Source organism: Pinus tabuliformis, chromosome 1_2 (genome assembly GCF_031772625.1).
Source record: "Pinus tabuliformis cultivar Carrire ecotype Pingquan chromosome 1_2, CPIR1, whole genome shotgun sequence".
Taxonomy (NCBI): domain Eukaryota; kingdom Viridiplantae; phylum Streptophyta; class Pinopsida; order Pinales; family Pinaceae; genus Pinus; species Pinus tabuliformis.
The window spans coordinates 823,651,815-823,723,903 of NC_142298.1; positions in this window are offsets into that span (position 1 = coordinate 823,651,815).

The window sequence follows — 72,089 nt, forward strand, 5'->3', positions numbered from 1 at the left end:
TGATGGGCACCATGATGTGTTAAGACCCTGACACCTTAAATTGTTAGCTGCATTAAAGTGGAAATAGTAATTAATTTTTCATTTTTCCTAAATATGTTATTACATGAAGTTGCTACTAGAGTAAGGAAGTCCAAGAACCTGTAGGCCATAGTCAGTCATCATGGTCCAATTAAATTAGTGGTCATCAACGAATTAACTCAATTACAGTTAAACTAGGACAATTTTATAAGCTTTGATGCACTACCCCTGGAAGGAATTCCTAAAAACACATAGCCTAAGGAAGAACACCAGACCATGGATATACAAGCCCCAAAAAGGGGATGAAAAAGTAAAGCCCTGGTTTTGACATCTATTCGTATTAAACGAACATGGTCTGAGTGAACTGCCTATGAGAGAAGCATTAGTTTATCCATAGATGAGGTGGGACCATCCCATGGATTCCCTGTTAACCAACAAGTTGCTTTTCCCCAAGATTATGAATAATAGGTGGCTCAAGTCTTAGAAAATTTGGGAACTCTCTTTGAGGAGCTGGGCAAATTTGAGAATTTACAAGAACATACTCCTATCCCTTCCACTTCTCCTCATAGTTCTCACCATACAGAGACATTACCCTCCTCTGAAAATGATAGAGAAATGCAAGAATTGGAAGGGTAGTATTTTTCTATAGCTAAAACCCAGGAGCTTGGAGTTAATTCAGGGGATACAACCCCACTTGAACAAAACCCTAATAATGATGAGGAGCCATAAGCTAATTCTGGAGATATGACCTTACTTGAACCAAACCCTGACAATGTTGATGAGTCAGAAGCCAATTCAGGAGAAACAACCTTACTCGAACGTAATCCTGAAGATTTTGAAACTGCCCCTATTTGAGAATGTTATTGCTAGCCCTTCTTCCCCAGTAAAGAAACCTACTGTAAGAGTAAAGAGGTGAGAAGATCATAGGTTGGAATTGATGGATAAGAAAATAAGAAGCTGAAAAGTAAAATTAAGAAACTTAGAAAATGGCTAAGAGACTCTAAGAAAATCCATAGGAAATAAATGGAGTCGAAATTAATTGGAGTCCAGAGTGAGAATTCTCTTAATTCCACTGGGAATCAAATGGAAAACATCAACACCTATCTATCAGGGACTCAAACTGAGGATATCTATACTAATTCCATAGAAACTAAAATAGATTTTTGTTCTTTTGTTGAATTGATATAAAAAAACCACTCAAACAGATTTATGTTCTTCTTTTGAATTGATAGAAATGGCCACTAAGACAAATATTTGTGTCTGTATGTCAATAGTAGAAGCAACTGTTAAAATAGACCTTTGTGTTCCCGTGGTAACAACAGAATTATCCATTCAAATAGAGTCAATAGTAACTGGTAGTAAGACTATTTAGACTGAGGATGTGCCTCCTTATACACCCTTGGTAGTAGAGGCTATTATTCGAGAACTGAGGACAGAAGTGGAAGAATTACAAATTGTACTACTGCGGCATCAATAGGAAGTTGTTCCTTTGAGTAAATATCAGGAGTTATTAAAATAATTTAATGACTTGACCACAACATAGGATGAAACCTATGCTAGCCTAAGAGAAGAACGAAAGAAAGTGGAGGAACTACAAGGAAAGTATCAGAAAGTTGTGGAAAAAATCAAAATTATTTGTTATGTTTATTCAGATGAACTAGCCTATATGTCACATGCTATGAATTATGCACTTTTGCTCGAACGATATTTACTGTTAAAAGTTAAGGCCATTAGAGTTGGTCAACCCTTTGAGTTTAAATCTACTCCTCATTTTATTAAATGTTGTCAAACACAGACTGAGGATGTAAAACATTTATTATGTGAATTATATTTTCACAACTTTAATTTGGAAGATGACAAGGATGCGAATCTGAGCCCCTTCCTCAGGGATGTCCAGTTCCAAGATTTCCTCTCCTTCACTAAAAAATAGCTCAAATGGGCTAAGGCTCTTGATACTTTCCAAAGGAGAGATTGTGGACTGGATCTTTGGGTAAGAGGTGAACCTACACTACCCCTGCAGCTCTGGGTACAACATATGAGATTTATGGAAAAAGAAGGGGTTGTGTTCACCTTCGGCCCCATCAACACATACACTATCAACTCAGGTTTTGAATATTTTTAAGACATTAGAGAAGCAGCTCTCCTGGATACAAAACAAAGATGGACAACCTCTCCCAACAGTGTGAGAAATCGAGAACCTTTTGGTTACAAGAACTTCACTGCAACTATAGCTAGACTCGTCCGTTATGGTAACCTTGTCCTAAGTGAGGGACCTACTTGGATTGGATGTCGCTATAGAATCCCTATCCTTTGGTATCCTCGTAATGGGTATCATCGAAATTATGAATTATCAGAACCTTAAGAAGGACAAGCCTTCATAGTACTTAAAAGTAAAAATGGTTTCCGGGTCTACAAAGAAGAAACATATCCCACCTATTCTCTAACTTAGTTGCATCTTAATTATCTTATTTCATGAGGACATGCAAAAAGGCAAGCTGGGGAGTATGTTGGGTCATCAAAAAGGTATGTTTTTCCTCATTTGCTTAATTAATCATATGGTTTTCCATGAATTTACTCTCGTCTTGAGCACATTCTCCAAGAAATACCGTGAAAGGAAATAGAAAGTAGTGTTGGAAAAATTACATGTTTTTAGTATCAAAAGCCTAAGTTTTTTCTTTTTTATGCACAAGTTGACTGGATTGGACAATTGTTGTTCCTTTCAAATAAGACGACAATTGCAATAAAGGGAGATGTTTTTTATTACAACTGTGTGAACCACGTTAAAGGAAGAGGAAAAATACGTGATTGATGTGGAAATCTTATTGTTCAGCTGAGCAATCCTGAGAATTTTCTAATCCTCGGGATAAGCTCTGATTTTGCTGGCATTTCATAGAATATATAATGCTAGTAAATCAAAATAAAAGTAACATTGTAACATTGTAATTTGTAAAATTCGAGCAAGACTGCGAATGCATATTGATCTTTAAGGAGTTGAAGTGATTATGTAATTCTTTATACAAGTAATGAAAGACTCGAAGTTTTCCATTAAATCTGTCTATTGAGTTTTGATAGCATTTTTGTTCTAGAGGATTTGGGTCCGGTTGCTGGAAGATCCACTACTCCTCGTATTATGCTATTTTTTAAGTTTTACTATCAAGATTTATGTTGTTGTTTCTTCTCTAGGTTGAATTAGAGTAAATCATATAGCTCAATTAATACCAATTTTATTTATAGAAAGTAAGTTTGTATATGATTGTTGTTCCCTCTTAGTATTTCTTTCTGCAATTACTTTTGGATTTGAATATTCTTCGTAATTAGTATGATTTGAATAGTCTCCTTTAATGCACGTGGATTTGATTATTCAAGTTGATTTCTTCTCTTGTATTAGGATGTTGGATTAATATCTTCGTTTGAAAATATTTTGCAACTGATTTATCTTTTCGATTTCGAATTATAGAATAATTATTGTTCTACATTTCCAAGAGTTAATGAGTTGTTAAGAAATTGTTTATTTCTGCAACGATTAGTTAGGATTAATTACCTGCATTTCAGTCTCTGATTTTTATCACATAGACAATGCTTACAACCTTGAAATAGATAGATGAATCCCAGGTTGACATATTAATGTAGGATTAAGGTTGATTTATAAAGTCATCTTAGTGCCCCAACACCCATGTGTTTCCTGACATGGACTAATTGCCTCTCGTGGATCCTTATCTCTGGTGATGCGAGCGTTGACTAACACCTATGGGTTTTGATCTAATGACAGTCGTGATTACCAACAAGTGGTACCAGAGCGTGATTACCAACAAGTGGTATTAGAGCATAGGTCACGAATTCGATACACACCTGGATCATGTTGGGGGGGGGATATTTTTGGACATTAGATAAACCAACACTCCCCGTGTGTTCCATGACATGGACTAACCACCTCTCATGGATCCTTATCTTTGGTGATGTGATCATTAAATAACACCTATGGGTTTTGGTCCAACAATCGTGATCCCCAACACTTTTTTCACATTAACACATCATTAGAGAACTTTAACCTTCTAGAAAATCGTTCCTTCTATATTTACCTTGAAACAAGATCATCAACAATGTATACTTCAAGATTCCCACAAATCAATTACCTTTATTAAGTCATCAACAAGTGTGAGGTAGGTAAGCATATTCAACACCTTGAAGACTATATACCTACAAGTCTTCAACAACAAGTTCAACAAAGCAAAAATGTATATATGTTCAAGAGAATGAAGTCAAATTTATAGAGTTAGCATGGTAGTATTTAGGTTAAACTAGTCAAAATTTAGATATCCAAAACTTAAACCTTGCTAGGTTCACAAACAATCAATATTACATCTTTCATACCCTAAAATTTCACAACCATCTGAGTTAGGTTTTTTGTTACAAACACTAGATTCCATCATCAATATTAAAACCTTAGATATCAACAATCATGTTAGTATTTTAATAGAATCAAAATCTGATTTTGAAGCCTTCATCTCAGCCACCAATGACTTCTTGGCCCAACACTCACTTGTGTTGTGACTGGAGCTCTTATGTAACTCACACCACTTTCCCATGTCCTTCTTTAGCTTCACGGTGTTGTTCTTTTCTTGCGCTTTGGAAGGTTGTCTTGGGCTACCCTGCCTTGGCTTTTTCCTTTGTTCTATGGTTGGGGGCACCTTTCCCTTGCTTCATATTTGTATATCCAAAGTCTCATTTATTCTGTTTAAAATTCTTCTCGATCTTAATGGTGTATCGGTACATTGTGTTGAGCGAGGAGATGTCCGGGAACTCCATCTTGTCTTGAATGTACCTGTGTAGGCAGTCGCGATACTTGAGTACCAAATGTTTCTTAGAATCCTTGATACCAAACTTTGTGCGAAGGGTATGAAAAACATTGATAAACTCCAACACATCTTGGTCCCTTCCCTGCTGCAACATGGTCCACTTTATGTATTTATCCTCATAGCTCTTGAAAGGGTAGTACTGCTCCTTGATGGAGTCCCAGAATGAATTCCAAGTGGGTGCGGTTGAAAATAGTGAGGTTTTATTTTCATCCTTCTTATCACAGTAGGTTTCCCACTAGTCCTTGACGTGGGGGGCATATTTGAGAAGAGAAAAGGTAGTATTTTCCCGACTGGAAAAATCATGAATAGAAAAGTATCCTTCTAGTAGATTTAACCATTTATCTATGACATCTCCGTCCATTTGGCCCTCAAATATGGGAATTTCAAAGTTTACGTATACCTTAAAAGGAGTGGAGCCCCTAGAATGGCCGCTAGATGTGGATGTGCTGCCGATGGGCAACCATTGAAGGATCTGGGCAAAGTTATCCATCGTCACATTCCTTTATCCCGAGGGCCTCCTCGAACAATATTTTGATAGGATCTCTTGCTCCCTTGTCTTTCTTTGCTTCCCCCATGGGCGGCCGTCAAGGTTTGCGAGGATGATATTGCAAAGGTTCAACTAGATGAAGCCCTAACTACTTATATCTCGACCTCGTTGGGGACATGCAAAGAAAAACAGAGAAAGAGCTGACTGCTTTGATACCACTGATCCAGATTTAAACAAGAATGTAAAAAATTACAGATATAACCATAAATACAGAGATGTAGTAGAAATAACAGTTCATTTCATTAATATCAAATACTAAAATATGCTTACAAACAAAAAGGAAATAAGACTAGCTTGGGCGATGGTAGCTTATCTCTGAGAAGAGATGTGGTAGCTACATGCCTCTGAACCATGTTATAATGAAACTCGAAGGCCTATTTATTATTTAGAAACAATGGAAAGCCCTAAACATCCAAAAACCTGACCTTATGAGATGAAGTGCCAAACTATGGGCCCCCTTTAGGTAAATTGGTACATCAACTTCCCAAGGTCGTAACTGTCTCTTATGAACTTCGTTTGATGTGCACAATACCTCGTTAGAAATATCTATTCGATGACTACAACTTTTGAATGGCCAACATTGGTCTATCGCACATGTTGGCTGAGGTTTTCCCAAAAAACACCGTTTAGGGCCTCAAAACGGCTCCAGAAGTTTAGGACCTGGAAAACTACCAAAAATAGTAAATTATGTTGAAAGAAACAATGGTGGTGGTTCAAGTGGAATAAGCAGATATCCACCAATATCCACCTAGATCAGTAACGATAAATCCTAATAATTCTTGAGCATAGGTCAATATTCTAAACCCAGTGTGATGTAATGTAATTTGTTGGAAAGACCTTGTGTTGGAAAGATTAGAGTTTTTGTGTTGAGGACAAGAGTGTATATTGTTGAGTGTAAATCATGTGTATGTTGATAATCCCTATAATATCTATGACCTTTTCATGTATTGACATAGTTGTAGTATTGATGTATGTGTGGTTGGTACTTCTTTGGTATCCTAACATCTATAAGCATGATTTTTATATATGGTGGCATGTATCCTTGAGTCTGAGTATATGATGGTGTTGTTGATAGTGTTTTTTTGTTAATGGCTAAGAGTTTGCATGAGACTTGAATCCGTTGTAAGTATTTGATGTTGATGTTGTGTTTTGGCCCATTCCAAAATTGCATGAAATGGTGGCCCATAGTGTTTGTGGAGGTTGGGGCCTCTGCAAAGTGATGGCTTTCTAAAATAGGTGGGGGTGAAAGCATGAATATGGGTTACACGTTTAGGTGAATTTTGGTGATGAAATTACAATTTTTCCTTTTTTATTGAATTGAAGCCCTCAAAACGCATATAAGTACTGTGAATTTTGATTCAAAGTAAAAAGACAAATTGTGGAGAATTTTGTTGTTGTCCTAATGATATTTTTGCAAAAAAAAATAGTGTCGTATAATATATCAGTTTTCCATTAAATGAAATGCTTGTCTTTGTAAATTTTCACACATCTTAAGAGGTATATGTGTGTTCACATAGGATAACTTTGTCTAAAATGTGAAATTTTTAATATATATATATATATGAGCATGATCTACATGAAGAGAGCTATCTCTTTCTTATTAAAAATTTATTTTTTATGCAAAAATATATTTTTTATTATTTTTCTAAGTTGGCAAAGTAATATTCTAATTGCATTTTGCAAACACATGTGTTCATGTAAGTTTTTTTTCAACTATTTAAATAAATTGAAAAACCAAAAGTACCTTTTTGAAGAGGACCCATAAACGGAGATAGTGGTATTTTTTGAAAAAAATTTGTTGTGTATATTTTACAATATTGATTTTTGATTCAACCTATTTAAAACAACTCAAAAAAATTTAAAGCATTATGTTTAAAAGCAATTAGATGAAAAATATCATATGAATTCGAAAATGTCAAACTCATATGGCATTGGATAGACAATTCCTTTATGAATCGAACATGATCAACTTGGCCACTTGAGGACAAAATTAGCCCTAAGCTAGTTAGGGTACAAAATGGAGTAGCAGAAAATTTTGTAGAAGGGGTGCTGAAATTGCTGATTTTAGGACTTACAAGGCTTGATCGAGCGCCTAAATTTTAAATTGAAATAGTTCGATCGAAGGTTTCATAAACCCTCGACCTATCCATTTACGTGGTTAACACGAGTTTGATCGAGGCACCAATTTTTTTTTGGAATAATCTAAAATTAAACATTTACCTTATTTTAAAATTCGAAATCTTATTAGAATTTTTGTTATAATGTCATGTAAAAACCTTATTAATTTTAATATTGATACTAAAAGAATAATAGTTTTATTATCTTAAAGTAAATGAAAAAATGATATTAATATAGAAAAAGTTAATATTAATATATTTTAATGTTAATATTAATTTATTAATTTTGGATTAATATAATATAATATAATATAAAATTTATTATATTATAATATATACTAGCACAACCACATTAATAAATTTGGTTATTGTTATAGACATTTTTGTGCCTTACAACATGAAGCATGAAATGTCGATAATCTGAGGGATCCAAAGTCCCTAAACATGTTGTTCCTACCCCTAGAGGAACAAGGTCAGCAAACCACAGCACTTCAAATCAGTTCTCCACTGAAAAACACTCAAAAACAGGTCAATTCTGGATCATGTCAATGGCTCCACTAAGCATCTGCGCTGAATGTCAACTGCTCCATGGTGTACCTGCGCTGAATGTCAACTTCAACAAAGGCTACCTGCGCTGAGCGAGTTTGGACATGTGGAGGAATCTTTCCTCAATGTGTCAGTGCCCAGGAAGCTTCCAAAATGACACTTGGATCAAAAGATTCACCTAAGTGATGAGTAAGAGGTTCTAAAACTCCAAGTGGAAGGCAGGATCTCCAAGTGGACTCAAGAACTGAAGAACAACTGGAGTTGAAGAGGACACTAGTCACACATCAAGCCGACTCATCTTCACTCCAAAACTCTATATAAGGATCTCATCCCATGGGATCTGGAGGCCGGAATTTTATGCAAAAAATTGTTGTTGGTTTACAGTTGGGATTATTGGGTGATTGCTTGAAGGAGGTGAAGAGGAGATTTCTTTCTGTCGGGAAGGTGATGCTGGATTGGGCCTCTTATGGTTGTATCACCGCCTGAACCTTACTTTCTTCTGTTAATAAAGCATTTGAGGTTCTTCTATTCGCATGTGTTTCAATGATGTATTGTCTTACTTGCGTATTTGATTTATTCTAATCCTTGAATCAATTATGAATGCATGCTTCTTGTAGTTTCGCTTTCTCGTCTTGTTTGCAGGATCTTGTGTAGCTGGGCCTGTGAGAAGACAAGGAGCTGGGAGCAAGCAGCAAGGAGAGAAGATTGGATCAACCATTCGCGAAAGACATCGGTGAGTGGATCTCTTTCTTTCCTCTTTTGCATGTCATAAAGAAGTAATCTTAGATAGCTTTGCTTTGACTGTTGCTAAGGATCTATCACCCTTAGAGTGGGATAGGGTCATTCCGTGTTGGATACTTTTCCCCCCAACAGACTGGCGACTCCGCTGGGGATCGTATCTTGTTGGTAGCTTGTGTTTCTTGCTATTCATTTCCTAAACAAAGGGAGTACCGAATCGAACTGCATTTGAGTCCTTCGAATGCAAAGTAGAGGGCAGCTACTCTAGCTCAGTTCTGGGCATGTTTATGATTTGAAGAGCTGATCCACAAGGACTCTTAATAGCTCTTTGTGATAGTGTTCATCTTCCTTTAATCATCCTCTAGTGTATACTTGATTGATAGCCTCTGATTTGGCCAAAAACAGTTGATTTTTGAGCAATCTGTGACCCGGAACCTGAGAGAAACGAAACTTTTCTCTCCAGCGCCACTGCAGTGAAGGCTCTCTGCGTTTCAACGCAGGTCCCGAAGGGCCTACCTGCGTTGAATGTCAAACTGACAGTGCAGAGCCTGCGCTGAACCAGTTTTGCATTGTGCAACTGGGGTTCCCTGCCTTCTGTTGCCCAGTTTTCAGTATTGTTTTTGCAGCCTGTTATCAACCTGTATACCCATCTGAAACTACCTTTCTTTGCCATCATTCCGCCTCGGTTGTATGAAGAAACTGTGATTGTTCTTTGTTGTATTTCTTACTTCATTTACAGTTTCCCATAACGAAAGTGAACTAGTCTTGCTATGGCCTCTTAGATCTAGACCTGTGATAAAGTGTCGTTTCGATTCTAAGAGTTAGTTTATTTGCTGTTCATAGCTGATTGAGCATTTGCTTTCGTCATATGGTTCGAATTTAAATATTTCTAGTGTTGAAACAAGTAGATCTTAAGGTGTTCTTTTGATTTTGGACAAAAGCTTGTTTGCTTTCACTTGAAATTGAATTCGAAATTATACAACAGCTTTCTTTTTGTAATACATCAACATTAAGAAAGAAGAAAAGAAATACCTGCATTGTGCATGTGCATTTTGACAGTTTGCATGTCGATTTAGGAAAAGTGCATCAGTGTGTGCTCTATGATCTGTGTGAAAAGTTGATGTCTTTCTTTTCCCTCAGTAGTTAAGATTTTCATAAGTTGAAAGAATTGAAAAAGCTTGCTTATCATTCTTAGACTGCATTTAGGAGTTGTACCATACATCACGTGGTGATCCATAAAGGCAAACTGCTAAGCAAGATCAACCTAAAATGAACTGAATTTACATAACAACGCTTTGAAACATAACGAAACACAATAGAGGTCTAAGCTAGAGACGTGTTCTGGCGTCGTTAAACGTGATATCTTAGCGTCGAGTGGTTGGGTGATTCCTCCACGGTGAAGCGATAAGTATCACTACGGACTTGAGCTCCCACGTACCGTCGCGTATATATTGGGAGACCCCTATAGGAATAAAGCCTTTATCCATAGGAAACCGTGTCGGCCGCCCTACTGATCGCGATGCAGTGAACACAGCATTCACGAAGATCGACCACTCGTACCGTAAAACGTATTCTGTGGTTTCGCGAAAGGTTTGGCACACCCTCTGCCTAGAACTCCAGAGTAGTTTCTTTTGGCCTTTTTCAAACTCTATAACTGAAAAATTCCATCCGAGCATTTGTCACTTCGGGCTCGTTAAAACATCGAAGGAGACTAGAGTCATCTTTATCTTTTTCTCGACTCTTAAAAAGTGAAAAAGCAAGTTGTGTCTAAAGCGTCGTCATATAAAATTCATTTTAAACGGAACATAATCACCTCTTATTCCTGCGTTGATCTTTAGGTTGAGAACATGGAACACACCAATCAAGGAATCCCCCATGATGGGAATCCTAGTCCCTTCTCCTCTTGGGAAGAAGTTGGTGTGCCCCACATGGCCACATTGTCGCTTCCAGGGCTGACAATTGGCCCGCCAACTTTGCTATTCTCAACCAGTGTAGTTCAGAACACCACAGTTCCTGAACAGTCGAGTCAACAGTTAGATCAGTCTAGAGCTACCCTCCAGCCTTCCACTTCTTATAAATCTTCCTCCAATCCTTCCTCTTCACAAGGCGGAGCCGGCAAAAGCCAAGCTCCCAAGGAGAAGAAGGAGAAGAAGAAGAAAGAAAAGAAGCAGAAGGAGCCTAAGGCAACTGGGGGCAAGCAAAGGACATCTGAAAAAAATCCACACACGGCACGGACCGGGCTTAAATCGCCATGTGTCATATGTAGAGGAGACCACTTCCACCGAGATTGTCCCTGTATTCCCTGGATATGAAGGGACTGGTCCCCTCGTTTGCACAGCTCGGAAGCATCAACCTCTGACAGCCAGGTTGAATGCTTACCGTCAACCAGCGAAAGTGAAGGTTCTAGACAAAGAAGGGGAGAAAAATTCCCCTGCAGACTGTGTGAAGGCGATCACGCCATCCACCATTGTCCCTTCTTAGACGAAGCAAAGAGAGTTTTGGAAGATCGACCGGTTTCACCGTCACGACTTCCTCCTGGATACAAAAAACTCGCGCCAAGTCCTTCGTTGGTTGAAAATACAGCTGATCTGCTCAAGTGGTCAGCTGAAGCGTCAGTCACTGAAAATGAACCTACTGAATCCGGACCGGACGAAAGTCCAAAGGTCGAAACGACAGTTGACCCGGTTCTCCCTTCAGAAGTTTCGTCTTCAAATGACACCGTCACTGAAGATTCGTCTTCGGCTGACACTCTCACTGAAGAGAATAAGGATGACACCGTCCAGATTCTTTTCATCAACACCGATTCTGATGAGCATCAGGGCAATGCGCCCACTCCTTATCGCAGGAAGGAGCATCATTAGGATCATATCCGGCCGTGTACTCGGTCCCACCACCAAGCAACCTGGTTGTGTCCTTCGATTAGAACCAACTAGGCAGACCCCGGTTACCAGCCAGTATACCATTCAGAATTATAGTCCAAATATACAGAATGGTAATGGCTGGGACTATCATTGATGAAGGGGCATCTGTGAGTATCCTTTCCTCTATTGCTTGGAAAGCACTGGGTTCCCCGGCGCTTTTGCCTGAGATAAGAAATCTCTCAGGTTTTGATAAAGGAACCAGTCGACCATTAGGGATCCTCCCTAATGTGCCTATTACATTGAAAGGGAAGGCTGTCAAAATGAACTTGATGGTCGTCCGAGGACCCTTGGATTATAACCTACTCCTTGGACGAGACTATATATATTGCATGAGAGCAATAGTCTCCTCACTCTTTCGAATAATGTGTTTTCCACACGAAGGAAGAATGGTCAAGCTCGTAGACCAACTTTCATTTCCGGGATCACGCATCGCAAATAGTCACATACCAACCCTGAATGGTCTTTTCAATCAAGAAAGGTCTCCACCCCCGGTTCTTCTTCCTGATGAGTGCGAGTGATTCGGAAAAATAGGGCTGGAACCCAGGGGGCATGCATCCTGGTCTGCTATGGGCAGAAAAAACCCTGGGTATAAGGTAGAATTTCTGCGGGAGAATATGACCAGTCTGTACCTCGTCCCCTCCTTCCTCTTCATAAAAGAAAGAGCCGGCAAAGAGCCAAGGCTCCGTGAAGAAGAAGGTGCTGATGGAAGTGGGGTTGTTCTGGAAAAAGATTCTTTTGTCAAAGTTATGTGTTTAAGGCAGCGCCACTCACCTTTGTCTACTTCGGTAGACACCGCCAAGGAATGTCCTGTTTAAATGCTAATGGAACAATCTTTGGATAACCTGAAAGAGGTAAGCCTCACCCGTTAAAACAAATGTTTTGACGGACGAGTAGGGGTAGCCTTGAAATTATACTTTACACCTGGGGGCATGCGAACCTTTTGGAGTGCAAGCAAGGGCGGCTATTGATTTTTTAAATTTTTAGGTCCTCCCTTTAAACCTGTAGGTCTAACCCTTTAAACTCGTAGGATTAGTCGTAACCTAACTTGCATAAAGAAAGGATGCGGAGCATAGCTTCGTGAGATAAAGCTCCATAAAAAATAGCTATCTCACAGGAGACATTTCTTATCTTATGACTGGTATAAACGAGCAGTTTTGGCAAAGTTCATGCTCGTTAAAAAATAAACGCAAAACCGAGCAGTTTTAGCACGAGTTCATGCTCATTAAAAAATAAACGCACCTGTGAGCAAGTTTCCCCCAGAGTTCAAGCTCATCCAGAAAAAATGAACCGGTAAATAACCATTTGAGACCGTAAATTCGTCAGCCATAAAAGCCTTGGTCGTGTTTGCACCGTCACCTCCACTTTTCATTTGGTCGATCATTCACATCCACTTGATTGTTTACCTATTTTGAGGAACAGCTGCGAAGAGTAATTTCACCTAGCCATCCTTGTGACATTGCCGTGATTGGAAAATTCCAACCTGTACTTGGAATCTGCTGCTATCCCTGTTCATCACTCGTTCCTCAAAATATGAGTCTTCTTTGAGCTCTTTTCATCCGACTCGTAAAATATGAAAAGTTTGCCTAGTTTTGGCCTTCCAGCTCGCTAAAAGGACCGGAAGAGCTATCCCTCCTCTAGATTTTAATCTTTTTGGACCTGAGGGATTATTGCACAAAAAGATCGAGCGCTTGTCTAGTTCGGCTCGATAAAACTATCGAACATTCATCCCTTCTGTATTGTTTTATACTTTTTCGGACTTAAGGGATTAGATGACGAAAAAGGACCTTTGGAGTTGACTTTACGTACCTTTTTAGACTCTCTAAAAATGAAAAGGACCGAGTTGTCTTTGTCGCTAGACTCGTTAAATACATTAAATAGCGACAAACTTGTCTTTAGACGAGAACGAGTTTCCCTATCGCTAGGCTCGTTAAAACATAGTGATGGGCTTGCCCGAAGGGCAGGTTATAGAACAAGCATATGTTATCCTCCTCAAGCTTGACAAAAATAAAGAGGTACTGGTCAGAAATGACTGGGGAAAAATTGGGAGAACCTCAAAGCTTAATGGTAGCAAGTCGCTCTTGAACATGACACTTTTGCCTCCGTACCACATCGGGTTGGGTTGTTTTCATTCACCGGTCCCTTCACCATGGTCTCGCCATACCATCCACATTTGGGGTAATGCTACCAATCCATCACATCAGTGTCGTTATATGTTCAAGAGATGTCGTTCAGGAAAAGTCAACCGTGTCCCATCCACTGCCATACATCATCTTTCATCCTTTCATGACCGCCACCCTGAATCATATTTCACAGATCGTTTTCACCTTCATCACAATCATTAGCTCCGTTCTGTGTCACTGATGTGGGATTCATTAAGGCCCTCCTTTGACGGATCGCTTCTTGTCGACATCAGCTCATTATCCAAGAAGTTGATCTAGGAACACCCCCCCAGTACTTTGAAGCTTGCATGCCTCAATGGCAAGTTTCTCACTTCCGGCGACAGGTATACATCAATGACCTTCGACCAGGAGATTTTGCGTGGTGTTCGACGCCAAGTCCTATATTCACACCACGTGAATTGTGCTGCAGTACCTTGAGGGTCATCATCATTATCGGTGATTCCTCTCGCGCTTGTTAACAGTTTACATTATTGACTGGTAATCAAGCGATGTCTTTCCATGTTCGACTCCAAGAAATTCTCACATGGATCGACTTGTACTTAGAGTGAAGATCGGACGAGTTTGAAGACCCCGGATCTAGTTTCATCCATCCGGGCTGCGATATATATTCAGGAAATAAAGACATTGACATGTGCAGCAGATGATCATCCTACTCAAAGGATGATAATTTCAGCAGAGGATTATCAGTCTACCATCAGACGATCGTCTGTTCTATGTACAGAAAAATGTATTTATAAAGCTGAGCATGGGAAATGCCTGCCTCAGCTAGATCATGAAAGCAGTAGGAAAAATAATGTATTGTATTGTATCTTATTGCAGGTCACCTCCCAACAGTTGAATGAACTTCGGATCCTCCTGATAAAGCATTTCACCCGATAAACGACCTCATACTTTAGGGGGCAACTGTTATAGACATTTTTGTGGCTTACAGCATGAAGCATGAAATGTCGATAATCTGAGGGATCCAAAGTCCCTAAACATGTTGTTCCTACCCCTAGAGGAACAAGGTCAGCAAACCACGGCACTTCAAATCAGTTCTCCACTGAAAAACACTCAAAAACAGGTCAATTCTGGATCATGTCAACGGCTCCACTGAGCATCTGCGCTGAATGTCAACTGCTCCATGGTGTACCTGCGTTGAATGTCAACTTCAACAAAGGCTACTTGCGCTGAGCGAGTTTGGACATGTGGAGGAATCTTTCCTCAATGTTTCAGTGCCCAGGAAGCTTCCAAAATGACACTTGGATCAAAAGGTTCACCTAAGTGATGAGTAAGAGGTTCTAAAACTCCAAGTGGAAGGCAGGATCTCCAAGTGGACTCAAGAACTGAAGAACAACTAGAGTTGAAGAGGACACTAGTCACACATCAAGCTGACTCATCTTCACTCCAAAACTCTATATAAGGATCTCATCCCATGGGATCTGGAGGCCGGAATTTTATCCAAAGAATTGCTGTTGGTTTACAGTTGGGATTATTGGGTGATTGCTTGAAGGAGGTGAAGAGGAGATTTCTTTCTGTCGGGAAGGTGATGCTGGATTGGGCCTCTTATGGTTGTATCACCGCCTGAACCTTACTTTCTTCCGTTAATAAAGCATTTGAGGTTCTTCTATTCGCATGTGTTTCAATGATGTATTGTCTTACTTGCGTATTTGATTTATTCTAATCCTTGAATCAATTATGAATGCATGCTTCTTGTAGTTTCCCTTTCTCGTCTTGTTTGCAGGATCTTGTGTAGCTGGGCCCGTGAGAAGACAAGGAGCTGGGAGCAAGCAGCAAGGAGAGAAGATTGGATCAACCATTCGCGAAAGACATCGGTGAGTGGATCTCTTTCTTTCCTCTTTTGCATGTCATAAAGAAGTAATCTTAGATAGCTTTGCTTTGACTGTTGCTAAGGATCTATCACCCTTAGAGTGGGATAGGGTCATTCCGTGTTGGATACTTTTCCCCCCAACAGTTATATATGCCATAGGCACAACAAAAGAGTCATTAACACAAAAATAGTCATCCAAGTTGGCTCAATTTATATGTTACTAATTTTATTTAACTTATTTTTTTTATAAACCTAACATAATAAAATATACAATATTTTTAAAATCTTGAAGTAATCATAACCTAAAGCTAACTTTAAAGAAATAAAACCTAAATAGTTTCAATTGGAAGACACGAAGCACTCTATGTATCTTTGATGGAAGTAGATGGAACATTAATTTTTTGGAAAATTCTAGATAATACTTCCATGGAAAATTATCAGTTTCCCTCCAGGTGAATGTACAATACACATTTGAAATCTTGCATTTTAAACATGTATTATATTAAAAAAATTAAATTTTTGTATGACATCAAAATTAATATACACACACACAAATATATATATATATATATATATATATATATATATATATATATATATATATATATATATATATATATATATATAGATACATAGATAGATAGATAGATAGATAGATAGATAAACATAATATTTTAATTTTGAAAGTATTTTAAAATTTTTGAAATATAGAGTGAGAGAGAGTGGAAGAGAAGGGTAAGAGAGAGAGGGGGACAAAAACATGGAGAGAGGGAGAGGAGGAGAGTGATGGAAGAAAGCATCCTGAAGGAAATCTAGGAACAACATACTGTAGAAATAAGTTAGTTGTAGGCGCTACGAAATATTTTCATAGCATGCCGCGAAATACTTTCGTGGCGCCTCTAGAAACTATATTTTCACTCTTCGGAATGTGTATCAATTCAATTCTCTTCCAAATGATATCTCATTGTATTAACACACCTCCCAAGCTCAAGGAATGACTTCCCTCATCTTAGCTACTAAGGTTTATGCTCAAGCTCCCAACAACCTAGTCGTGGCAACGTTTAGGCCAAAGACTTTGTCTCAACGCTCAAGTTCTTAGGTTCTCCACATTGTCTTACTTAAAAAAAAATTCTCCTCCTTCCTCACTCTGCATAGAACATCCCTTCATCAAGTTAATGGGCACACTCAAGTCAACAAAACCACGTCACTACCTGCAAAATAGAGAAATTGAAATATATGGATTGAGGTTACTTTAACAAGCACGCCTAACATCCACAACTTAGAAATTGATTATATACAAGAACTTAACTCTATGGGCCTTGGGTCACATTAATTCCAAAATGAAATCAAATGTATATACAATTCAAATATAGAGATAAAAACATAGAGAAATAACTGAGAGAAATAAGCCAAATATGCTAAACTTTATTTTATTTGTTTCATAGGCACAAGTTCAAGGCAGGAGAGTAAGCTCCTTTCCTCTCAATTCATACTCTTTTTTATGCACACAATTGGAAACTAATTCACTTCCCCTTCTCTCTAGTTGAGGGAAGTCGAAAATTCACAACAAAAATGACCCTTCATTTCCTAGACTCTATAACTTATTCAAATTTTGTATTTACATTATTCAAAATCTCATTAATGGAGACAAAATTGACTTTTCTAGGTCAATATGTGGCCAATCCACCACATTGTCAAGCCCCCTTCATTTTCACCACAAACTTGGTCTAATGCTCCTAGATGAGAGAGAGTCTCTTAAAAAGAGAGGGAAGGAATAAGTTCAAGACATATATATATATATATATAGACACACACACACACACACACACACACACACACACACACACACACACACACACACACACACACACACACACACACACACACACACACACACACAGTATGTCTATTTTGGGGGTGAGATAGAAATACAAAGAAGGACTCTAGATGGACAGAAGGGTGAGAGAGAATGAGAGAGGGAGGGAGATAGTCAACAGAGTTGTAGAAAAAAGCACAAGAGAGAGAGAGAATGGGAGATGTGGGGGGGAGACAGAGGGAGGTGGGAGAGAAAGGAAGAGAGAGAGGACTTGAGAAGGAGGTGGGGGGGAGATGGAGTTGGAGGGGGAGAGAGAGGGAGGTAAGAGTAAATACATATAGAGAGATAAGGTTGGAGAGATATAGGGAGGGAGTGGCAACGGAGATGGAGAGAGAGAGAGGAAGTGATAAAGGATATGGAGGGAGAGGGATAGGGGAGAGTAGGAGGGAAGCGAGATAGAAGGGGAGACAAAGGAAGAGAAGGGGAAGAGAGATAGAAAGGGAGACGGAGGGATAGAAGGGAAAGAGAGAGAGAGAGAGAGAGAGAGGGAGAGGGAGGGAGATATAGATAGATACGTAGAAGCAACATGTATGTTTGCAGGGTGATATAGAGAGATGAGAAAGGAGAGATAGAGGGAGATAAAGATATAGATGGAAGGAGGAGAGAGGGAAGAAGAGAAATTCCCATCATATTTGAGTTTTTAAAAATTAAATAAAACTTAAAGTTCCATAATAAGGAATTGATTGAAATACTTGGATAACTACTTGTAAATTTAGAAAATTTTATACCATTATATAAAATTATGAAAATTTTTCCATATATTGTTGTTTGAACTTTATATTAAATTTCAATACAATTGACTTATATCATGTTAGGACTAAGCTCTTGTAGCTAATCTCAAAATAAATAATTTTGAATAAAACCTAGTTGTTGTTTACATGAAATCTTTTAACATTTAAATTGAATAAAACGTATTCCAATCATCTTTGTGCTTTGTAATTGAACCTTGAGATAAGAAATTGATTGAAATACTTAAACAAGTTTTCCATCAATGGTATATGGGTGGGTCACAAAAAAGTATATATATATATGACTTTATAATTCAAATAATTTATTTTTAAAACTTAATTGTAATAGCATGCATGTTGATTGCACTAAACAACACTTTCTACAAGACAATATGAAGCATGATTGGAATAATTTCTACGATCAATATTAAATCGATAAATAATATATTTTAGTTCATTTTAAATATCAATGTGACTTGCATCATAACTTTTAAGATTGTACTTATTTTCTTAGTCTATGAAATTAGAAATGAAAATTGAACATGTATTTTAATAATAAAAGTTATAGTATATAGAAAATTGATTAAATTAGCAAAATAATTTTAACATGTCCATTTAAACTTCAAAAATTAATGTGCACCCATAAAAAAGATTAATACAAATCCATAAACTGAAATAATAAGCACCCATAAACTAAAATAATGTTTTTGATGTACATCCATAAACTATCCATGTATTAAATATACAAAGTTTGTATCACACATGTGAATATGTCATATGAAATGAGCCTGAAAATATACAAACTATGACCCTCTAAGTACCACTAGAACTCCTATGTGAGTTCTGCAGTGCAAGATAAGCGTCCATAAGCTGGTACTGCAATATAATACATTCAAATTCAAACTAATTAGATCATTGTTTAGATAGGATTGCAAGGATTCTGAGGAAGTACGATGTGCCCACAACCTTTAGACCTCTCAACACTATCCGTGGCTCCCTCAGGTCTGTGAAAGACCCTATTGACCCTAAGGACATGAAAGGCGTCTATGTCATTCCCTGTTCCTGTGGGACCCCTTATATTGGTGAAACTGGTCGCTCTATCAATCAAAGGATTAGTGAGCATTCTGCTGACTTAAGACATGGTAGGACCAAGTCCTCAGCCCTGGCGGAGCATGCGAGGAAGACTATGCACCATGTATGTATAGAAGAGGCTCAAGTCATTGCCAGAGTTGCGCAGTTTCACCATCGCAAATTTAGAGAGGCCCTGGAGATTGAGAAAAGGCCGAACAATCTTAATAGGGATGATGGCTGGAAGATTAGCAGTTGCTGGGTCCTAGCCTTGTCTTCCTAGCCTCCTCATTCCCTCCCCCTTTTCAGATCTTAGGGTTTCTGTCTTCCCTCTCCTTAAGTTTTTTTTGGGCGGTTGGTCCCCCTTTCCCTGCATCCTATTGTATTAGTACGGTTTAGTCCTATTATTATGAGGCATTTGGTACTATTGGGTATATTGTAATTAGATTAGAATTTTCCATTTTTATTAATTATGCATTTATAGTTGATTCCACTATACCTTTAGTACTGAAATTCCCTTTCCTATATTTTTATTAGTAAAAAATCCTTTTTAACCTATTAGTAATAGTATATTTACCTAATTACATGGTTATTAAACTTTTATCATATAAATATTGATTAATTAATGAATTTTAATTATTAAATTAATTATAAATTCTTGAGATAGGATATAATTTCACCTATGACCATTAGACTTAAATGAAAAATTAGAAATTATTATAAATATGGGATATACAAATGGTATTGAGTTAGTATTTTAACAATCCTCCATTATGTCATTTACCTAATATAACGAAATTCTAAGAATAATAAGAATACTATTTGTTTGTTTCTTAATTACTAAATTTAGTTTATTTATTAAATATATTATTATATATGACTTATTGGTTTCGAATGGGCCATATATTTAAATAATAAATAAAAAATGATATATTATTTGTTTTTAGATATATTTATCTAGTTTTGGACCCTTAGATTAAAATTTTTTATTATTAAATATACATACAATTACCTAATATAACTAAATAGTAATTTAATTATATTTGTTTGTATTTAAATAGTATTACAATAATAATAAATATAGATTTTTTAAATATGAATTAATTTAATGATATAACATAAATATGAGTGGTTTGACTAGGATCATCAGGTCAAAATTAGCCGTAGGCAATATAGCCGTTGGAATCTCTGCACACTCTATTTAAACAAGCTAAGCCGGATCGGTCCTTCAACTTGTCCTGACGATGAACCACACTGGTTGGTTCGAAACGCATCGACAAAAGATTGGTTATGTGATTTTGCCGAAGATTATCTAAACAATGTTATGGATCACAGAAGTCTAAATTCCTTAATAATTAGATCATTATTTGTACATACTAAAAAATATGGAAATAAACTATATTGAACCACATTTTTAGTTACATATATACATGAATATACTGACCTCAATTGAGTCCAAATGCAAGTCTGATAGGATGGGGTCTAGTCATGAATCTGGGTTTGGTGCTCCCCTCCCCATGGATTGATGATTAGAGCTGACATCGATGGACCTGCATAATTAGTGCCTCTAAACCCATCATCCCATGCATGTCTCCACATAACAATGGCATCAATGACACTTTGCATATGGGCCTATGTACACAACGGCAGGGAAAAGCTATAATTAGTCTAAAAATTAATTAGTATGTTTATGTAACTTAGAAAAATAAAATGTTGAAATATTAGGAATAAAATAGTTTACCTCAACTATTGGTCCATGTGGTTGTTCATAATCACTAACCTTGACATTAGTGAACATATTATAGTGTGCAGATGGAGGTGGAGGAGAACCAATGGAAACATGCTCTAGTTGAGGATGCCCTGGATAATTAACTCCCTCATCGTATGACCTCATAAGCTCATCCATGTAGCTGGTACATGTCTACAATTTATCATGAACTTATTAATATAGATGCAATGTAATTCGAACTAGAAATTTTAATATAAATAATTATGCATAATTTGACAATACGAGTCAAAAGTTTCGAATATATATATACATATATATACCTAGTATGTGTCACGCGGGCCATGCACCCTCCAAGTGTCAAGAATGACATCATGATACATACATGTATGTGTCAAAATCTAATCAAAAGGTCAACTCGCGAGAAATACATCGTCATATAAGTGCACTGGTGGGTCACAACGAAGTGGTGGTGTTCTCTTAATCTCTCCATGTAATGCAACATGTGCACTATCCAATGACGCCTGCATGTTGTCTACAATAGTCTCCCATGTCTCACCACTGAGTTGCGATAACTCCTCTAGCTCTCGAGGTAATACCAAGCTCCAAAATGGTAGTGGAAAGAATCTCAGAGGTGGTGGTACATGCCCAAGGTCCCTACGGGCCCCCTTACGCTCATAAGTACCTCCCCCGTTAGTACCATAAAAACAACATCTGATATCAGTGTAATCCAACCTCATATTTAACACAAAGTCAGCATATAGATGTTTAGAAAAATAGAGAGTGGCATGGTCATGGTTGGCGAACTTTCCCCAACCTCCAGTGAATATATTATACATGAAAGGGGATGCATGAACATTAATGAAATATTTTAGTGGGATCAGACCTTTATGTCTAGCAAGGAGATTTAGAGGGATGTCGAACAACTCCCCCCGAAAATCAATATCCTTGGTGGCTTCTTTCACTGCCTCCTAAGAATTTTGCCCTCTAACCTCATGACTCTTTGCTATAGGGATTAATGCATGGGTGTTTGGTGATGTAGAAAACCTCAAGGATGTTGCCAGGATCCTTAGCAGACTGTAAGATTAGTTGCAGCTGTCACAAAGATACATGCATATCTATGTTTAACAAATGAATCTCAAAGCAAGAAGAAGGACTTATTACCTCAAGTCTCAATGTGGTATTGCTGGAGAGCGCAATGTAGCTAGGTGGAAGACCCCTGAGCCAAGTCCAGAATGAAACCTGCACATAGATAAGGCAAGTGTAATATCATAGCATATAAATTTGACAAACAATTCATTAGCATATAAATCTATATAGTTTCATATATCTAAGCCACTCATAATAACGACATTGCATGAAAATATAAACCAATTATACTACCAACATTGTGGAGTGGACAACATAATTACAGTTTTATTTGATGTAGAAAATAGTGATTATAACCATCAGTTGTATTAGCCTTCCCTTACCCCTCTGACTCCTCTCTCTCTCCACCTTCTTAACCTCTTCTAATGCCTTAGTCAAAGAATACGCTCGACAGTCAAATAGGCAATCCTTTCAAATGGTTCGACCTCTTCCACAATGGCCCTAACCTTACAAATATAGCATGTGAGGATAGGGTTTCCAAGTCCTTCAGGAGTTCAATTAGGAAAAGGCAGTGATGTTTCCATGCCTTTGTGCTCTTTCCCATTTTTAGGCTCCATTAGGAATTAGTAATTCCTCCAAACAGGTCGAGTTCTAATGTTTCCCTACTTTTGTGAGCTGACATAGGAGAGAATCTCAAGATATTTCTCAGTTAACTTGTTCCCTTGACCCATAGAAACTCATTTACTGTCCCTAACGCTCTTCCTAAGGTAACATGCAAAGTTACCCTAGGCACTAACGCATGCTTAACATTTCTAGGAAGCATTATAAAGAAGGTTTCTAGTGCCTAGACAATGTTAGCTTGACAATTGGGCCTGTGAACTTGGTCAGTCCTTCAGTCATCATGTCTTCCTCCTCTGAGCTATTGAGGAGGTCATTTTTTGGTATAACACTCTTAACCCTATGTATGAACTATAATATGTGGATATGTGGGACCGACCTCTGGTATGTCTCGATCAACCTTTTCATGCTATCCAACATCAAAGACAATGCAAGACGAGTCAGTAAATTGGTAGAGATATTTTGTGTCTCTTTTGTGATCCATGTATGATAGGTCATAACATCCTCTAATGTGATCTAAGTTGTAGCATCATCCCATACAAGGATCGATGTTGCACTATGATCCTCAGCTTCATCCTGTTGAGGACCTGTAAATCATAAACATAATTTAACATATATATAATTAAAAAACTAGAGGCATAATAACATATACATTAAATCCAAACACATAAGTTGAACACAATTTAGAAATTAAAGACAATTTCAAGACATAAACACAAAAAATTTAAAGAGGATTTAAAAATGCAGGAGGTGTACCTCAAATGGGAGAAGAAGGTCCACTATATATAGCATGGTCATCACAAAATACAGAAACACTACATTTGACACTTCAACTGACATCAAAGGCAGGCTCGAAAATGGGAACATGAACTCTCGGTGGGCTACGTGATCTATCACAAAACCGACCACGTAAAATAGAACCACTCACACTACGATGGCCTATAGTTGGGGCGTGTATATGGGATGCCTCAACATATTACATATAATACATATAAACTAATCCAAGAAAAAAATGTTGACAAAAAAAACCATTTCTAAATTGAAGGAGAATAATAAAGACTGAAGTCCTAAACTTTAGAGTCCATTTTTTGATAATTTATCGACCAAAGTACATTGAGCTCTATGTAAATGCAATCGAAAGAATTCATGAAATTTACCCTCAAAATTTTTCTCTTTTCTAAATAATGCATTTTATTCATAACACACACACACACACACATATATATATATATATATATCTATGTGTGTGTTTTTGTGAGTGTGTGTGTAAATTTGAAATAAACATATTTACAAAATTAATAAAATTTGATGCCAACCAAATACTACAATAAACTTTACATTCCTAATATTTGGCTTTGACACATGACATGTACTAGGTGAAAGCACATGAAGACAATGTTTCTTGTACAACACACTACATAATGAAACAATATGATACAGATTGTTATCACCTAGATTGACCTCAGGCTGAAGGGAGGCAATTCCAGGGTAACCACAAACCAAGATTAGCCTAGTAGCTAGCCCTACTAGGCCGGGAGAGGGCTCTCTCCTTAAGGATCTCAGTCAAGGTGACTGGATTAGGTAAATGATTTTAGGATAGGTATAGTAGCTCAAAGGTTTTGATTGAATTTTTTTGGTTGTTTGCTGGATCAGATGGAGTTGGGTAGTTTAGGTCTGGGAAATTAGGTCAGAAATGCAGGGTGTTCTATGGGGCAAGGTAGGCATAGGCTTTAGCACTTTAGGCCTAATGGTGTGAGGTGTTTAAGACTGATAAGGAGTTAAGAAGGGCATGTGACAATCATGGATCCTTCTCAAACAGTAGAAAACATGAAATATTGAATGATTTCCCAAGGCAGAGCACTGACACAATGGATTCTACCTATCAAACTTGATAACATTCAACTAGAAGCATGAAATGAATGATGTCATACATAAAACATGTAAACAAATTATTACAAAAGAAGAAACTATACTAAAACTCCATACCATAGTGAGACCATAAAAAGAGCTGCAAATCTTATTAATCTCCTTGCCAAACTACTTACAATGATGTACAATCAAACTCTGAGCATCCAAGTGAGTCCAACCCACACAATGAGTGAGAAAATACATGATATAGACCTTCAAATAACTAATCCTAGCCTCAAGGGTTGAATTCCATGAGAGGAGGAGCAATTGCACACAATACTGAACTAATAGCTAAAGACTAGGGTGGTCAAATTGACTCATTCCTAATATGAAGCAAACCAATTCATTACATGCCACCTAGGCCATTCATCTTATGTATCTACCCTAGGTAACAAAAGATATACTTTAATTACATCATGATCATGAATTACATTAGTGAAAAACCAAAACCGTTGAGGTAAAAAGTGAAAAACCAATGAAACAACTAAAAATTGGGCTACCTGTCAAGTGCGCAACACTAGTGTCAAACGTGCAGCGCCTAAAGGAAATGTGCACCACCATATTCAAGGTGAGTTTTGGCTGCCTTCCTGGTGTCCAAACTGAGCCCAAGATAGCTCGTTGGAAAGCTTATCCTGTCTAGTGTCTTGAGCTACCTTCATACTTCAAAATTAGCTTGACTTGACCCTCCAAAAATGATTTCTCCCAAGACTGGTCAAACACGCAGCGCCTCATCCAAAAATGAGGCAAAAATGTGATGTTTTGGTAGTTTTTTGCCATTTTCAGCAACTATTTTTGCCTTCCAAGAATGGAAACATGGTTTTAATAATTTTATTTGGCCTTCTGAATCTAATGGTGGTGGCCATTCCTCCAAATAATGCCTCCAAAAGGTGCGCGGCGCCTAGGGTGTTGTGCGTTTGGCCAAAAATCTGATATAAAAATTGCCTGGAAAAAACAGGAAATTCCAAAAGCCAAAAATGAGTTCATGGTCTTCAAAAATGGTTGACATAGGTGGTGCTGAAGCTGACTAAGCATGGATAGAATCCTCCACCAATAGGTCAAGCTTATCCTTCTCCTTTTGATGAGGTAAGGCCTCAATTTTTTCATGAGCGCTTTTGAGCTTAGCTCTAGCAATTTTGTTTGTCATGGCATAGTATTTGGCCATTTTTCTTTGAATTTATGTGTTTCTATTGGCTTTAGCTAACAGGTCCTCAAGATGATTGTTAGCCCTCTCAAGCCAATTTTCCCTATTCTCATTCATCATTATGCGAAATTGCTCATTTAATGTGAGTTGGTTGGCAAGTTGAGATTCCTTTTCTTTTTCAAGCTTCAAAGATCGCTTTAGGCCTCTAGTCCTAGGCCTCCTCCTGGGCAAGTTTTCCTCTATGGGCTCACCATAGTCACCATAGGCTTCCTTGATTTGGACTTTAAACTTTTCAGCTTCCCTTTTAGCTTTGATGAGCTGAACTTCCATGAGTTCCTGCTTGGTCTCCATTTGCTTGTTTTCCTGTTCATAATGAGATAGGATGTATTTTTCTCTTTGTATATTCACTAGTAACCCACCTATCAATGTTTATTGCTTCTTGAAAATCATTCCGGTGTCTTCCTTCTCATCTTCCTCATCCAAGTCTACTAAATAAAAATCCTGCTCAGTTTCATAGGGGTCCTTTTCCTGTTTTTCATTTCCGTTTCAACCATTTTTTCCTTTCTTTTGTGTACTTGTTTTGTTGATGAAGAGAGAAAGGCCCCTCACACAATCTGTGGGGAAAACACTTGCCTATTTCCTCTCTGATAAGTGTGCACAAAAGTACCTAAATTAGCCCTTCCTCACTTGCTACTTTGACCCTGATCACTTTGTCCTTTGCCACCGTCCCCTTTTCTGTTAGATGAAAGAACATGTTCATGGAGTGGTGATAATGGAGGTGATGGTATGACTGACTCATTTGAGGAGGATGAATAATGCATGGGCTGAGATGAAGGGATGGAGGATGGTGGATGAGATGATGATGGAATGTCTTGAGTGGAAGCTTGAGTGAAAATAGGATTAGCTATAAATGTACTCCATGCAATGTTAAGATCTTTAAGGTGATAAAGAACTATGATCTTTATGAGGGAATGGTGAAATAAACTCTTCATTTGATCTTTGTGTTCTCTTCTCTGGGCAATGTAAGTTATCTTCTCCACACTCCTGAAAAGATAGTAGGGTATATTAAGCATTTTAATCCTAGGAAAATGCCTATGTAACTGGATGTGGTTATAATAGACCCTAGAGAACCTACCCTCACATGAAAAATATTTCATTATAATCTTCATCATGGGTGCATATCTGTCAAGGAGATATGAGAAAGGGAAGTAGCCTTTTCTTTGACTTTTGTACCTAGGTTTGAGGTATGGTTCATAAAAACATGCATCTATCTCACCCTTCTTGAACCATTTTTCCCCAACTTCTGGAATCCCTATGGCCGCTAATATGATGGTAGCAGACAATGTAAATGTTATGCCTGCAAGAGTGACTTGGTTATCTTGAATTTTAGTTATGAAAATCCTAGTCAACTCAGGGTGATACTGGACTGCTTGAACCTACTCACAAAACTCAAAACACCCTAACCTTTTGAAGCTTGTCGCTGTCATAGGAGATGCTACGAGCTCTTTGAGATCTGTGGGCTCAAACTTGAGAATTCTCCCTCCCTTATGAGGCCTTCTTTGCTCTATTTTTCTTTCTCTATCTGATCTCTCTTCTTCACTGTGTGGCCTATATTCTTCATCAACCATGGTGTCTTTATTATTGAAGCCCTAGGTAAATGGTAGGGGGAATGGAAGTGTTTGGAAGGAAAAAGAAAAAGGAAAGGTGAGTGGAAGCCTGGTGGATGTAGGGATAGAGGTCTCTAAAAAGGAATATAGGGTATTTACCATGTAACTTATGGAGCTTGCTTGCAAAAATCAGGGCTAGGAGAAAAACTAGGGTTTTGTATATGAAACTAACACCAATCTTGATTTTATTCTTCAAACATCAAGGAAATAACTTTGAGGAGAGGGAAAATGATGTTTTACTTACTTTCTTAAAGCTAAAAAGGTGTTAGGAATGTCGAAGAGAAAATATGAATGAAATTGGTCAAACGCGCAACACAAAGAGGGAGTGTGCAGCGCCAAGAGGAAACGTGCAGTGCCAAGAGAGAATGTGTAGTGCTCAGAGGAAACACACAGTGCTAGGCTATTTCTACCTATTTTGACCCTTAAATTGGAAAACATTTTGCTGCGGTTTGCTCAATGGGAGGTCAAATGGAAATAAAGGAGATATGAAGGCAAGAAGGCCTTTATACATGCTTGAATTTAATTTTTTCTCCTCAAAACTGCCTTTTCTAAAGTTTTGTCACTTTCACCTGTTCACCCTTTTTTGTCATTGTTCTTGATTTTCTGACTCTTTGCTTTTGTTTTTACAAGTGGATGAATGCTCAATCTTGACTTGAATTTTACAATTCTTGTTTGTCTTGCAGTAAGGAGAAATGATCTGATGCAGCTGGGATCACTTATTACATATAGGAATCTTAAAATTACATATAAAATACAAATGAACTAAAATACTCTGTTTTCACCTCGAAAACATGTTTTTGAGGTGAAAATTACATTAGGTTAAAAGATAATAATTTCAGTAGCTATGATTTCCAAGCCATCATGCTTGATTTATTGATCATCCTCATACCCTTGCTAACCTTTATTTACACTTTGAAATCAGTTTCTTGACCTTGGTGATGAAACCCTAGACCTAATGAAATGAACTGCAGATTAATTATGAAACATGACTGAAGACAATCTGAGGAAAGATCATCAAGTATAGTCTATGAGGGAAGAGCTGAAGAGAAAACAACCACGAGTGGATCAGTATATCAAGACCTAATGGAATGATGCAAAAAATTTCAATTTGGGACTGCTAAAATGAAAATGCAAAGAGTGAATTTTGATCCCTGATGGAAGTATGCAGATACTGACACTAACATTGGCCTTATTGGGGATGGTAGCTCCTTGGAGGTGTCAAGAACACGATAGACCAAGTGCCGCATCCATTGGGCAATACGGTCAAAACGAAAAAAAAAAAGTGGAAAATGACTCAATACAACTGAACTCTGACTCTCAACATAACTTACTCAAAACTTGACTATAAACCAACTCAGCCTTGACACTAATCATTTAAACTTTATATCCTTCACTTCGGGCCCCAAGCTCAAATGACAGTGTACTTGAAAACTTGCAAGGAAAATGAAAATGGTATATACAATGAAAGTGACATAATTTCAGGGAACCACCTCAAAAGTAGTAGTGCTTCAGGAGCCTACCATTCACTGGCCCTCCTAAACAATCCTGACCATCCATTTCTTTTAATAAAAAGGCATTTTGTCCTCTATATGATGAAATATTATATGGTCCTTTCCATAGATTTTCAAACTTACCATGCTATTCTTTGTCCTCATTTCGTGCATCCCACCGCAACACTACATCCTCTAGTTGAAACTTTTCTGCTTTGGTTTTGTGGTCATAGATCTTCTTTATATTTTCTTGCAACCAGAAAGCGTTTTGAGAAACTTCTTCCCTTGTTTGCTGAAGGTGGATCATTTGATTAATTCTTCACTGAATATCATCCCCTTCACTACCAGCTTCTTGTAGTAATCTCATGACCGAGACCGCAAGTGATGTAGGAAATACTGTATCAGTACCATAAACCAACTCAAAAGGTGACATACCTATGGATTTCTTGATGCTCACTCTGTCGGCCCAGAAGGCATTAACAAGCTTCCGATGCCAATTATTCTTATTTGCTTCCAACATTTTCTTGATTATATTCACCAAGGACTTATTTGATGACTCAGCCAATCCATTGCCCTGCGGGTAGTATGATGTGGAATGACCCAATGTAATATTGTACTTATTACAAAACTCCACCATCTTCTTGGACTCAAATGTCGCTGCATTATCTGTTATGATCCTGTGAGGGCAACCAAAACGAGACAATATATTAGATTCTAAAAATTAAATAATTATTGTATCCATGGCCTGCCTTGTCGAAATGGCCTCAATCCACTTGGTGTAGTAATCATTAGCTGTCAAGATCCATCGATGTTGTGATGATGATATGGGATGGATTTCCCCTATGAAATCAAATCCCCACTATTGGAAGGGTGCATTTACTTCAACTGGTTTCAAAGGAAGAGGAAGCAACTTCCTTTTCCGTTGAAAAACTTGGCATTCATGGCAGCTCATTACTATTTTATACAAATCTGAAAATAAAGTCGGCCAATAGTATCATGCTCTCAACACTTTGTTAGCTGTTGTTTTCCAAAATAAATGACTGGCACAATCGCCTTTATGAAAATCATGCATCACCTGTTGAGCTTCATCTTCAACCAAACAATTAAGAAGAACTCCTCCCAGATCTTTCCAATAAAGAGCACTATTTAAAATGCATAATTTAGCTGATTTTAGTTTTAGTGATCTCCTTTTCTCCTTGACATTCCAAGAGGTGGTGAAAGATGCTGAAGAACATAAACTATATCAGAATACCATGGTGATTGAAGAAACATTTTTGAAACTTGAATGAGCGAGCCATCATATTCATCCTCCGACATTGCTGCTATGAAATTTATGTCTAGAGCATGCAGATTTGATTCTGCCATCAGTTTTGCTAAGCCTTGTCCCTTGATCAGTTTTGTGGGTTTAATCTCCAGATCATATTCCAACATTGCTGCTATCCACTTAACTCTTCTCCCCTCCAGATCAGTTTGCATTAGAACATCTTTTATTGTTTCATTAGGAGCATATGCTATGGTATGTGAATGCAGAATGTACACTCTAAAATCCTTTAATGCTTTTATGAGAGCCAACACTTTTTTTTCAATGATATTATACCACAAGGAAGCATCTCGAATAGCCCTACTGAAGAAAGCAATGGGTTGCTCAATCTGATCCCTCTTTTGCATCAATACTGCAGCCATGGTGTGCTCGGATGCAAATGAAAATATAATGAAATCTTGAGTGTAATTAGGACTAATCAAGACTGAGGCTATGGTCAAAGCAAACTTTACCAAATTGAATGACTTCATGGCATCCTTGGTCCATTTCACAGTACTACCCTTTTTCAACATATTAGTCATTTCTCGTAAATCTTCCGCCAAATTGGGTATAAATCTGCGTAAGAAGTTCATCTTACCATTGAATGCCTAAATCTCCTTTTTGTTGTGTGGAAAGTCTATATGATGAATTGCCTCTACTATTGAAGGATCAATGTGGATACCATCTTTAGAAATGATATGACCAAGGAGCTTACCCTCGTCCATGGAAAAAAGAATTTTCTTCGAGTTGAGAGAAATCCCAAACTTTCTACATCTATGAAAGACAATTCTCAATTGGTGCAAGTGTTCATCATCAAAACTAGAAAATACCATCAAATCATCTAAATAGACAACTAAGAAAACATCCTTCTCATTAGCAAAAGCGATGTCCATTGCTCACTGAAAAGTGGCTCCAGCATTCTTCAATCCGAATGGCATTTTAGCATACTGAAAAGTTTTCCAAGGTGTTGTGAAAGCAGTTTTGTCTTGGTCTTTTTCATGCACAAAGATCTGATTATATCCCGAGTAACCATCGACTAGTGACATTCGCGATGCTCCAACTACTCTTTGTAGAATATGGTCCATGTTTGGAAATGGAAAGTTATCCTTTAAGGATACTTTGTTGAGGTTCCAGAAATCTATGCACAATATTATTTCTCTAGTCTTCTTTCGTACTAGGACTAAATTTGAAATCCAATCAGAAAATATGATTGGAACAATGATGCCAGCTTTGAACAATTTGTTCACCTCCTTCTCGATAGATGGCAGCAGCTTTGGATTGATCCTTCTCAACTTTTGTCTGAAAGGCTTTTGATTCGACTTGATAGGAATAGTATGCTGAATTATATCCTTATCATACACCTTCAAATCTGAATAATCCCATGCAAACACATCAGAAAATTCAAAAAGTAATCTAACATATTGGGCCTTTACCTCGGGAGACAATGTTTTTGATAGCTTTACAAGCTTGGGCTTGTCAGCTGTTCCGAGATTGACATATTCAACTCCTTTTCGGTAGGAACCAAGCTTGGTTTTCTAGCCACATCATCCTGATCGAAAAGCTCCTCTAAAGATATGAGACCTCTAGGAATAATGTTATCTTTCAGCTGCAATACCTCCATCTGATTCACCTCAATCTCTTGTTCATCGGTATCACAATCATCATCAATGAAAGCATCCTTGAATTTTCCTTCATTCTGCAAAAAGGTATTGATTTCATTATCATCCCAAAACACTTTCCAATACCTTAAATTATCCGGAACAGCAGGCCGGTGTTTGACATGAATTTCAAACTTGTTACTGGAGTTCATTGGGATCTTCAAATTGCTTGCAACAGTGGCGAGTGAATCTGCAATAATTTTTTGAGTTCGAGGTACTACTGTTAAGGTATATTCAGGAAACATTCTCAAAATATCTAGGACTGCATTTCTATAGGCTCTCATTCACGGATGCTTTGCTTGATACTCTTCCTTTACTTGTTTGATCACCAACTCTGAATCACCATAGACAGAAATCCTTTTTTCATTCAATTTCGTCAAAATTTTAAGACCTATGATCAAAGCCTTATAATTCTCTTCATTGTTAGAGCAATCAAAAGCCAACTTGTAAGAAGATACTCTAACATTGCTTGGGACTTTGGTGGGCTGAAAAGTAGGGCTACGAATCCAAATGCCTATACCAATGCCATCCTTACCCAAGGCACCATCAAAATCCATGCTCCAAAGGTTTGCTTCATCCTCTAAATGCTGAAATTATGTTTCCTTCTCTACCTTACCTTTACTAATCACTTCATTTTTCTGCTCTTCACTGACCTTTTTCTGCTACTATGTGGACTTCTCAGAAAAACTTGCTATTTTTTCTTTTTCCTTGTTCAGGACTTCCTTAAAATTCTCTGAAATTTCTGCCACATTATCTACTTCTACAATCTAAATATTTACATCATTTAATCTGCTATCAAAGTACAAAAAAAATGATTCTAAATCAGTATGTACAACATTTATTGGATGATTGAGTGGCTTCTCTTTGCTAGTGATCATGTATTCCATTTTCTTGTCCCTGTATAACTTTCTTAATGATCCGAATTGGATCCACAAAAGACTGTCGAGAACCTTGACTGTATCGAGTTGAACAAATCCTTGAAAATTCCAAAACAGCGATCAAAAACGCCTTGAACCAGTGGCAATGGCCGCTAACGTAGAATGACAAGGACCTCGGTCAAAGCACGCTGACCGAGGCCCATGGAGACTGTGCAGGAGGGCAAAGAAACCCCTGGGAGCCCCGGATCGGGAAAAGGAGGCGATTTTGAATCGCGCATCACTGGGAAAACAGGGCCAAAGTGGAAGAGCCTTAAGCACTCAGTCACGTTGGGAGCCGAAGAACCGTGGGTGGAGAAACAAAAAAAATGCTAAAGGACAAAGGCGGGACCCGCGCTCTAGAAAACCGGCAGTATTGATCGGGGCACCCTTGAACGGTAAGAGGTTTTGGAGGAGAGCGCAGCGATCCCACTCAGTGATCAACGCTTGGCAGTGGAGGTGAGAGAAAAATCATCGTTGATCGCACGCTATCGGTCGAGCAAGTCAACCGCGCTTGACGTGTGTATGACATTGGATATGGAGGAGCCCAGATCAAACGGCTGAGATTGTACCCGATGGAGGAAGCGGAATCGACAGGGGATTGAGCCAAGTTATAAAGAGATTTGGAGTCTGTTTGATCACCACGGTGGAGAAAGAATGCATACATGACGTAGTGGAAGAAACAAACCAACGAAGCATGCTGGCACCAGTTAGATGGAGACACGTGGCCACTGCCTGAGCATTTGTGCTGACGCCGAACAAGGAATTCCAAGCACAGCTGCAGAAGGTGAATCACCGCAGGCAGGAGAGGAACCAAATAGGCATAGGGATCGAATGACTAAAGCGATGAACAGAGACAGTCGAGAACAAGGGGGAGAGATAGAGAGAAGAGAAGAGTTAATTGGAAACCTGAATTGAGAGGAGTCAAGCAACTAAGGTAGACAGTGAACACAGAGAGCAGTAAAGCTAAGCAGAGGATACTGAGGGCTGAGCTAGCCATAGGCAACATTGAGCACCAGAGAGCTTGAAGATTCAAGCCTTCTCGTAGAGGAATCTGTCTGGATCGAGCATCACAGTTGACTCTTTCCACTGTAGACCAAGGGTCACAGAGCTAGTAGGAAGAACTAGAGTTTGTGTACTCCGAGTGGCTTGGGGAATCCAAGAACCACCCTGCCAAGCAAATCTACTTCAGGAGAACTCGCTTTGAGTCCCTGTATTTGTAATTCTCTGCTTAAAGACACAATAAAACAAGGCCACCACTGAGAGCTGGATCAGAGATGTAGCCCTCGAGAATAGGGTGAACTCCTTATTAAAAATTTGTGTGCCTTTGTGTTGCTTACTGTGTTTCTCTGTTGTCTTTCCACTTATTTTCTATGTATTGGCAATCTGATCGATCTGTTGTTTAAATAACACAGAACAAACACACCAGCGCATGAGTCTGTAATACCTTTTGTTTAACAAATCTTCAAACTGAGGTCACTCGTAGGGTGATTATCAGATCAAGTGGTATCAGAGCTCTAGGCCGTAAAGTTTGAAAAGCTTGTGTTGGTTTAGCTATGAATGCTCACTAGATCAAAGGTCAAATTAGGAAAAGGAGAGTTGATGGAAACTAATCCTGAAATTGGGAGAGTCTATTCTCGGAAGACAATGTGAGAGGAAGGTTCTATAGGGCCAGACCCTCAATTCATAGAAATTTTCCTAGCTATAAAGTCTATGGTAGAAGAAATGTATAGGGACTTTAGAAAGCATAGGGATGAAGATTCATCAAGCTCTAAACAAGATAAAGAAAAAGATGAGTCTCATTTCCATGACCACTCCAAAGGAAAGGGGAAAGAGGAAAGCTTTCTCATACCTCCTAATAGCCCTGTGCATAATAAGAAAGCATCTTTGATTAAGTTAGATGTTAAATTTGATTTTCCTATATATGATGGAGAGCTAAATGCTGAAAAGTTGGACAATTAGATAAGACAAATTGATTTGTATTGCAGGGTACAAAACATAGACTCAAACAAGAGTAAGATTCAACTAGCAAGCCTGTGACTAGGAGGCACTGCCTTGGTTTGGTGGGAAGGCAGAACCCAAGCTGATATGAAGAAGCATGGTAAGACCATCTCTATCTGGAGTGAATTTGTTGTTGCAATCAAAAAGCAGTTCTATCCATTGGCCTACATGCAACAAGCCATGATGAGTTGGCAAACTCTTTGGTAGTTGAAAGGGCAAAGTGTACAAGGGTATACTCAAGAGTTCAGAAAGAGAGCATTGATGTTGGGTATCTCGTTAGACTCACTAGAGACTCTTTTGAAGTACATTGGTGGTCTACAGAGCTACATGAGGAATAACATCCTCATGTTTAATCCCACTAGTATAGATGAGGTATCTGTACAAGCTACTCATCTAGAAACCAGAGGAAAGAATCGAAATCTAGAAGTTGGGGGACCATCCCAACCCACTGTAAGCAAGAGCAAGGAGAAAAGGAAGCAGAAGTGGAAAGCAAGGAAGGCTAACACTGCACAAAAAGGAAAAGCTTCATGCACTCACTGTAAAAAGGAGGGGCATGATGATGAGCATTGTTGGATTTTGCATCCAAAGCTGAGACCTAAGAAGTCTGAGGGCAAGAAGAAAAAGACTGTTGTAGCTATTCATAAAGATTTGGGGTCAGACTTGGGAGATGAAACAATCATTGCAGGCACAGGTATAAAAGGTAAGAATTATGAAGCATCTACTAGTAATTATGCTCAATCTGTTATTGATGAAGAACATGAGAGAAAAAGACATGAGCTTTTCCATATTCCAGTTGTTTCCAGAAATCAAAAGATTGATACTTTGTTTGATAGTGGCTCACAAGTAAATCTGATTTCTGAAGCAATTGTAAAGAAATTGAGATTAGCAACTACACCTCATAAGAAGCCATACCCATTAGGATGGTTGAATGATAAAGCACAACTACAAGTGACTAGACGGTGCAAACTCAAGTTTTCTTTTGGGTCAACATTTGTAGATGAGGTTGAGTTAGATGTAATTCCTCTAGATATATGTGGAATTGTTTTAGGAAGTCCCTACTTGTATGATAGAAAAGCTATTTTCTATAGAGCTGAGAACAAGTATCTACTTGTCAAAGATGGAATCAAATACTTTGTAAGGGCTCATAAGCTCAAGAATAACTATACTCTCATCAACTTAGGATAGATGAAAAGAATGATAAATTCATGCAAACAGTTCTTACTAATGGTTGTAAAGGAAAAGAAATTTGATAAAACCAATGTATTTGGGCACTTTAATACTGATTAGCAATCTTATATAGAAAATATTGTTTCAGGGTATGATGTCTTATTTTGAGAACCTAAAGGTCTGCCACCTAAAAAAGGAATAGTACATGATATTATTTTGCAGCAAGATGTTCCTTTGCCTAACATTGGGATGTACAGGTTGCCTGCTTTAGAGAATGTTGAAATCAAGAAGCAGGTGCAGGAGTTGCTCGAGAAAGGGTTCATCAGGCCTAGCACATCACCATGTGGGTTACCCATCATCTTGGTGAGAAAGAAAGATGGCTCGTGGAGAATGTGCATTGACTAATGAGCACTAAATAAGATAACAATAAAAAATTGTTATCCCCTTTCTCGCATAGATGATCTTTTAGATCAATTGAAGGAAGCTGTTTATTTAACCAAGCTGGATTCGCACAGCGGATACCATCAGGTTAGAGTTGTAGAGCAAGATGCATGGAAGACTGCTTTCAAAAAAAAGCAGGGATTGTATGAATGGCTGGTTATGCCTTTTGGCCTAACTAATGCTACTTCTACTTTCATGAGATTAATGAATGATGTACTGAGACCTTTTCTTGATGATTTTGTTATTGTGTATCTGGATGACATTATGATTTTTAGTAAAACATGGGAAGAACATTTAAAGCATGTTAAGCAGACACTAGATGTTTTGAGAAGAGAAAAACTTTATTTTAAACTCTCCAAATGTGAATTTGGCAAAGCCTCTCTAAATTATTTGGGTCACATAGTAGGGGGGGGTAAATTAAAAATAGATCCCTCTAAAGTGGCAGTCATTGTAAACTGGCCTAAACCCCAGTCTGCTATAGAAGTGAGAAGCTTCTTAGGAGCAACACAATATTGGAGGAAGTTCATTTCAAAATTTTCCTCAATTGCAGCTCCCTTACATGCTTTGACAGGATTGAACAAGGTGTTCCAGTGGGGAGGCAAACAATAGAAAGCCTTCGACACCTTGAAAGAAAAGATTAGTACAACACTTGTACTAGCACAGCCAGATATACAAATACCATTTGAGACCCAAACTGATGCCAGTGACTATGCCATGGGAACAATGTTGACACAACACGGTAAACCCATATGTTATCATTCTGAGACTTTTAATCCTGCAGCTGCTAATTATCCTACTTATGATAAATAATTGTATGCATTAGTTTAGAGTGTGAAAAAGTGGAAACATTGATTAATGGGCAAAGAAACAGTAATACACACTGATCATCAGCCACTTCAATATCTACAGTCCCAAACTAAGTTGCAACAATCAAGACATTACAGATGCATGGGTTTTCTACAATAGTTTCATTTAGTCATCAGATATAAAAAGGGCATACATAACAAGGTTGCAGATATGTTATCGAGACCCATTATAAATGCATCTACCATACTTAAGCATAATTCCATGCTGCATGAAAGCTACATAGAACAGTATGCTCAGGACATGGACTTTCAAGATGTATATGCAACTTTGATTCAAGGAAAAAGAGTAGAAGAATTGGACTATCATGTGAATGACTGACTCTTATATCATTATGGGAAACTCTGCATTCCACAAACTGAGAGAGTAAAGATAATTAGGGAAGCCCACACTTCTCTGATATCATGTCACTTTGGGGTAAGTAAAAAATTTGCACAGCTGCAAAGGTTCTGCTATTGGCCGAAAATGAATGAAACAGTTTCTAGATATGTAAAGGGGTGTGCTATGTGTGAAAAAGGCAAGCCCAGCAACATAAAAATAGGCTTATACACTCCATTACCAGTTCCTTCTCACCCTTGGGAAATCATTTCCATGGATTTTGTTGGAGAACTGCCCAAATCTAGGAAAGGTCATGATTATCTGTATGTTGTTGTGGATAGGTTCAGCAAAATGTGTATTTTGATACCTTGTAGTGAACTGATTACAACTGAACAAACTGCAAAATTATTCTTTGAACATGTATGGGTTCATTTCAGATTACCCACTTCTATTGTAACTAATTGAGACACCCGATTTGTGGGGAAGTTTTGGTCAATTCTGTGGGAACTAACGGACACCAAGTTAAAGAAAAGCACAGCTTTTCATCCACAAATAGATGGCCAGACAGAAGTAGTTAACAGGACGGTGATCTAGTTATTGAGAGGATATTGCAGCAAATACCCTAAGCTTTGGGATGAACACTTGTGTTATGTGCAGCATGCTTACAATAGAGCCAAACACTCTTATACACAGAGATCTCCTTTTGAGACCTGTTTTGGTTTCATACCAAGGTCTCCTTTGGATTTTGTCTTTGGTAAAGATACCATGGTTGATGGACACAGTGATGTTGACAAGGCAACTAGGTTCATCGAATAGATCCAGGAGATCCACCAAGCAGTACAGGAATAGCTGGAAAAGAGCCAGGCCAAGTACAAGGCTAGGCATGACAAGCATCGGATGGAGCATAGTTTTCAAGTTGGAGACCAAGTCTGGCTGTATATCAACAAGGACAGGATGCAAGGTGAAGGTAAAAAGCTAAAAACTATCAGGTATGGACCCTTCAGGATACTTGTGAAGATCAGTGAAAATGCTTTTCGCCTTGATCTACCAGCTTCCATGCACATCTACTCAGTCATAAATGCAGACTGTTTGAGGTTGTTTGAGCCTTCCATGATTGAGGACGCTGAAGAGCAGAGTCAATTACCTTCTGTTCAAAACCTGCTACCTGAATATCTTAATGAGTTGCAGGAAGATACAGTGCTGGCCAAGAAGGTAAGGACGATGCGCAGTGGACAAGAGGAATACCTCAAGATTGGGCTTAAAGGTTTGAAGCTGAGCAGTGTGAAGTGGATTTAGATTGGACAAGTGAGAGAGTAATTTCCTCACTTAGTCGATGCTTGAAGAAAACCAACTTTTGGTGGTCCAAAAGCTTTTTCAGTGAGAAGGCCGTGATCCGAATTGGATCCACAAAAGACTATCGAGAACCTTGACTATATCGAGTTGAACAAATCCTTGAAAATTCCAAAACATCAATCAAAAACGCTTTGAACCAGTGGAAATGGCCGCCAATGTAAAACGACGAGGACCTCGGCCAAAGTGCGCTAACCGAGGCCCATGGAGACTGCGCGGGAGGTCAAAGCAGTGCCTGGGAGCCTTGGATCAGGAAAAGGAGGTGATTTTTATGCGCTAATAATTCATCTTTGGGTAAACAGGGCCAAAGTGGAAGAGCCTTAAGCACTCAGTCGCATTGGGAGCCGGAGAACCGCGGGCAGAGAAACAAAAAAAACGCTAAAGGACAAAGGCGCAACCCGCACTCTAGAAAACCGGCGGTATTGATCGGGGCGTCCTTGAATGGTAAGAGGTTTTGGAGGAGAGCAGAGTGATCCCACTCAGCGATCGATGCGTGGCAGCGAAGGTGAGAGAAAAACCGTCATTGATCGCGTGCTATCGGTCGAGCAAGTCAACCACGCTCGACGTGCGCATGACGTTGGATTTGGAGGAGCCAGATCGAACAACTGAGATTGTGCCCGATGGAGGAAGTGGAATCGATAGGGGATTGCACTGAGTTCTAAAGAGATTCGGAGTCTGTTTGACACGGTGGAGAAAGAACGCATACACGACGTAGCAGAAGAAACAAACCAACGGAGCATGCTAGCACCAGTTAGATGGAGACACGTGGCCATTGCCTGAGCATTTGTGCTAACGCCGAACAAGGAATTCCAAGTGTAGCTACAGAAGGTGAATCACCACAGGCAGGAGGGGAACCGAACAGGCATAGGGATCGAATGACTAAAGCCATGAACATAGACAGTAGAGCACAAGGGGGAGAGGCATAGAGAAGAGAAGAGTTAATTGGAAACCCGAATTGAGAGGAGTCCAAGCAACTAAGGGAGACAGTGAACATAGGGATTAGTAAAGCCAAGCAGAGGAGACAAAGGGCTGAGCTAGCCACAGGCAGCATCAAGCACCAGAAAGCTTGAATATTCAAGCCTTCCTGTAGAGGAATCTATCTGGATCGAGCATCATAGTTGACTCTTTCCACTATAGACCAAGGGTCACAGAGCTGGTAAGAAGAACAAGAGTCTGTGTACTCCGAGTGGCTTGGGGAATCCAAGAACCACCCTGCCAAACAAACCTGCTTCAGGAGAACTCATTTTGAGTCCCTGTATTTGTAATTCTCTACTTAAAGACACAATAAAATAAGGCCACCACTGAGAGCTGGACTGGATATGTCGCCCTCGAGAATAGGGTGAACTCCTTATTAAAAATTCTTATGTCTCTATGTTTCTTACTGTGTTTCTCTACTGTCTTTCCACTTATTTTCTATGTATTGGAAATTTGATCGATCTGTTGTTTCAATAACACAAAACACACACACCAGCACATGAGTCTGTAATACCTTTTGTTTAATAAATCTTCAAACTAAGGTCACTCGTAGGGTGATTATCAGATCACTCAATTGACTGAAAATGAGAATTGTAGCATTTGAGAAGTCAAGTTGTAAAGTTTCCTTAAGTTTAGCACCCCATGATCTAGACAAGATCATACGAAATCGCAGTGGAATATCAGCAACAACCATATCCATCAAAACATTTTTAGTTGGGATTTGATCTAAAGACACTACCAAATCTTTTCTAAGACCAATGCAATGAACTCTACCGAAGTCGAAGGAGTACAAATCATGGTATTTCCGGGTAATATCCAGGTCCAACTTCTTCATAATGGCTTTAGGCATCAAGTTATGAGAATCTCCAGAATCAATCATGGCATTATGGAGAATGTACTCATGCAATCTGAGACTTACATAAAAGGGAGGAACTTCAGTATCTTTAGACTGACCTTCTACGGCTAGACAAAAAATGATCTCAGGATGATCATATTCTACATTTACCATATCTGATGAAGGGTCTATTTGCAAAATTATAGACAATTGATTTTTATAATTGCTATTCTTAACCAGCTCAATCAAGGGAATGGACACTTATAATTTAGCAATTTCATTTTCTAAATTAAAGGATGAAAATTTTTCTACCTCTTTGACAGTAAGGTACTTCTTCTTTACTTACTCTTTCGCTGCATTTTTCTGATTATTCTTCTTGTTTGCAATGTTATTTGTTGATGGTACTTTGCTGGAACTCGGATCAGCAGGCTCTTTCCCTTTCTTTTGAATGTTTGAGGAGTCATTCTTCAATTGCAGCTCTTTTATTTTGTGAATGGGATTGATTGGCACATCTCTGCCCCTCAAAGAATAGTGCTTCTGTTGTGCTATCAAAGTGTTCATATAACCTCGTTGATAATCATCAGACTCATCCTCCAAAACTGCATCATTTGCTAGTATGTAATCTTCATCCCTTTGGGTGTCTGGAACCTCTACATATTCTTCATCTTCTATCAGAAAAATGGGCATACCATTGGTAGTGAAGAAATGGTTTTCTTCAACTATTGGATCATCATCATCTTCCTCTTCAATTCCCTAAACATAATTCTGCTGCAAAGGAGGTCTGATATGTGGTTGTTGTGTTGGTTGGTCTAGTGCCTTTTATTCCCTCAGCTTGATCAGGAATTGGGGTTGTTGTTGTCCTCTAAAGTTTGGATTCTTGATTGGTGGTTCAGGTCTATCTGCAATGGTCAAGCAGTCAACCATCCTCTCCACTATTCAGATCAAAGTATCCATCTTGACATCTGAAGTGGATGCTTCCTCTTTTATAGTCACTCTCTTTTCAGATCTCATTCTTTCTCTTTTGGCCAGTAGATTTGCTTCTACACTTACCGCGTTCTTCTGCATATCTTCAAGTGTGGTGGGATCTCATTCTCGTAACTGATATGCCATATCAATATCGAAACCGTCTAGAAACGTGAGTAAGGCTAACCCCTCTGGTGGTTTAGTGTTGGCCAGAATAGTATTATAGACTACATTAAACCTCACACGATAATCTTTCACACTTTGACCAACATTCCTTTTGATATTTTCATATTCAGATAAAATTTAGAGTGGATTCTTCTTTACCTCCCACTGAACTAGGAATTGCCTATGCAGGATTAGGAAAGTGGTGATAGAGGCTATGGGTAAAGCTCTTAACCACTTTCAAACTTCACCACCAAAGCATTGGACAAAAAATTTCAATAGTCACATCTTCTAGCTCTCCCTCATGATGGTCAGAAAAGTAATTCATTCTATCAACATGTCACTGAGATGTGATGATGTTTTGATTGGCATCAAAAATGGGTATCTTACTTTGGTAATCATCAGGCATAGTACCGATATTCTGAGGTAAAACAAGGGGTGCATACTGGGCAGCCATGACTTGAGGTGGGGGAGGCGGATTTAAAGCAAGATTTGTGGTACTTGATATATTAAATGGAGCAGCAACAACAGGTGGATTAACAATCCGCAAAGATGAAAGTAGTGGGTAGGGGATTGTTTGAGTTGTAGTAGATGTAAAAGAGGTACTTCTAAAATCAAAATATGGCATGTGTTTCACCCAAGTGTCTATGTTTGAGGTAAGATTTTGTAATTGATCAAGAGCATGTACAAGCTGTGATCCCGATTTACTTTGGGTAACCAAATCTTCGGCAAGGTTATCAAGAGATATTGAAGAGTCAAAAACTATTTGATCAAGCCAACTCAAAGACTTACTGTGAAACAAACTTTGCTCAAAATTGATATCAAATTCAATATCCTAGAGAGTATCTAACCTTTCCGGGAATGAGTGGACACGAGGAATGGAAACTTCACTTGATTGTTCAGTCAATTGTTCTTCAGTAGCACTGAATTTCTCTATAGCCTTCCTATGTTTCATCCCAATTTTATGAGGATCATAGACAATGACTAGTGGATTCGGATCTGTATTGGATTTGGTGTACCTTCTCGAAGCCAGTATGCTCAAATTTGAAGTTTTTTTATATTGCTTTACGACTTTCCAATTTTAGCCTAGAAATTCTAAAACTCATCATCCAAAGTTCAAGAATTTAAATGAAAGATACTACCTGGGTGATTTGTCTCTCATCCCTAGTATGGTTTCCACTATGATATCACCTAGATTGACCTTAGGCTGAAGGGACGCAATTCTAGGGTAACCACAAACCAAGCTTAGCCTAGTAGCTAGCCCTACTAGGTCGGGAGAGGGCTCTCTCCTTGAGGATCTTAGTCAAGATGACTGGATCAGGTAAAGGAATTTAGGGTAGGTATAGTAGCTCGAAGGTTTTGATTGGATTTTGTTGGTGTTTTGTTGGATCAGATGGAGCTGGGCAGTTTAGGTCTGGGAAATTAGGTCAAAAATGTAGGGTGTTCTATGGGGCAAGGTAGGCATAGGCTTTAGCACTTTAGGTTTAATGGTATGAGGTGTTTAAGACTTATGAGGAGCTAAGAAGGGCATGTGACAATCATGGATCCTTCTCAAACAGTATAAAACATGAAATATTGAATGATTTCTCAAGGCAGAGCACTGATACAATGGATTCTACCTATCAAACTTGATAACATTCAACTAGAAGAATGAAACGAATGATGGCATACATAAAACATTTAAACAAATGATTACAAAAGAAGAAACTGTACTAAAACTCCATACCATAGGGATCCCCTAAAAATAACTGTAAATCTTATTAATCTCCTTTCCAAACTACTTACAATGATGTACAATCAAACTCTGAGCATCCAAGTGAGTCAAACCCACACAATGAGTGAGAAAATACATGATATAGACCTCCAAAAAACTAATCCTAGCCTCAGGGGTTAAATTCCATGAGAGGAGGAGCAGTTGCACACAATACTGAATTGATAGCTAAAGACTAAGGTGGTCAAATTGACTTATTCCTAATATGAAGTAAACTGATTCATTACATGCCACTTAGGCCATTCATCTGATGTATCTACCCTAGGTAACAAAGGAGATACTTTAATTGCATCCTGATCATGAATTACATCAGTGAAAAACCAAAATCCCTAAGGTGAAAAGTGAACAACTAAAGAAACAATGAAAAATTGGGCTTCTTGTCAAGTGCACAGCGCCAATGTCAAACGAGCAGTGCCTGAAGGAAACACGCAATTCCATCTTTAAGGTGAGTTTTGGCTACCTTCCCGGTGTCCAAACTAAGCCCAGGATAGCTCATTGGAAATATAATCCTATGTAGTTTCTGGATCTACCTTGATTTGACCTTCCAAAAGTTATTTCTCCCAAGACTGGTCAAACACGCAGCGCCTGGTCCAAAAATGAGGCAGGAATGTGATTTTTTGTTAGTTTTTTGCCATTTTTACCAACCAGTTTCTCCTTCCAAGGCTGGAAACATGGTTTTCCTAAATTTCTTGGGCCTTCTAAATCTAATGGTGGTTGTCATTCTTCCAAATAGTGCCTCCAAAACTGATATAAATATTGCCTAGAAAAAACAGGAAATGTCAAAAGAAAAAACTAAGTTCGGGGTCTTCAAAAATGGTTGACATAGGTGGTGCTAAAGCTGACTAAGCATGGAGGGAAGAATCCACTAACAGGTCAAGCTTATCCTTCTCCTTTTGATGAGTTAAGGCCTCAGTTTTTCATCAGCGCTTTTGAGCTTGGCTCTAGAAATTTTGTTTTTCATGGCATAGTATTTGGCCATTTTTCTTTCAATTTCTATGTTTCTATTGGCTTTAGCTAACAGGTCCTCAAGATGATTGTTAGTGCTCTCAAGCCAATATTCTTTTTCTCATTCATCATTATGCCAACTTGTTCATTTAAGGTGAGTTGCTTGGCAAGTTGAGCTTCCTTTTCTCTTTCAAGCTTTAAAGCTCGCTTTAGGCCTCTAGTCCTAGGCCTCCTCCTGGGGATGTTTCCCTCTATGGGCTCACCATAGTTAGCATAGGCTTCCTCGAGTTGGAATTTAAACCTTTCAGCTTCCCTTTTAGCTTTGATGACTTGAACTTCAATCAGCTCTTGCTTGGTCTCCATTTTCTTGTTTTCTTGTTCATAATAAGATATGATGTATTTTACTCTTTGTATATTCCCCTGTAACTCACCTATCAATGTTTCTTGCTCCTTGAAAGTCATTTTCGTGTTTTCCTTCTCATCTTCCTCATCTAAGTCCACTAAATCAAAATCCTACTTAGTTTCATCGGGGTCTTTTTCCTGTTTTTGCATTTCTGTTTCAACCATTTTTTCCTTTCCTTTGTGTACCTATGTTGCTAATGAAGAGAGCAAGGCCCCTCCCACAATCTGTGGGGCAAACACTTTCTTGTTTCCTCTTTGAAAAGTGTGCACCAAAGTACCAAAATTAGCCTTTCCTGGCTTGCTACTTTGACCCTGATCACTTTGTCCTTTGCCACTGTCCCCTTTTCTGTCAGATGAAAGAACAGGTTCATGGAGTGGTGATAATGGAGGTGATGGTATGATTGACTCGTCTGAGGAGGATGAATAATGCATGGGCTGAGATGAAGGGATGGAGGATGGTGGATGAGATGATGATGGAATTTCTTGAGTGGAAGCTTGAGTGAAAATAGGATTAGCTATAAATGTACTCCATGCAATGTTAAGATCTTTAAGGTGATAAAGAACTATGATCTTTATGAGGGAATGGTGAAATAAACTCTTCATTTGATCTTTGTGTTCTCTTCTTTGGGCAATGTAAGCCATCTTCTCCACACTCCTGAAAAGATAGTAGGGTATATTGAGCATTTTAACCCTAGTGAAATGCATAAGTAACTGGATGTGGTAAGAATAGACCCTAGAGAACCTACCCTCACATGAAAAATATTTCATTATAATCTTCATCATGGGTGCATATCTATCAAGGAGATATGAGAAAGGGAAGTAGCCTTTTATTTGACTTTTGTACCTAGGTTTGAGGTATGGTTCATAAAAACATGCGTCTATCTCACCCTGCTTGAACCATTTTTCCTCAACTTCTAGAATCCAAGTGGCAGTTGATATGATGGCAGCAGACAATGTAAAGGTTATGCCTACGAGAGTGACTTGGTTATCTTGAATTTTAGTTATGAAAAGCCTAGTCAACTCAGGGTGATACTGGACTGCTTGAAACTACTCACAAAACTCAAAACACCCTAACCTTTTGAAGGTTGTCACTATCATAGGAGATGCTAGGAGCTTTTTGATATTTGTGGGCTCAAACTTGAGAATTCTCCCTCCTTTATGAGGCCTTCTTTGCTCTATGTTTCTTTCTCCCTCTGATCTCTCTTCTTCACTATGTGGCCTATATTCTTCATCAGCCATGGTGTCTTTGTTATTGAAACCCTAGGTAAATGGTAGGGGGAATGGAAGTGTTTGGAAGGAAAAAGAAAATGGAAAGGTGAGTGGAAGCCTGGTGGATGTAGGTGTAGAGGTCTCTAAAAATGAATATAGAGTATTGATCAGGTAACTTATGGAGCTTGTTTGCAAAAATCAGGGCTAGGAGAAAAACTAGGGTTTTGTATATGAAACTAACACCAATCTTGATTTTATTCTTCAAATGTCAAGGAAATAACTTTTAGGAGAGGGAAAATGATGTTTTAGTTACTTTCTTAAAGCAGAGAAGGTGTTAGGAATGTCTAAGAGAAAATACGAATGAAACTATTCAAATGCACATCACACAGAGGGAGTGCACAGTGCTAAGAGGAAATGTGCAGTGCTATGAGAGAACGCGTAGCGCCAAGAGAGAACGCGTAGCACCAAGAGGAAACACGTAGTGCTAAGCTGTTTCTGCCGATTTCAACCCTTAAATTGGAAAAACTTCTGTTGGGGTTTGCTCAATGGGAGGTCAAATGGAAATAAATGAGATATGAAGGTAAGAAGGCCTTTATACATGCTTGAATTTAATTTTTTCTCCTTAAAACCCCCTTTGCTAATGTTTTGTCACTTTCACCTTTTCACCATTTTTTGTCACTGTTCTTGATTTTCTGACTCTTTGATTTTTTTTTTGATAGGTGGATGAATGCTCAATCTTGACTTGAATTTTACAATGCGTGTTTGTCTTGCAGTAAGGAGAAATGCTATGATGCAGCTAGGATCACTTATTACATATAGGAATCTTAAAATTACATATAAAATAAAATTGAACTAAAATACTTTGTTTTGACCTCAAAAACATGTTTTTGAGGTGAAAATTACATTAGGTTAAAAGATAATAATTTCGGAGTTGTCTATAATGTGACTTTTTGGCCCTCTTCCTCAAGCCTCACATGCAGATGTCCCTCTCCCAAATCGGCGGTGGAAGTGGTTGAAAGCTCACCATTTCTGCATGCGATACTATGTAACGTTTCACCATACCACATCTTTCCTAAAAAGTTACACCATACCAAAACTTTCCACTATGTTATTACCACAGTTGATTCCCCATATCTAGTATTCTTCTCACTGATATAATTGCACTCACCACTATCCTCCCACTCCAACTCCGTTAAGTGATGTCACTGCCATACGTGGCCCCTCCTCCATACGTACCATACAATTCTCCCTCCATATAATTCATACCATTAAATCCGCTCTGGTTTCTTTTGTAAATATTCTCTCCCATAATACCGCTCTCCCATACCGCCCTTCCAAATGTTGTTAAGTTATTGCATTGGTTATAACAACCATTTGTTGTATGTGTTTTGTTAAGCCCTCATATCATAATCCACCTCCCTTATATAAGATCTCCCCCATATACTCCCTACCTCAGATACTCCCTCTCCCATGTAACAACTCCCCCAAATAATACCTCTGTCCTATATATCAGAGTGCAATTTTTACAAATTTTTACACCATAAGTGCATTTTTTCCACCAGAATTGCATTTTTGTTTTCCGCCCGAAGTATAATTTTTTATATATATTGGAAACATAGTATATTTTTAAATGCATTCACTTAAAAATCACATAGAGAAGAATCATGCTCAAGATTCTTCTATAGGAAGAGGTGGTTGAAGAGGAAGAGGAAGAGGAAATTTTTGAGGCATGCGGGGTAGACATTTCCAAGGAGAAAAGTTTGATCTTCATTTCATACATTGAAATAGAGATGGTTATTATGCATCCACATGTAAGTTTCCTTGGGACAGAATTGAGCAGGAAAGAAATGAATCTAAAGGTAAAACCCATGACAAAGGGAAAGTTAAAGCAACTGAATCCACTCATTATGTTGTAGCACATTGTAATATTAGAGTGACTGAAGACTTGTTTAATGCTTCAATCTCTTTCTGGAAAAATAATTGGTTGCCTCATTCTGTAAAGAAATTCCACATGAATTTTAGAAGAGATTTTCTTGAAGAATTTACTGACAATGTTGATGGAGCAGTATACTTTGTAGACAAATCAAAACTCAAGACATCAGGGCTTGGCACAATCAGGCTCGAACTTCTTGGTTTTCCAGAATTTTTTCTACATGATGTTTTATATCTCCCAGAGTTGAGGAGAAACTTGTTGTCCTTGGTCTACATCCACCAGTAAGGACACTCCATTCATATGTTTGATGGCAAGTTTGAGGTTAGAAAAGCATCAGATCACTTGTCATGACAAGGATAGAAGAAGAAAGGCTTCTAAAGCTGCAAGGTACCTCTACTCATGCACAAAACTTCTCATACAGTTCTCATTATGATTAAGGTACATTTCCATCAAGTATTTATGGCATGCTAGATTTGGACACTTGAATTATGGCAGCCTTCATGTGTTGATGGAAAGTGGTGTTACTGGTTTGCCTACAATTCCTAGAAAACTTAAGCAATGTGATGTTTGTGTTAGAGGAAAGCATAGTAAGCAGCCTTTTCGTGATTCACATTCTAGAGCACATAGAAAACCTCAACTTTTTCATTTATATTTATGTGTCCTGATGCCTATTCCTTCTCAAAATGGAAATAAATATATGATGACATTTATTGATAATTACACCAGAATGTGTTGGGTTTATTTATTGAAGAATAAATTTGATGATTTTCAAACATTCAAGGACTTTCATGCACGGATTGAAAAAGATGCACAATCTCATATTGTATTTTCACTGATAATGGAAAAGAATACACTTCAAATTAATTTGAAAACTATATTTTCCATCATGGGATCAAACATCAAAAAACTATGCCTTATAATCCCCAACAGAATGAAGTATTTGAAAGAATCAACAGGACAATCTTAAATATGGTATGTTCCATGATGTTTTTCAACAATGTAAAATTGATGTTTTGGGCCAATGCAGTTCTATGTGTTGTGTATGTAAAGAATAGATGTCCATATAATGTTATTAGAAAGAAGACTCCTTAAGAAATGTGGTATGGTCACATTCCTTTGGTAAAGCATCTCAAGGTCTTTGGTTCCACCTGTTATGCCTTAATACCAAAGGAACAAAGAAACAAATTTGGTGCAAGGAGTCGTAAGTGTATCTTCATAGTGTATTCAAATACATCCAAAGCAAATCGTCTCTATGATGAAGTTAATAAGAGTTTTGCTGTATCTAGAGATGTGATATTTCTTGAATCTTCCAATGCTGACAATGTTGTTGAGTGGTAGCTTGATCGCTTGGATATATTCGTACATGAAAATTCATTTCAAGAATTTGATAATCAGATTCCACATTTTGAAGGGTGGATTCCTATATTGGATCAATATGTGGAATCTTCTTCTGAAGCACTCTCTCCCCCACATGAATCTCCAGCCACTAATGACAATTTGAGTGATGTGATTGACATAATTGGGAGACTAAATATTGATTCAGCCTCAACTCTGTCAATTGAGCAGCCTGGGACATTTCAAAAAGGTCCTCCAAAATGGTCGAAAAAGACACTTGAAAGTGTTCATCCTAATGAGGTTGGAAAGACAGGAATAATAAATTCAACCAAGGGAGGTGATGTAGAGGATTCAGATTCACTTGATATGGATGTTTCTTATGATTGTGAACTAAATTTGTCTACAAATTTTGAACCAACTTCCTTCAAAGAATCCTCTTCTCATGATGAATGGAAAGAAGTTATGCATGATGGAGCTTGGAAGCTGGTTGATCCTCCATTGGGGACCAAACCAATTGGCTACAAGTGGGTCTACAAGAACTAGTATAAAGTTGATGTCTCAATTAACAAGCACAAAGTTAGGCTTGTGGCAAAAGGGTTTACATAGAACGAAGGGGTCATTTATGAGAAGACCTTTTCCCCGACAACAAAATCGGCTACCATCCGGACACTCTTTGCCTTGGCAGCTCAGAATGGTTGGAAATTCCATCAAATGGATGTAAAAACTAATTTCTTGAATGGATATTTGAAAGAGAATTTTTTTATGTCCCAGACAGAAAGGATTTGTTCTGAAGGGCCAAGAACAAAAACTATGAAAACTTGTGAAATCCTTGTATGGCCTCAAGCAAGCACCGCGAGCCTAGTATGAAAATTTAACTGAGCATATTCTAAAACTCAACTTCAATCATTATAATCTTGATGATGTTAGGTCCCTATACTACTAGTGTAACCCCTTATTGTGATTAGTACAACCCTCCTTATTATATTGTTGTGCCCATGTAGTCACCATATTGTTATTATTGTGCCCCATAGAAGCCTGCTATTGTTATTATTATGCCCTTACATTATTATTGTTAGGTCAGCTCTGATTATATTGTCACCCCTTAGACTCCTATATATAGAAAGGAGGTTTTTTCATTTGAACCATCCAAGAAGTGTTCATTTGTGTAATATAAAGGAGGTTGCCCCCTCGAAGAGGCTTATTTTTAAGGTGTTCATCTATCTTTTCTATCTTTTTGTGAGCTGGTTTCATAACTTTTGGTATCAGAGTTGTAGATTCTAGGGTTTCACTGTGCCAAACAGGTCATCGTGGAATTTTCGCTATAACTATTTCGCTACAAAGTTTCAGAATCTAAAAGAAGAACCCATTTGATAAGAAAGTTGTCTAAACCTAGTGTCCAAATTTTATATCTTTTCACGCTATATTTTCAGAGATATGATCTGAGGAAGTTATGGTTTTTGAAAGCTCCATAATTTCATCTAAAATAGGTCATCATGGAATTTTCGCTATGACTCCTTCACTATGAAGTTTCAAAAGCTAAAAAAAAAATGTATTTGAGAAGAGATCAGTCTGAGCCTCGGCTCCGAATTTCAGATCCTCTCGTGCTATATTTTCGGAGATATAATTTGAGGAATTTAGGTTTTTTGCAGACCTCGAATTACATTTCAAATAGGCCAGCTTGGAAAAATCGTCATAACTTTCTCTCTGAGCATCAGATTGAATTTGTGTAAAAATTTACAGAAAGAGGACAGATTGTAGTTTTTTTGGTACCATTTTCAGAACCTAAGGTTTAAATAGTGACCGACGACACGTCATGCAAGTTCGCTCTACTGAACAAGTCTATAAGCAGGTCACCGTGGGAGATTTGGCATAACTCTTCCTTAGAGAATCCAATATTGATCAGACTTGTGGGGTTAGAAAGAGGACTTAGAGGGCTATTATAGACCGATATTTTAGAACTTAAACATCTAAAAGTATAAAGTTGCAGTCATTTCAAGATCGAGCTCCTAAAATCAAGAAAAAGTGAGATGAGGAAGTTTGATGGCAAGGATCCAGTAAATTGGATACTACGGATGGAAAAATAATTTGATTTACATGGTGTACTAATATTACAAAAGGTATGTATTGCATCTAATTATTTAGAACTAAATCAATTTTTATGGTATAAAGGGCTTTGTTCTCATAAACCACTTGTTATGTGGTCAATTTTCACGGAGGAAATGATAACACATTATGAGGATACAAAGAGCAACGCCTTATTTAGAAACTTGATAAATCTCAAACAAAAGTCCTTAATGGAAGAGCACATTGAGGACTTCCAAAAATTGAATATAAGGGTAAAGGATATTCCAGAGAAGTAAAGGATTGATGTCTTCATAGGGACTTTAAAGGATAACATTCAACAAGAGGTTCGTCTTTGGGATTCTGATTCATTGGAGAAGGCATTCAGGTTGGTAAGAAAAATTGAAAGTCGAATTATGGAAAAAAGGAATCCCACCACTCACAACTATAAATATGGAAAATTTTTGTCTCCTAGCCTTCTACAACCTACAAGGTTTACACCATGACAATTGGAAGAAAAAAGAGAAAAAGGGCTTTGTTACATTTGTGATAGCAAATACACTAAAGGTCATAAGTGGGCTGAGAAGAAATTATTTTACATAGATTGTGAAGAGGAGGAAGAAAAGGATCAAGAAACATCAAAAGAACAGGATATACACCAGGAATCAACCCCAAAGAAAGAAGAAATGAATCCAATCATATCTTGTAAAGCATTGGCAAGAATTACCACTCCTCAAACTCTCAAGATAGAAGGACATATCAAGAAGAAAAAGGTTCAAGAAGTGAAAGATCAAATCGAACATCAGGAAATGAATCTGACCATATCTTGTAATGCATTGGAAGAAATTACCACTCCTCAAACTCTCAAGATGGAAGGACATGTCAAGAATAAAAAGGTTCAAGAAGTGAAATATCACATCAAGTAAGAAGAAATTAATACGACCATATCTTATAATGCATTGGCCGGAATTACTACTCCTCAAACTATCAAGATAGAAGGAAATATCAAGAAGAAAAATCTTCAAGAAGTGAAAGATCACATTGAGCATTAAGAAATAAATCTGACCATATCTTGTAATGCATTGGAAGAAATTACCACTCCTTAAACTCTCAATATAGAAGGACATATCAAGAAGAAAAAGATTCAAGAAGTGAAAGATCACATCGAGCATCAACAACCAGTTCTCCAACTTTTAAAGGATAATGCCACTTTGGTGCACAATTTAATGAAACAACAGGCAAATCAACATTGCAATGAAAGAATTTTTGATGTAGGTGATTGGGTATTTTTACAGCTACATCTCAAGCAAGATATTTAAGAGAAGGAAATGTTGGCAATACTACATGCACTTAAGAAATGGCTACCTTACCTAATGGGAAGACACTTCAAGGTAAAAATGGATCATGATAGTCTTAAATACTTTTTAGAAAAAAGATTATATTTAGAAGGAAAGAAAAAATGGGTCACAAATATGTTGGGTTATGACTTTGAAATCGTCTAAAAAAATGGAAGAAAAATGTTGTTGTAGATGCAATCTCAAGAAAGGATGAGGATGTGGAAGCATTGTTTTGTGCTATTTCTATTATCCAACCAGTTTGGATAAACGAAGCAAGGGATGAATGGAAGAAGGATGAAGAAGTGTGGCCACTCATTCAAAATTTTCAAAAGATCCCAGTTCAAACAATATTTCTAGAACTTGACGAGGAAGGAAAAATCATATTGGAACCTGGAGCAGTCATAGAAACAAGAACCCATCAGCTACAAAATCGATCAATTTCAGAGTATCTCATCATGTGGAATAACTTACTTGCTGAAGATTCCACATGGGAGGATAAGAATTTTATGCAGAAGCATCAAGAGCTACTCAAGCGTTGAGGACAACACTTTTTGAAGGAGAGGGGCATGTTAGGTCCCTATACTACTAGTGTAACCCCTTATTGTTATTAGTACAACCCCCCTTATTATATTGTTGTGCCCATGTATTCCCCATATTATTATTATTGTGCCCCATAGAAGCCCACTATTGTTATTATTGTGCCCTTACATTATTATTGTTAGGTCGGCTCTGATTATATTGTCACCCCTTAGACTCCTATATATAGAAAGGAGGTTTTGTCATTTGAATCATCCAAGAATTGTTCATTTGTGTAATGTAAAGGAGGTTTCCCCCTCAAAGAGGCTTATTTCTAAGGCATTCATCTATCTTTTCTATCTTTTTGTGAGCTGGTTTCATAATAGATGATGTAACTTTGTTTGTCAAGAATGTTGGAAAAATAATTGTATATCTTGTGGTGTGTCTTTTAATGACAAGGAACAATGAGAGCTACATTGCATCCATAAAGAAGGAATTGAGGAAATGTTTTGAAATGACTAACTTGGGCTATGTTCACTACTATATTAGTATTGAAGCAACTCAATATCTGAAGTTTATATTCCTCTCTCAAAATAAGTACATTGGAGATTTGTTGAACAGGTTTGGCATGGCTGAGTGAAATCCTTTCACTACTCCAATGGAACAAAACTTGAAGCTCACATCCATTGAAGGAAAAGAATATGAGGATGAAATAAAGTATAGACAGCTTGTAGGAAGTCTCAACTACCTGACTACTACCAGACTGAAAATTTTATTTGTTGTTGGAATCCTCTCCAGGTTTATGCAAAATCCTTGTGAGGGACATTGGTCTACTGCAAAAAGAGTTCTAAGGTACTTAAAGGGAACTCAAGACTTTGGAATCAAGTATATAGAGGTGGGTGACTTCATCTTGATTGGATACTTTGATTCAAACTTCGATGGAGATAAATAAACTAGGGTGTCCACTTTAGGTTATGCTATGAGTCTTTGATCAGGAGTTATCTCCTAGAGGTCACATAAATAATTAGTTCTAGTAGATTCCAAAACAGAGGCAAAATATGTGGTAGCAGCTGAAGCAATAAAGGAAATTGTGTGGCTCAAGAAGATTCTACAAGATTTTCAAGTGAAACAACTGCATTCAACTCCACTCATGATTAGCAACACTTCTACAATAAAATTTTCAAAGAACCCAAAGTGCCATGATTGAATGAAGAACATCTATATAAAATAACATCTAATTCAACATCATGTTGAGGCCAAGACAATCTATCTATGCCATTTTTCCATGAGTGAGAAAATTGTAGACATATTCAGTAAAGTGCTTGGAAGAGAAAAGTTCGAAAGATTCAAAATGATGCTTTAACTCACCAACATCCCTTCAGATTAAGGGGAGGATTTTGACACCTAATCATTCGAATTGGGTGAATATATGTAAAATAGTGTAAATAGTAAATAAGGAGAATAGGAATATGAAGAGACACTGTGAGATGAAGCCCAAGAGTCTCTCCCTCCATGTATATATCCCTGAGCAATCTTAATGAAAAATCACAATTCACATTGTGGAGTTACCTCCTATCCCGAGAACGTATATATATATATATATATGAGTTGTAGTATAGTTACGTTACATGTTATGTTATATTTATATGTTTGTGTGTGTGTGTGTGCGTGTTTTGTTAAGTAATTATAGAACTATGTTATGTTTTAAATCGTAAATAAAAAGTTATGTTATATGTGAAATAGTTATAGAAAAATTTATAGATCCGATTAATAATGAAAATGTTTATGTTCCTCCTCGTAAAAATAAAGTTGTTAATCTGTCGAGTTTTTCCTTTCCTACCCCTCTTTTTAATTTTTGGATAGAGGTTTAAACTTTGCCCTTGCTCCTAGAAAAAATCTGGTAGATGATATTATGTGTGACATTGAATTTGGAATAAGAGGCTTACCGGATAATTCTAAAGATGTTATTAGCCAGGACTGTGTTGTTATTCTAAGGAAAGCTATACCCCCGAAGAATAACATCAACAAGGAGGAGTTCGAGGCCCATAAATCTTTGAACAAGAACCAAGACATTGCTTTCTTGAAGGCTGACAAAGGTGGGGCTATTGTAATCCTTGATAGGGTCGATTATTGGAAGAAGATGTTGGATGACTTGGAGAATAATGGCAGCTAGAGAAAAATTGATAAGAATCCCTTAAAAAGGATCTCTAGAATGGTGGCTCCCACTATAAAATCATGTAGCTCTATTAGCTCCTTTAGCCATAAACTTATCGAGAGTAGCCCCATCACTCCCAGGATCTATGGACTTCCAAAAATCCATAAGGTGGGAACCCACCTTAGACCCATTGTCAACACCATAGGTGGGCCAACCTATCTTTTAGCTAAGCATCTAACCTCAAAACTTAAGCCCCTAGTTGGCCAAACTGAATCGTTTGTAAAAGACTCATCATCATTTGTCAATGAGTTAAGGGATGTGAGTTTTGATCCAGAAGACATTATAGTAAGTTTCGATGTGGTTTCTTTATATACTATTATCCCCATCAAAGAAGCCTTAGATTTCATCTTTTTTCTTATCGATCCTGACACTGCTAGACTAGTCGAGATCTACCTTACTTCTACTTTCTTCTGTTTCGAAGATGAGTTCTATGAACAAACCTGTGGCGTAGCCATGGGCTCACCCATATCCCCTATTGTTTCTAACCTATTTATGGAGGATTTTGAATCTAAAGCTTTGGCCTCAACTATTTTTAAACCTAAGCTTCAGAAAAGATTTGTAAATGATACTTGCTCTGTTTTGCAGCATGGTCCAGATAAGTTAGATCTCTTCTTTCAGCATCTTAATAATCAATCTAGATCCAATAAGTTTACCATGGGGAAAGAAATCAATGGTTATCTCCCTTTCCTTGACGTCCTCATTTCTAAGAAAGAGGATGGCTCCTTTTCCCATCAGGTATTTCGGAAGAAAACTTATACGGAGCAATATCTTCATGCAAGGTCTCATCATTTCCCTACTCAGTAATTGGGTGTTCTCTACACTCTAGCTACCCGTGCTATGAGGGTTTCTAATATTGACCATTTTTCCAAAGAGAAATCCCATCTCTTGAAATTTTTTTCTAGTAATGGTTACAGTAAGAAACAAGGCCTTAAAGCCTTCCTCAAAGCCAACAAAATTCCTAAGGTTAAGACAAACCCTAAGGACCATATTTATGGAGTTAGCCTCCCTTTCATCCAAGGGACGATTGACAGAATTGCGAGAATCTTGAGAAAGCATAACATTCCCTCTACCTTTCGACCCCTTAACACCATTAGAGGTTCCTTGAAATCAGCAAAAGACCCAGTGGACCCCAAGGATATGAAGGGTGTTTATGTCATCCCATGATCCTGTGGAACTTCTTACATTGGTGAAACAGATCATTCTATTAATCGAGGGATTAAGGAACACACTGCTGATATTAAGCATGGAATGATCCACTCTTTGGCCTTAACAGAGCATGATAAGAAAACCAAGCATCATATATGCATTGAAGAGACTAAGGTCATTGCTAAGATTTCTCAATTTCATCACCGTAAATTTAGGGAAGCCATTGAAATTGAGAGGAGGCCCAGTAATCTTAATAAAGACAATGGTTGGAAAATTAGCAGTTCTTGGATTCCAGCCCTTTCCTCTTAGTTCCTTCCCTTTCTTGTCTCTTTTACTCTTTTCGGTCTCTCTCCCCCTAAATTTTTTTTTTAACAAGAGAAAAGGAAATGAAAAATAATCATAATTAAAATTCATCAATTCATTTATTCATTTATTTTTGATTAATTAATAAAATTACATTTATATCTACTATCTATGAAACAAAAATACATAACTACAATCTAAGAACAAAAAATTAATTAGAATACATTCAAAATTTAATTCATAATTATTCAAAAAAAAAAAAATTATTTATTTATTATTTATTTTGTTATTTTTTACAATTTTCATTTATACCAAGATAATTATACTAATATGATTAATTTATAAATAGATAATATATCTTTTTAATATTATTCGACTTAAATAATTTAATATTATTCATTTAACTTAATTATTGTTTCATTTGAATAATAATTTTTTGGCTTATAAGGTTCATATTAGTTATTTTTATAAACATATAAATAAGCTTAGGAGATAAACATATTTCATTTATATCAAGATAACTAATTTATAACTAAATAATATATCTTTTAATATTATTTAACTAGATTATCGAATATTATTTCTTTTACATTTAATTCATTTGACTTAATTATATACTTATTATTTTATTATTAATTATAATAATTTGTCCAATTTTCCTATCGAGTCAAAAATAACGATTTTTTAGCATTTTCCCTATAGCTGTTAAAAAATAGTCGTTTCTTAGTTGTTTCCCCTATAGCTGTTACATGGTCCTGACTCCCTATTTAACTTGTATCCATGATCTGATTGTTCATCTTGTCCTGATGATGAACCACACTGGTTGGTTCGAAACGCGCCGACCTCATTCTACCAATGTCATTTCTTCTGAAAATGTTTTCAAATAATCAAAATTTATGTTATGTTATAACCTTATATATATATATATATATATATATATATATATATATATATATATATATATCTATGTGATATGTTATAACCACATATATATATATATATATATATATATATATGTACATACATATATATATATATATATATATACATATATATACATATATATATATATGTACATATATATATATATATATATATATATATATGTACATATATATATATATGTACATATATATATATATGTACATAGCTATATATATATATATATACATATATATATATATATATATATATATACATATAGTTATGAAATAGGTATAGTTATCTTACATGCTATGTTATATAATCGTGTGTTATGTTAAATAATTTTATGTTATACATATTAAATAATTATAGAGTTCTATGTTATAACTTTATATTATGAACTAAATAGATATAGAACTATGTTCTGTTATATAAGTTATAATTTCATTAAATATATATAATTATATAGTAATTATGTTATGAGCTGTAGTTATGGTTATGTTGTATCATGATATATGTGTGTGTGTGTTGTAAAACTATTTTATGTTATATATTTTATATATACAACTATAACATATAGCTATGTGATGTTATAGTTAAATTTATAGTTACATGTTATGTTATATGGTTATATATATGTTATGTAAAATGTTTTAAGTATATATATCTAGTGACATGATATATATATATATATATATATATATATATATATATATATATATATATATATATATATATATACATATACATATACATATATATATACATATACATATATATATACAAAACAAATAACAAAATTTTCTTTCTTAGATTTTTAATTTTAAATATTAACATTTTATTTTTAAAACTAAAATCAGACTATATTTATTATTAAAAATTATTTAAAATATAAATTGATTTAAATTTAAAATAATAAGATAAAGTAAAATTTCTTATTTTATAAATAGAGGTTCACTATGAGCAACCCTATTCCTCATGTCAATCTCAAACTCCTAATTTACTTATTTATTGGTTATAGTTTCATTGTGTTCTATTTTGGAGTTTTTTGGGGTATATATTTTGACAAATTTGCTAGAAATTTAAAATTCATTTTAAATAACAAAAAAATAAAAATGAATGAAAATTTATTTCAAAAAATTCCTAAAGCAAAAATTTAAAACCTAAAATAATAATAATAAAAAATGCTTACATTGCCATTCAAAATAAGAAAATACACATCTAATACGCAAAACATTACAAGTAAGAAACAAATTTAAAACCTAAATTATATTTTTTTTGTCATTTCAAAACGTTTTTTAGGTCGTTTTGAAGAATTTTTTTTATGGTTTTCTAGGTTCGTTTTGTGGTTTTCTAAGTAGTTTTGAAGGTTTTTTTTCTATGGTTTTCTTCGTTGGTTTTTTTATTTTCTAAGCCTTTTTCAAAGGTTTTTTTAGTGGGTTTCATAGATTTTGTATGGTTGTTTTTTTTATATAATTATTTTTTTTTCATGGTTTTTGTACATAGCTTTTTTTTAATTAATTATTTGTTACATATTGCAAAAAAATAAAATAATAAAGACAAAGAATACAATATCTACCTTTGTTTAAGCCTCTGTGATGTTGGAGGGGTGGTTGGCGAGATTGATTTGAATGCTCCATTCCTCGATCAAACTCTAATAACCTCGGTTGAGCTCCCATGGTCTGTACAAATGGCACACACAGACCACGAGAGCCGTATATACAAAAAAAGGGGGCTCGATCAAGCCTTAAAGCTCGATCAAGCCCTAAAGCTCAATCAAGCGCTATAGCTCAATCAAGGGTTAGATTTTAACCCTAGATCGAGCTCTTTAAAAAGTCTTGATTGACCGCTTAAATGGCTCGATCAAGCCATTAATGTTTCCACCCAAACGTGCACTCTTTCTCCAAAAAGTGTAACCCAACTCCATGATTTCACTCAGAGTTGGGGCTTCCTAGCTGGTAGAAGCCCGTAAATTGGTGCAGACCGATTTAAGGCTTCCTCGCTCATAGAAGCTAGCAGATTAGTGTAGATTGATTTAAAGCTTCTTAGATAGTAGGATCGAACAAACTAATGTAATGATATTGAAGAATAATGATAAAATAAAGAAGAAAAGCAGTATGGTGGCTTTTCTCTCAAAAGGGTTTCTAGCATAATCTAAGTGTTCTATGTGTGTAATGTTCCTAATTATTATGTGTCATTTCTTGTTTGAGATGATGATGTTTAAGAAGGTAAAAATATTACTATTTGTGTAAGAAGCCTCACCACTAATTCATCCCCCCTTCTCACTAGTGACTTAGTTACTGAAAATTGCAAAACTTATTAAAGATTGAATAATCCAGCACTCCCCATGTGCTTTGTGACATGTACTTAACTGCCTCTGGAGGATCTGTTAACTCTGGTGATATGTTTATTTACTAACACCTTTGGTTTTTGGTGTAATGAAAATCGTGATTCCAACAACCTGTTGTGATTACAATGATTTCACGCTATAATATTTATCATTGTTTGATGATTTTTACATTTAATAAATTATGTTTAGTGTTTCATGTATTGCATCCACATGTTATGTTTCTTTTTGCATGTTTTTAGGTGCATGAGTTCTATAAAGAACTTTCTAACTAGCTCATTGTGTTATGTCATGTTTTCTTGTGGAATGTTATTTTTTGCATTGTGTTTTTCTTATAGGAAATTTTGGAATCCTATGATTGGTTGAAACAATTGTAACATAGTTTTATTTCCTCATATGAGGCTTTAGAAAAGAATAAAATATGAATATAAAGGCTTGAAAGCAATTTTGGGTCTCAGATGCGTGTTCCATATGCACTATTGATTTTAATGATCATTTCATATTTAAGATTTTTGGGCTTGTTCATTAGTTGTAATTGATTTTCTGGATCCAACCCATTCAAGTTGATATTAAATCGACATTTCGAACCTGTGACTGAGGTTCATCATCATTATCACAATCAGGATTTAAATCTAGATTATGTTCTTGCTATTACGAATCTATTAGTTATTGTTTATCATTGTATTAATGTATAAAGAATGGACATGGATTTTATTGTTTCCTGTTAAATTAATTTTATGTATAATGGTTGAAGTGATATCAAAAGATAAGCTCCTTGTATAAATTGTAGGATACGCATAACTGGTAAGATATGATTATCTTAATTCATTACTTATAACACACAGTTCTCTTTAATTTATTCATCACAACTTTATTTTTAAGATTTAAACCTAAGTCTAAAAGTTGGGTATCTTTTCCATCATGATTATAAATTAATTATTTCCATTTTGTCCCTATGTTTTGTGGAGTGGTGGGACTTATCTTTTTACCTTTTAACATGAAACATGCATTTCTTACACATAGACTTTACCTCTACACATACCTTACTTTGGTTGTCTTCAACTCACACATGTTTTTCCCTTCTTACATTCCTTACTTTCACTACTGTTAGATTTGGGAAGATTTTCAAGTGGGGAAGCTTATAACATGGGCCTATAGACATTGTGAAATGAGTGAGACTTTTTCTTTGTTCATGCCTTGGTTCTACCAAATCTTGAACTTTGTACATTATTCTACCACACAATGCTTCCCCTTTTGCACACATTCCCGCTTTTGCACATCCATTTTCATTCCTTCCTCTCTGCAATTCCTCCATACATCTCCACCTTGCATAACACTTCCTATGCACAAAAACAACTCTACACAATTTTTTTTCCTACATTTGCCCTTTCTCGCACACTTTCTGATCCAGATTTATGAGGGAACGAAACAAAATACATATATAAAAATAAACATAGATATACAATTAAAATAAAGCATCATGTCACACGGAAAAAAGTCTATTTTGCAGACAAGACAGACCTTCAGAGAATCTAATAAAGACCTAATGACCAACAAAACAATCAGACATTATCTTTCTCTAAATATGCTTTAATAAACAAAAGAAAACAGGTGTTTTTAGGTCCTACCTTTGATCCAACGCAAGTTGTGGATGCCCTTGCTTCTTCGATCCAAATGAGCTCCTTTGTCAAGAATCTGCAAACACAAACAAGGCAAACAATTAAATAGCACCTGAAGAATTGATGGCATAAAACATATTTAACATGAAAGTCAAGGAGTCCATGAAACAAATAACATGAGATAATTGTTGAGAAAAATGAGTTGATTGCATTAATTCAAATAAAAAGAGCCTTACAACCTGAGCCTTGAAGCTGTACAAGCTCCTTCCAGGGCCCAGCAAGAAGTCTCCCTTACTTTGACAAGCTTCACTCACTTCCAAATGGAGTCAAGAGGTATGTGATTTCTCTTCTCAAGCTCAACTAAGGAAGTCCTAATTTCACCAGCATTTACCCTCAAAAGTTCAACTTCTAACCTCCCTAGTCCTCACCCCAATGCCTGTATTTATAGTGCAATGGAGGGAGGTTACTAGCTCCTCCTTCAAAGGAATAAAGCCCTCCTTTGAAGGGATAGATCCTCTTATCAAGGGGTTAGCTCCTTCTATTTTGGGATGCATAAGCCACCTCAGGGCGAACAATCCATGTCAAAATTCCTTCTAGAAACATCTAGAATTAATCCAAAGTGAATTTTTTAAGATAAAAGTTGCGCCTTTTGACTTTCACAGGGGTCTGCACCCACACCTTTAGGGATAGAGTGGGCAGGTCCGCAGGTTTTATAAGAAGAAGGTGTGGGACCGCAGGTAACAATGAGAAAAAGTGGAGAACCAGAGTTTTAATTGATTTTCAATGTCTTTCTCCCATTTTCAAAGCTTGACTTGAAGAGCTGAGGTCTGAGACTTGCTTAGGAGGTCAGTACAAGTGATGATGGACCCATACTGACTACAAATAATCATAGTGACGATATTTTTGTGTAACAGATTGCCCCCTAAAGTGTGAAGTCTATAGTAGATGAGGATTTCATTTATCATTTAGGAAGAGTGAAGTACTTTATCATTTCGAGGATCATCTTGTGGAGAGCCCGGTTGGAACCTGTAAAAACATTCAATGCAAGATACATATATGAGATCATATCATCGTTGATGTAGGAATTCCCATACTCAGATCAAAACTGACTAGAAAAACTAACTACTGCTCTGATACAGGAATGATCTTGTAATACATCAAAAGTATAGACTCATGTGGACACAGTATGGACGCAGCCATCTGTTTATGAATAGTCCATTATATAATGAATAAAAAATTCCTCGCAGCCTGGATTGCGGAAACTAGATCCAGGGTCTTCATTTCTACTTCCCGAAATAGTACGATTCTATCCATGCGAATAAATGAGTTGATGTCGAACATGGTAGAAACCACTTGATTACCAGTCAATGATGTAAATTGTTAACAAGTGTGAGAGAAACCACCAGTGATGTTAATGGCTCTCAAAGTACCCAGTACAATCCATGAGATGCGAATGAATGTGTTGATGTCGAACATGTCACAAAATCCTTTGATCGAAGGTCAATGATGCAACTTGTCGGCAAAGGCAAGAAACCTGCCATTGAGGCATGCAGATCCCAAGGTACTGATGATTTCTAGATCATCTTTCTAGATAATGAGCTGAAGTCAATAGAAAGCGATCCGTCGCAGGCAAGCCCACAACTCGAAATCATAGATCAAGTTGAAGAAATTTATTGCAAGGACTGACTCAGGGATGGTCAAGATGGATGACAGATACTTTGCAGATGAATGGCTGATTGGCAATGACCTCTTGAACACATAACGACACAACAGAAGGCTTGGTAACAATTGACCCAAAGTGAATACCCAGAAACCGGCTGAAGACTTTCAATGTTGTTTGACTAACTGTTAGGCAAAGGATTTCCCAACCCAGGTGAATAAAAGTGTCGTGTTCAAGAGTGGTTATAAAGTATGACAAACATGCTCATTTTTCTCTCTTTTCCCCCACCATTTCTGGCAAGTACCTCTTTATTTTTAACAAGCTTGAGGAGGGTAACATTTGCTTGATTATAAGCTCATCCTTCGGATGAGTCCAACTTAGTTTAAATTCGAACCCTAAGAAGGAGTGGTCCGTTCCTGTTTGTAATTGAACAGGTCCTTTACTGTGAAATTTTAACGAGCCCAGTATAGGAGAAACTCAGCGTTTTTCAATTTTAGAGAGTTTGAAAAACTTAAGGAGACTCCAGGGTTGACCTTTTTCGTAAATTTGTGTCTCGCAAGCCCGAAAAAGTATAAAATGATGCTTGAGAGAACCACTTGATCTTTTACGACCAAGGAGCACTTTTCGTCATTAATGCCCTTGACTCGAAAAAGTAAAAAGCGACCAAAGGCATGTCGTTTTATAACCAATATCGGATTTGAAGTGACAAAACATCTGGCAATCTTTTCATGTTTCAGGAGTCAAAAAGAGCTTAAAGGTGACTCTAAATATTTTTGCGCTAAAAATGATGAATTTCGCCTGAATAATATGTAACCCTAAACAAAACGCAAACGTTACTCATACCTGTTTAAAATGGATAAAAATGTCGCAAAATACCTTTCCGAAGTAAAACATAAACAAATTTGCAATTCATTTACTCAGAAAACTTATAAAAAAGGCATTTGTAAATTCATTTTTACCGTTTGAGTTTTGGGTGAGAAAATAGTGCATTTGCTTAGAAAACTTCCCATGAAGATTGCGGAAAATCCGACCGTCGGAATCGAGTGCCATCTTCTCCAGGAAATCCACATTGTCCTCCTCTTCATTTTAAACCGTTTCAATTTTTGATTTGATGTTTATTTTGATTTTTTAGGAGAGATTTTAGGCAGAAAACCCACGCATGGGGGTCCGCAGGTTTACCACTGCGGACCTGCAGACCCCGACTTTTTCTCCATTGGGAAAAAGTCAGGGGTCCGCACCTTCCATGTACACACAGTGCGGACCCACGCACTGTGTGTAACGGGGAGGGTGCGTACCCCGGTGCAAGGGTTTTTAACCCAAAATCCTCAAAAACTAGCCACCCAAATGATTTCCAATATTCTAAAACATGTTTATGTTTGATGTAGGGGCTACATCATGTTGGATTGGCATGAATGAGAGCATGAGGATGTGGATGCAGCCGCATGGAATCATCAACCCTCTCTTGATGCTTTGAGGGCGTGCGGACTGTACAAGTACTGGGCCATTCCTGGCATGAGGGCTCAGGTGGACTTTCTACAGTGGTTGGTTGATAGGTGGAGCATTCAGGACCAGTGCTTCTTCATTGGTGGCCACCAGCTCGAAATCGAGCCGGAGGACATATATTTCTTGACTAGTTTGCCTAAGAGAGGTGAGGACTTGAATCTATTCGGGGCTAGGCCAGGTGGCCAGTCTGTCGATAGCCTCCGACTAGAGTTCTGCAATAGCCAGGATAGAGACAAAGGGATTGATATAAAAACCATATCCCTTCCTGAGCTCATGGTGATCGCATTCACTGTCACTAGACTTTGCGGAGCTACCGCATTACATATTGCCACTGGATCCTGTTGGAAATAATCCTAAGAGGGGGGGGTGAATCAGTATTATCAAATTCTTTTGCAAATCTTCCTTATTTGTTCTTTGAATTATTTATGCATGTCAGTACCATAAAATAATGAGCATGAACAAAGAAAACAGATAGTCACACCAAAGAACACAAGATGTAAGGTGGAAACCCAATGTGGGTGAAAACCACCTGCTGCAATATGTCTCTATCTTCTTTCAAATTAGAAACTTCTTTTACAATGGTTTTGTACTGGTGCAGTCCTTTACCAGTAAGTAGGCTGCAACCTGCAGAGAGCTACAACTCTCTCTCGTTTTCCAGTCTCTCCTGGAAGGGAGCTACAACCCCCTACTTCTTTTCATAAAGCATCAAATGATCACCAAGTACATATCAGTTACAGTCCACTGCAGTTATCAGATCAACAATAACAGAACTAACCCAGAACACCTTATCAACAGAGAAATTCAATCAATAGAACATCTTAATACAGAGACGCAACTTTCCCTTCTGTGACCTGCGTATAGACGCAGTTCACCTTCTGCTTTCCTGCGACCACCCGCAGAGATCCTTCTGCTGCGCTGCGTGCCCACGCACTGTTCCTTCAACTGCTCTGCGTCCTGTTGCTTCAGGGACGCACCCAAAAACACTATCGCGCCGCGTCCTGTTGCTGCAGGGATGCACCCAAAGTCACTATCGCGCCGCGTCCTGTTGCTTCAGGGACGCACCTGAACCTTGGTCGCCCTGCGTCCCCACGCAGATCTCCAGTTACTGAACTGCGTCCCGGACGCACCTGAACTTCGTCTACCCTGCGTCCCCACACAGGTATCCTCCTACTGAACTGCGTCCCGGTGCACTTACCTTTCACTGTACCTGCGTCCCTTCGGGTATGAATGATTTCAAGACTTTAAGTGTAACCCAAACAGTCAGATCTACAGATCTGATCTTGCACCAAAGAGATCTCAGTCCTTCAGTAGATTCGCCTTTTATATCTAGACCAGATCTCACCTCATAAGATATTCAACCAAAGACATACTTAAGCCAAATGATCTCCTTTGCTTTATATAGGCAAGCTCCTCCTTAAATCATGCAACAATACCACGAGCCGACACCATAATAACACAATACCGTCAGCTAGATACCAAGAGTAAAACATAAGAAACCCCCACGTGCTTTTCCTCTGCCTTGAAATGTGTGCACTGGGTGGACGCACCTCCTGAATGACTGACCTGCGTTTCTGGACGCGGTCCCTGCATGGTGTACCTGCGGGTATGCACCTTATGAACTGCTTTCCTGTGTCCTTCTTAATTTTCAATGAGAGCCTTGCCACAGGAGTTGCCATCAAGTACAACATCAGTAACATATAGCCATACCAGAAAACATAATGCCAACAATCTCCCCCTTTGGACTTGATGGCAACCTCACAAACTTCAGCTTCATTCTCCCCCTTTGACATCAAGGGAAAAGGGGTATGCTCCCCCTAAGATCATGCTCCCACTGAAAAGAAGAACCAGATCTGCAACAAAGAACCATAATCCACCATGAAAGAGATAGAGACATATTGCAGCTATTTCCAAGATCTCCTTCTGACCATCCTCCATAATGCCAACAATGCATTATATGCTCCCCCTGAACCTATGAGCTAACCATGACTGAACCATTTCCTGAGTCTGTTCTGCTCCCCCTGAGCTTGAGCCAACCATAACTGAACCTGAGTCTATTCTGCTGCCCTTTCTTCATATACGCGACTTTGCAGCCTGTAACTCGCGTATATACGCGACTTGTCTTCATTATATCAGCGTATGCAAGATGGAATACTGAATTTCATCACATTCAGATTCCCCTGTGTCAGCTGTTTGAATTATGCCACACCTTTTTTTCTCTGTCTTCTTCAATTCCTGCAACTGTGATGATGTATGGTCCTCTTGTTTTGAATTTTGAAATCTGCTCCTGCATTCCCTCGCTTTATGCCCATAGTTTTTGCATGTATAACATCTTACATTTTTCATGTTCCTTCTATCACAATCAATTGCTTTGTGTCCATATGCATTGCAGGCAAAACAATATCCTCTAAAATACCTGGGATGCGATGATCTTTCTTGAACCATTCTACTTCTACATCTGGCTGCAACATGTCCAAGATTATGACATACATAACATTCAACATTATTTAGAGGAAAAGATCGTCTATCACGTCCATAGTTAGGAGTAAAGGATCTTCTTTGAGGAATTTCTTTCCTTGATTGTTCCTTGTTGAGCATTTCAGATTTCTCCTTAGATTTTCTTGCCTCACCTTGTGAACTAGATTCACCTTCAACATATTCATGAAAACCAAGACCAGTCTTGATAGCAGGAGACCTTTGACTATTAAGAATATCATCCAAGACTTTAGTACTATCTTGAAATCGTAAAAGCTTATCTTTTTCTTCTATTTTACCTTTCAAGATATTTACCTCAACTTGATGTTGTTCTTCCTTTTTCAGATATTGACTCCTTAGGTCTTCTTCAGCTTTTCTTCCTTCTTCCACTTGTCGCTTTAGTTTGGTCACTTCATGTTCTTGATCTTCAAGATCTTCTCTGTTCTGTTCTCTTGATTTTCTAAGGTCTTCTTTTAGAGAGAGGATCTTTGATTCAAGTCTCTGAATAGTTGTACTCTGATCCTTTACTATATCCTGCAATTGCTCCCTTACCCTGATTTCTGTCTCCAATTGTTCTTTTAATTTGGCAACTTCTTCAGTTTCTGCATTCTTCTCTTCATGTGCCATGAGACTTTTAATATCTTCGCTATTATTGGATGAAGCATTCTTCTTCTTATGTGCCATGAGACTTCTAATATCTTCACTATCATTGAATGAACTTTTAATATGGGTATAATATCTTCTACCATCTTCTTCAGATATCTTTCCTTTGTTATGAGGACATCTAGCAGCATAGTGACCAACTCTACCACATAGAAAACATTTGAAAGGTAGCTTACCTTTGAACCGTCCAGTTCCCCGTTCAAGATTCTTGACAAAATTTACCTCATCTTCTTCCTCTGACACTTCGAATGCGGCCTCTGGTGGTACCTCTTGTCGCATTTCAAAAGCAGTTAAGATCCCATGAAGTTGTGACATGGTGATTTTCTGCACATTCTCCTTTTCTTCTATGGCAGATACTTTAGAATCAAATTTAGCAGACGGAGATCTCAAAACGTTTTCAACTAAGACAACTTCCTCAAATTCTTCACCTAGATCCCTCATACAATTCACAATCTCATCCATACGCAGGAAATAATTAGCTATGCTTTCATTATTACGCATCTTAAGAGTTTCATACCGGATTCTGAGAGTTTGAAGCTTTGCTCTTTTTACCTGATCATCTCCTTCGTAGATTGTAACGATTTTGTCCCATATTGCCTTAGCTGATTTGAAGTGCATGATCTTCATAAATTCTGATTGAGTCAAACTACTCAATAGGACAGTAACGGCTTTGGCATTGAGCTCATATTGCTTTTTCTCGGCTGGATCTGTAGGAGTTGCTGATGGGAATTTGTATCCTCCTTCTACGATTCCCCAAACTTCTGCTCCAAGAGATTGTAGATATGCAGTGGTTCTTATCTTTCAGTAAGTAAAATTGTTCCCGTCAAAGACTGGTGGCCTGATGTGTGCTTCTCTTTCTGGATTAGCCATTCTGATGGATCTTTTCCTTCAAGCGATCAAGCTTCCTCTGAAGGACCTGCTATGAAACCAATTGTTGGAAATAATACTGAGAGGGGGGGGGTGAATCAGTATTATCAAATTCTTTTGCAAATCTTCCTTATTTGTTCTTTGAATTATTTATGCATGTCAGTACCATAAAATAATGAGCATGAACAAAGAAAACAGATAGTCACACCAAAGAACACAAGATGTAAGGTGGAAACCCAATGTGGGTGAAAACCACCTGCTGCAATATGTCTCTATCTTCTTTCAAATTAGAAACTTCTTTTACAATGGTTTTGTACTGGTGCAGTCCTTTACCAGTACGCAGGCTGCAACCTGCAGAGAGCTACAACTCTCTCTCGTTTTCCAGTCTCTCCTGGAAGGGAGCTACAACCCCCTACTTCTTTTCATAAAGCATCAAATGATCACCAAGTACATATCAGTTACAGTCCACTGCAGTTATCAGATCAGCAATAACATAACTAACCCAAAACACCTTATCAACAAAGAAATTCAATCAACAGAACATCTTAATACAGAGACGCAACTTTCCCTTCTGTGACCTGTGTATAGACGCAGTTCACCTTCTGCTTTCCTGCGACCACCCGCAGAGATCCTTCTGCTGCGCTGCGTGCCCACGCACTGTTCCTTCAACTGCTCTGCGTCCTGTTGCTTCAGTGACGCACCCAAAAACACTATCGCGCCGCGTCCTGTTGCTGCAGGGACGCACCCAAAGTCACTATCGCGCCGCGTCCTGTTGCTTCAGGGACGCACCTGAACCTTGGTCACCCTGCGTCCCCACGCAGATCTCCAGTTACTGAACTACGTCCCGGAAGCACCTGAACTTTGTCTACCCTGCGTCCCCACGCAGGTATCCTCCTACTGAACTGCGTCCCGGCGCACTTACCTTTCACTGTACCTTCTTCCCTTCGGGTATGAATGATTTCAAGACTTTAAGTGTAACCCAAACAGTCAGATCTACAGATCTGATCTTGCGCCAAAGAGATCTCAGTCCTTCAGTAGATTCGCCTTTTAGATATAGACCAGATCTCACCTCATAAGATATTCAACCAAAGACATACTTAAGCCAAATGATCTCCTTTGCTTTATATAGGCAAGCTCCTCCTTAAATCATGGAACAATACCATGAGCCGACACCATAATAACACAATACCGTCGGCTAGATACCAAGAGTAAAACATAAGAAACCCCCACGTGCTTTTCCTCTGCCTTGAAATGTGTGCACTGGGTGGACGCACCTCCTGAACGGCTGACCTGCATTTCTGGACGCGGTCCCTGCATGGTGTACCTGCGGGTACGCACCTTATGAACTGCTTTCCTGCGTCCTTCTTAATTTTCAATGAGAGCCTTGCCACGGGAGTTGCCATCAAGTACAACATCAGTAACATATAGCCATACCAGAAAACATAATGCCAACAGATCCCAGATGCGGATGGCAGTCGACTGCTTCTGAGGCACCATCTTCAACTGGTGCGATGCTGTATTGGCCAATATGAAAGGCCAATTGACCAGGGCCAAGAACGGCCAACTAAAGACCTTTGGTTACGGGGCTTTAGTTGTCAGTTTTGGCCTGAAGAGGGTTCCTATGCTGATCCCACAACACCTTACTGTTGGAGCTGGGCTTCCTCGAGAGCCGAGACTGATGCGATGGGTTGCAGTCATGGCCCGTCACCCGGACGAGAGGACAGAGGTTGCTCGGTTCAAACCTGAGTATTTCCGATGGTTGGAAAACCAGGTTTTTTGTATACAGGACTTCCCTTATGCTGGGATAGATTTCCGTGGTGACCCAGACATGGCTCTTCCGCCGGGAGAGCAGTGGGATGATTCAGGTAAAATCATTTTCAGTATTTTTCCTATTTTAATTTTTTTTGTTATTTTTTATCGTCCCAAAACTGATAGCAAAAGTTTCGAATGCAGATGTGGGTCCACAGCGACCAGCCGCTCTCCGGCCTTACGAGAGGAAACAACCAGTTGCGGCCGGGCCAGCCCCACAGGATGAATCAACAGAGGTTTTGGCCGAGTTGGAGAGTCATCTAGAGCGCTTGACAGGTGATATGCCAGAGACCACGATAGATGACATTCCACTTCGACTTCAGCGCTATGTGATTGGAGTCCCAGGACCCTTCAGGAGGTTCCTTTGCAAGGTGGCTCACGCAGTGGTGTCTTATAGAGATCATCACCAGTGATAGGATGATCGCCCTTGTGGGCACATGTGACATTTTTGTTTTTTGTACTCTATCATTTTTGCCGATCATAAGGTGTTTTTCAACCTATGATCGAGGACGATGTAATTTTTTGACACACTCCTATATATATATATATATATATATATATATATATATATATATATATATATATATAGATATATATATATATATATATATATATATATATATATATATATATATCATTATTACAGGCTTATCTTGTAAATCATGTTATGAAATGGTTTTAAATTTACATGTATGATTATTGCAAATGTCTATTTAACATTCGAGAAGCAATCGCATCTGCTAATGTATTTAAAGACCTTGGAATATGCTGATATTCAATATAATCAAATTCACGTTCCAAGAGATGCACTCTCAAAAATAACCTTAATAACACTGGATTTCTAATGGCATACACTCTATTAAGCTGTAATACAATGAGTTCAGAATCTAACCTCGCTATCAAACTCCAAATCCCAAATGAAATAGATTCAGATAATAACTCAATCACTGCACTATATTCGGCAATGTTGTTCGTTGTTTGACCGAGGCTCACCCCATTCATAGATACTAACTCGTCAGAGGGTGAATAGATAACCAAAGCTGCGGAAGAAATATTCCGT